The 57,919-nt window shown below is 36.4% G+C and overlaps 1 protein-coding gene and 1 long non-coding RNA gene across 2 annotated transcripts; both read left to right on the top strand.

Moving 5' to 3' along the window:
* The first annotated feature begins 5,141 nt into the window (after positions 1 to 5,141).
* LOC126967952 (histone acetyltransferase KAT7) lies at positions 5,142 to 44,515 on the top strand. Its single transcript, XM_050812667.1, has 12 exons — positions 5,142 to 5,369; positions 5,503 to 6,291; positions 8,185 to 8,348; positions 8,944 to 9,071; positions 11,041 to 11,234; positions 12,636 to 12,832; positions 14,356 to 14,533; positions 16,508 to 16,702; positions 37,185 to 37,278; positions 40,341 to 40,594; positions 42,031 to 42,197; positions 44,189 to 44,515. The coding sequence occupies exons 1-11, from the start codon at positions 5,355 to 5,357 to the stop codon at positions 42,121 to 42,123; spliced, it is 2,301 nt and encodes a 766-aa protein (XP_050668624.1). The 5' UTR covers positions 5,142 to 5,354; the 3' UTR covers positions 42,124 to 42,197; positions 44,189 to 44,515.
* Positions 44,516 to 46,618: 2,103 nt separating this feature from the next.
* Positions 46,619 to 48,310, top strand: LOC126968044 (uncharacterized). The gene is made up of 2 exons (XR_007730122.1): positions 46,619 to 47,648; positions 47,684 to 48,310. It is a non-coding gene; the product is annotated as an uncharacterized LOC126968044 (long non-coding RNA).
* The last annotated feature ends 9,609 nt before the right edge of the window (positions 48,311 to 57,919 follow it).

Raw genomic sequence — 57,919 nt, 5'->3', positions numbered from 1 at the left:
TTTTGTATATATATCGTGTAACTTTTTAATAAATCATATCTTCCATATATATATACACATATTCCTCACAGTCAAGCAGTTGTTTTATTTAATCGCCAAACACTCAGTCTCTAAAATATAATTTACTAGGTCTACTATGTACCTAGTTTTAACATCCTCTTTGCAAAACACAATGCAGCACTTGATGCAAATTCAGTGCAAAAACAGATTATTATTTGTATTGTTTAAATATAATATGAGAGAGTCCCGAATTTATAAGCTTCTCAGTATTAGTATCGTATTTTCGTGTGGTTAGAGATGCTGTTATATAGCATATAACTCGATTATAATTACGTGACAATTGTTTTGGTAGCTTATTTAATAATGTTGACAATTCTAAACGCCAAAATAATTTATGAAGTTAAGATTATTTCATAGTGATTGTGAAGAAGCTATTCATTTACCGCAGCCTTCCTTTTAGATCCGACAGCTTATGACTTATAGGAGAGGATGTGTGATATGAGACGAGTAAAATAGAAGGAAGAGCCTTCGCGGATTTACCTCACTGTCTAGGTCTTCGTCCTTGGACTTCTTCGATTGCTCGGTGACTACCTCCATAATCGAAGGCAGTATGTCAGGATTGGCGTATACGAATCCCAGCCCTATCATACGCTTTCCGGAATTGGTCAAGGCTCGCTTCTTGGCCCACTCTTTTTCCAACTGATGCTAAATGACCTTCCAGAAGTCATTGAACACGATAAGTTTTTGCTATACGTTGGTGACTTACAACTTTTTGCAGAACTAAAGTAAGGGGCTTATTGCGCTGCATTGCAAAGCGACATAGATGCTGTTCTCAGATGGAGTATCAAAAATAAAATTTGTTTCAACCATAGCAAATTCTATTTGATGACTTATGGCCGAATGTGCAACCATCAAGTTCGACTAACATCAAAACCTGGGGGTCACATTTGATCATAAACTGAACTTTCATGATCATATTATTGCACTGGCAAGAGAATGGCATAGACGCCTCGGCTTCGTTCTTAGAAATGCAAGGGATTTCACCACGCAAATGTCATCCGGCTGATCTACAATGCACTAGTTAGATTAAAATTAAAATTAGAATTAGAAATTTCTCTTGGGGTATCTGAGCTATAAGTCTTTGGAAGTTCGGTGGGAGAATCGACTATTCACTACTGCCTGTAAAGTTTTTCATGGTAAGATTAATGCTCCCGTGATAAGCTGTGTGAGTATTTTGTGCCGCACAAATACGTAACCATAAGCATGAACTGTTTGCAGTTCCGCAGAGGTGCACAGGAGCACATGCATAGTGACTTATACCCCGCATCTCCACTCAACGCTCTTCTGAACGCAAATCCTGAGTGTGACTTGTTAGCGGCTGACTGGATGGGAATAATTTCAGAATGCCTGAATTACTGTGAGTTGAATGAATAGATTGTCTTGTAGAAGAGATGAATGAATCTATTGTCTTTAATTAATGTAATCCGTGTAATCTTGCATATTAGCCGTAAACGCGTAATGCACACGGACTTGTTCTTAAAAGAACATATTTTAGATATCGTAATATTAGCTCTGATAAAACCGTTTCAAAATGCATCAAGTCATTGAATCGTGCAGATCACAAGCAGTCATTTCAAAGAGTACAAACATCGTCTCGTTCTCTCGAAGACCGTAGTAGGTATACTCAAATGACCAAAAGTATGCTCCGCTTAACATGATCTCACAGAATGAATGCGTACGTGCAACTGAAGGCGCCCCAATACTGTCCTTTTTTTATGGAATAGGAGGACAAACGAGCGTACGGGTCACCTGTTGTTAAGTGATCACCGCCACCCACAATCTCTTGCAACACCAGAGGAATCACAGGAACGTTGCCGGCCTTTAAGGAAGGTGTACGCGCTTTTTTGAAGGTACCCATGTATCGTATCGTCCCTGAAACACCCCACAAGGAAGCACATTCCACAGCTTCGTAGTATGTGGAAGAAAGCTCTTTGAAAACCGCACTGTTGGGGATCGCCACACATCCAGATGGTGAGGATGATATCCTAACTTGTGGCGTGTCGTGCGAAGGTGGAATTCGGCGGCAGGAATCAGGTTAAATAGCTCTTCGGAACACTCCCCGTGATAAATGCGGTAGAAGACACACAATGAAGCGACTTCCCTACGCAACGCCAAGTGATCCAGCCGTTCACAGAGCACTGGGTCCCCCACAATTCGAGCTACTCTACGTTGCACGTGGTCAAATGGATCGAGCTGATACTGGGGTGCGCAAGACCAGGGATGACAGCAATACTCCATGTGTGGTAAACGCGCAAACTTGAGTCTTCTGGGGGTTAAATTGGACAAGGTTGAATTTACCCCATTCCACGACCTTCTCAAGAGAGGACTCAATAGAAGACACAAGTTTCTCCCGGCACTGGTCGACGATTTCCCGAGAGAGACGTGCATGGCCCATGTATTTTCACCAGTGCTGTCATCTGCATAGCAATGAATGTTGGAGGTGTCCAACATAACATTGATATGCAGAAGAAACAGCGTGGGAGATAGCACACAGCTTTGGGCCCCTCCAGCATTCACGGGCTTCAGGTTCGAGCAATATCCGTCGACAACGACCTGTAGGCTGCGCCCAGTAAGGAAGCTGGAGGTCCACTTGCACAAGCTCTCGGGAAGCCCAAATGATGGAAGTTTTGAGCGGAGCGCCTTGTGCTATACACGATCAAAGGCCTTCGCTATATCCAGGCTAACTGCCAGGCCTTACCCCTTGCTTTCAATAGCCGCAGCCCATCTATGTGTTAGGTATACCAGAAGGTCACCTGCCGACCGACCATGGCGAAACCCGTACTGTCGGTCGTTGATCAACTGGTGACCCTGTAGGTATACCAAAAGCTGACGGCTAATTATGCTTTCCATGATTTTGGAGAGCAGGGAGGTAATACTGAGTTTCTTGCGCCCATTCTTCTCAGGTCTGAGGCAGTCTCTTTTGAATGGGTGGTAGATTTTGACGTTCAATAAGTGATTTTAAATCCTATTTTGAATAAAAATATTTGAATTTGAATAGCAATAGGCCTGTAGTTTGCCGGATCCGAACTGTCTCCTTTTTTTGGATCGGATGGACAAGGGCTGACTTCCATGAGTCAGGGACTACGCCTTTAGAATAAGAGTGCCGGAATAAACGCGTTAGCACCGGCGTCAACTCAGGGGCACACGTTCTAAGCACGATTGGAGAAATGCCATCCGGCCCGCTCGAATTCCTGACGTCCAACGAAAACAGAGCTCGCCTAACAGTTTTCTGTCTGAACTGTACTTCAGGCATAGAGCTCTGACACCGCGGGACGGTCGGCGTTGTTTTTCCGTTGTCGTCAAGAGTCGAGTTGGAGGCGAAAAGAGCGCACAAGTGATCGGCTTTCTCTTTTGCCGTATGGGCCAGAGTGTCATTCCTCATGTGCAACGGCGGCATGGACGGCTGGCTGAAGTTACCAAGAGCAGCTTTCGACAACGACCAGAACTTGCGTGTTCCGGTCGGGTAACTGGAAATTTGACGACTTGTTTTGATTTCGCACGGGCGATTTGCCGCTTAAAAATTCTGGATGCACGGTTGTATTTCCTATTAAGAACTATGCAGTCCGGATCCTTTGTGCCCAGCGCCGCAACCCAAGTTCGATACGCCTGTTTTTTACTGCTTTAACTGACGCATCGAAACAGGGCTGTGATCTGCCACCGATCGGTACTACAGTGCTTGGTATAAAAATATCCATGCCCTGTAGTATCACATCGGCTACGGCGCAGGCACTAGGATCATCCGAAGGGAAACAAACCCTGCCCCAAGGGTAGGATGCAAAAAAGGAACGCATCCTGTCCCAATCTGCTGACTTGTAGTGCCAAACGCGGCGGGTCGCTGGTGGTCTGCGACGTTGGCGTCCGATAGGCACTACACTCCTGACCAGGCAATGGTCGGACGTTCCGAGAGGGGCATCGACAAAGACCTGATAACCATTGGGATGTGTAGTCAGCAGAAGATCTAATAAGGACGCCATGTGGCTATCCACATCCGGGAGCCGCGTTGGCGACTCAACCAATTGGGACAGACCATACGCCACATGTTACGTTAACGTAATTAACGTACACACGTTAAATATGACGTATCGATGGGTCGAGAAATCTGCGTCTCCGTAAGGAAACACAAGGCCGGCTGCGCCGTCTCAAGGTGGTGGTGGACGGCGTTTAAATTGGAGTGAATTCCCTGATATTGCAAAAGTCCACGTTGAGTGTGGAGCGGGGTGCCGTGGTGTTACTGCCTCGTTTGTCCTTGGTCATGCGCGGTTCTGTGCCCTCCCCAGAATACGAATGGCAGCACGAGCTAGAGTGCTCGGGGAGGGATTCTCCGACTCTGGTAGAGCTGGTACCCTCCTGGGGTAAAATCTTTTGAAGATCCGCTGTCATATTCGGGTGGAGGGGGGGGGGGGGGGGAATGGCCACCGGTCCTCGACACTAACCTATGCGAAACATAGCGGCACTAGGCCGCTACTTCACGCCGGTATTCTGTTCGAGTGTGGTAATTAACCCGGACGAGTCTGGCCCGATTGTGCTGACGTCAAAAGACGGCAGCGTGACTCTCCCACTGTCCTTCAGTTGTTTGAGGATGGATGCACGTTTTCTATCACGCTATTGACCTATATGTGGGTTGACATTGTGGAGTTCCGCATGATTTAGTGCTATAGCTATATTTTTAGAATGAGATAGCGCACATTGTATTAATCTAAATCAAATTAAATGAAACATTTAACCATTGGTCAAAATGTAAGTGTAAATTTTAATGTATGTAAAAATAGAAAGTAAATTAATAAAATAAAATAAGGGTTATTATCTTGTTTCAGATAAAATAAGGAAATAAAACTTAATTCAACCTTAGTACCGATAACCAATAAAATACCGTTTAAATTAGAATACAAATACTCTAAGCGTGGTGGTTTACTCTATTCTAGTATAAATTGATCTTTGGAAGTGTGTTTTAATGCTATTTTTTTTCAATTTATTTAGTTGCACGGGATGCAAGTCTATAGGCCTAATATTGCTAAATTAAAACAATGCTATTGTGAATCGTCAATCGTCTGTACTCTGTAACAGTTGTTATTATTGTATTATGTTGAAGTTCTTATATTTTAGATTTTAGCAATAACAGAACAATTAAAAATTAAAACTTATGTATGTCAGATAAAATGAACTGATTACTTATTTGTTTAAGTGGAACTAGTTGTACAAGTTGTGTGGTAAAGTGATCCTTGTTTGACTAGCAGTACCTATATAAATAGATAATTCTCCAGTCTCCACATAATTTATTAAAATTCTCATTCATCATGACTAATCTGGATGTAAGTATAAAGCTGCTCATTTACTATTTTGTTAATAAACAGGCCCAACTAGAGCAACTGCTCGTTCATATAAATGTAACATTTTAGATGTTTTATGAAATTATATTAGACAGCTTTTTTATTTATATTCCAGGTAAGTAACAGTAGTACAGATAGTAGTTCAGGATCTAGTTCAGACACTACCAGTAGTGAAACATCGTCTACGAGCTCAGGGTCTGGATCTAGCAGCTCAGACTCAGAATCCTCTTCAGATGTGCAAGCTGTTACAACAGAACAAAAATCGCCAAAACCAGCTGCAGTTGAAGAGAACAAAAAAAAGGAGGACACAAAGCCTCGACGCACTTCAAAGCCTAAAATTATATCCTCTAGTGATGATGATATTCCAAAAGTTCCCAGTCCAAAGCCTTCAAGATACAGAGGGCCGGGTAGGAAAAATGCTGCTAGTGTACTTGTGAAAAATAAACCAGCTGCAAAGATGACTACAGGAGCTAAAGCAAAAGCTTTAACAAAAACATTGCCCAAGAATGTTAAACAGGATAATGCTTCAAAGAAAAAAAGTATATTCTCACCAGATAATAGCACTGAATCAGATTCAGATAGTAAGGAAAGTAAATCATCCAAAAACAGTGTGAAAGATTCACCTAAAAGTAAAAAACCCACAACTAGGAAGTCTAGTGAAGAGAAATCATCCTCGCCACTGACATCGGTACAAAACGAAGACTCAAATTCAACATCCAAGGACAGTTCTAAGAGACGTGCCAGCAAATCTAATGGACCTCCTCCAAAAAAAATATCAGAAGAAAAAAGTGCATCATCTTGCACTTCCAGCCAATCCTCTGTGGAATCAGTATCCTCAGATACTGATAGTGAGCTCTCAGCAAAGAAAGATTCACCTAAAGATTCTAAATCATCAGAGGATAAAGTAGGTTTTATTTTTCATTTATACTTTATAATTTTTTCCACTGCAATAATAGAATTTTAAACCTTTAGGGGTACTTAGTACTTTGTGATCTATGACTGTTCTAACTTGGCAATTAGTTAGGTGCTATTATAGATGCTAGTATCGTAATTTAATCAAATTCAAAAGATAATGTTTCTTATTTCAAAGGTTTTTCAAAAGTACATTTTGATGTAACCTCAAACAAAAACCCTGTCTGAGAGCATTATGTGTACTACAACCACTGGATACCTGAAGGCCTTTATTTAAGAAGTATCATGTTCTTCCCATACACTGTCTATATATCAATTACCTGACACTTTGTTTGTCCGCGATGGACTCATACACTAATGAACAGATTTTAATGGGGATTACTTCATGGAGTGCAGTTTGGTCCAACTTGAGAGATAGGATAGGATTTATTTCGATTTGGGACCCATAATTATTTTTATTTTCAATATTTGTTTTGTATGGACATATTTTCTATAAGAGAATTTAGTGACTCACGGTTTGACAGTTTTGCTGTGAAACAATTTCATTATAAGAACAGGGAGCATTTTTTACGAAATAATTCTTGATGTTTTGAAATATTATTGGCAAATTCCTATAATACAGTATTTTTTTTATTATCTGCAGAACAACATCTGTCAGTTCAGCTAGTATATATATATATGAATTGCTATTACTAGTTAAGAAAAATGCAAGCTATTTTAAAATTTATAATGAGTTGTATAAGCGAAGGTCTCTGAGAGCTCAGATATGGAACAAACTAGTTGTGCCTCTTAAAAGGGTACAGAAGTTTCGAAAGACTACATGGCAAAAACTATGTACAATAAACTTACTGACAATTATTAAAGCAGTACTTTTAATAAATTTAAAAGGAGAACTCATGAGTTGATCATAAACAAATGCTATTATAATATTTCAGAATTCTTTAGTGATAGTCTTATCTTAAATTAAGGACTACCTAATGGTTAAGGATATTTTAAAGTTATTGAAAATAATTGGTTCTGGACTTTTATTATCTTGACATTTTAATCATTACTTTTATTTTATGCTTTGTTTGTATAAAGTTTATGTATAACTTTACTTTTTAATCCTATCTTAGTTTCTTTTTCTTTATTTAATTAAATTTAATGTAATATTCAAACACCAGTTACACTGGTAAAATGTATAAGGCTCAGTAGTGAACCTTTCATATGCAAATTTAATTCTAATATTTTACTCAAAATAGAATTTCAATATCACATATTGAACATTTAATTCTACCACCTTTTAGAAAAGATATGTCTCATACCTGAGAAAAACTGGCACAGGATACTCCTGCTGGTATTTTCAACCACACATATTTTTCCCATTGTAATTGTAAATGTGTGGCCAGTAGCGAGTTTGGCTGCATAAATTAAATAACAAACTTTGCTTACCATTTCATTGTTTACTCTTTCTGTGAATTGAATGAGTTACTTGTCAGTGTATCCATCAAAATCCATCAAGCTATTTCAGAGATTAGTTGTAGACAGCCTGACAGATATAAATAAAAAAATAAATATTTTTCCCTTCAAACTAGAGGCTAGATTATGGGTTTGATTATCACAATCGCCTATTTCTGCCATGAAGCAGTAACATGTAAGCAGTGAAATTGCTGGGCAAATGAGACTTATCATCTTTAGGCTGAAGGTGATGAGCGCAATTGTAGTGCCACTTAGAATTTTTGGGTTTTCATGAATCCTGAACGGAGCTGCATTGTAATGGGCACAGCATATCAATAACCATCAGCTAAACGTCCTGCTCTTCTCGTCCTTTATTGTCATAAAATAAATATTAGTGTGTGACTGCATAACTTATTAATTATTATATGTTTTTTTTTTTCATTTACAGCAAGATTCACAGAAGGGCGGAGATTCAGGTGACTCTGTAGTGGAGGTTATGCCCAGGAAATTGACTCGTTCACTTGCAGCTCGAGTGTCACGAATGGCAGCTTGTAAACCCAACAATACTGATACTGACTCGGAAGCCGATGATAAAGCCAATGAGAAAATGAGGTTTGTGTTGATATATTAGAATTTCTTTTTACCTACATTTAATAAATATAATTTTAATAAATTCCGAAAGAGTCTTTACTTAGTTATACAAATGATTTGAGTTTTCTTTAGTGTTAATTCCGCCAATATTTGTCTTTAAACAATTCGACACCTGTTTCGCCTCTACACGAGGCATCCTCAGGACGTGTTGTCTCGCCAAAATCTGGCACAGATTATACTATACTAAGTATAACTACTATACTATAATAAATATAGAGTTTAGTATAGAATTATGGATTTCCGCAAAGTAACACCTACTTCAATAAATTTTCTTTACCTAGTGTAATAAAGAAATATGGAAATAAAGGTAAATTTATTATTGTCAGCAACTTTATCAAGAAATTTAAAGAAAGGAAGATTTCGGCATATATTAATATTGAATTATAATACATTGTGTTACACAGATGAAAATTAGGTTATTGCAAACAAGTCGTTATTAATAACCCCAATCCGAAAAATGTAATTGAAAATTAGAATCAGTTCAGTTGTTTCTGAGGTTACAGTTACATTAATTATAAAATAGATGTATAGATATTTTTTCTCTTAAATATTTCAGCAAAGAAGATAAAAGATTAGCTAAAGCTCGGGCGGCCCTGACTAAGTCACCTGCCGTCTTGAATCATTCTCAACAGCCTTCAGAACGGCAATGTCCTGTCAGAGGGTGTGACTCTACCGGACATTTAGGTATGATATTTATCTGTATATGTCAACCAATGATGTTCTATACACATATAAGGGCATGTCAATTGCAGTCTTATAGCGGAATGGCAAAAGTATGCTTAAAGACAATGTACTGTACTGTAATGTATCTTCCAGTGGGAGGCTCCTTTGCACAGGATGCCGGCTTCGGCGCCTATTTCTACCATGAAGCAGTAATGTGTAAACATTAATGTGTTTCGGCCTGTGAAATTACTGGGCAAATGAAACTTAACATTTTATGACTCAAGGTGACGAGCGCAATTGAAGTGACGCTCAGAATTTTTGGGTTTTTCAAGAATCCTGAGTGGCACTGCATTGTAATGGGCAAGACATATCAATTTCTATCAGATGAATGAACAGACATGAGCCCTGTTGGTGCTGCAGCATGGATTCCTTCAACAAGAATTATACTCAGTTACAGCTGCCCATCTATCACTTCTGTTTTCACTGGGGAATCAATTGCCATTCTTGAAGCAATTTTATTTGTTAAGGTTCATGGCATGAACAACTCTATTATTCTTTCAGACTCCAAAAGTTGCCTTCAATCAATACTGTCAATAAATACACATGCTGTTAGATTATAATGGACAAACACTGATAATATTACTTATATAAAACATTTATTGTGTTAGTTATAACTTGATATTATTTTGTTTAATATATTTACATAAAGTATTCACAAAAGGAGTGAAAACAAGAGTGCAAGAATGGTTTAAGTGTAACCGGCAAACTGTTGATATTATTGATTTATTGGGGAATCTAAATTTCGAGAGCCACGGTTTTAAAGGGATTACATGCACACTTTTCTCCTAGTCGTGTGTCAACTGTCACTGTCCGAATAAAATCTGAACTGCATAAATGTTTTACATTGCTCCTTTTTGATCAAGATTATTTTAAACAACTGAAGTCAATGTGGCAATGTATATCATTGCATATTATGGTGTAATTTGTGGCATGTTCCATATTTCGGCTTTGATTTTATATGACGTCATTGTATATATTGTATAGAACATTATTGATGTCAATACACCAAACATTATTGCTAGTCCTGATAAATTTCCTTGTGTTAACATTGTTGAATTTAACCATTTATTTATGTAACCGCAATTAAATTCTACTTCCCATAGCCATGACTAGATGGCGCTAGTAGTGAAATGTATAATAGTTTTAAGACACACTATTAGTATTTAATGCAAATGTGTAAGTACTTAATGAAATATCCAATAAATCGACGTTCTACCTAAAGCAAACCTGTGGTGGTATAATTTTAGTGTAGTACTGAATTCCATTTCCTTCACCCCCTCCGACTTCCTTCACCTTGTGATGGTAATTGTCTTCATATATTTCCTTTATAAGATTGTATGGGTAGTGGGATATAAATAGCTCAGATGCTTTTGTATTATAATCTTATAACACACAGACAACTTTGTCACACAGGCAACATGACATATTTTTTTATGGAATTTGTAGTATGAAACCTACCAATCATATTTGGACTCTATGAAACAGTTATATAATTATATATAATACTTACAAGCTGACCCAGCATTCGTTGTATTTCCATACAAAGTAATAAAAAATTTTGGGGTATAAAAATAGATGCAACCGATTCTCAGACCTACCAACTATACCGTACTACAATTATTGTATTTGATTGCCATCTTGCAACCCTATAGCGGATTTGTGGATGGTACAGAATAATATAAAATCTTGATATAAAAATAGTTGTAGATCGTTAAAGGGCGAAAATTTGAAGTTGTCAATCATAATAAAACAAAAAAAAAAAATGTAAAAAAAATATATTAAGGGGCATGAAAAATAGATTTTCGATCGATTCTCGGACCTACCCGATATGCACTCAACGAGCCGTTTCGGAGGAGTTTGGTAGCAATCGCCGGGACACGAGAATTTTATATATTAGATTATGTTGTTACATGTTAACTGTTTTCTCTAGGCGGCAAAGCAGAAAAGCACTTCACTTTCGACGCCTGCCCCATGTACCATAACGTTACTTCCGCGTGGTGCGTCGCGGCAGCGGAGGAGCGTGCGGCCGCGGCTGCAGCCAGACGTAAAGCTGTCGCCACCATGGTACAGAGGCCCAGAGCCCAGCCTACCATTGAGCAGAGGGCGTATCAGCTTAAAGTTAAGGTTCGTAATGTAGATCTTGCCAAAAATAACTATTAGAAGCACAGTCATATATATTAGCTGTAAACCGGAATAGTTACTATGATCCAAGGATCCCTGATATGTCAAGGTTATTTAAAACTTTTTGTTGGCAGATAAAAGATTGTAGCTTTTCACACACGCACACAGACTTATGTGTTGTGGAAGAGTGAACGATCCAAAGTCTTGTAATCTTTGATACCTGTATGAATTAATGGATATATTATATAGAATTATGCTGGGAGCAGGTATTGGCGAGTGGAAAAATCTCCATATCCATTGATGGCACCTGATAAACATATCCAAGTATTCGTCTGTGTATTATTATCAAGCCAATCCATGGCAAGTAATCGTAGTCTTGGGTGATTTCAACGGGACCACGACGAATAGCTTGGGTCACGTACCACAGACTAGGCCGGGCAATCTGTGCATGTTTTTGCGTTGGTGTATAGTCGGTCCCTATTGGTCGAGTCGCCAACGCGGCTCCCGGATGTGGACAGCCGCTTATAGTTACCAGGTCTCTGTCTCTTGAAACGTGCGACCATTGCCTGGTCAGGAGTGTAGTGCCTATCTGACGCCCACGTCTAAGTACCAATCGGTGGCAGATCGCAGCCCTGGTTTGATGCGTCAATTAAACCAACATCTGACTGCAAAAAACAGGCGTATCGAATTTGGGTTGCGGCGCTGTGCTCAAAGGATCCGAACTGCAAAGTTCTAAAGAGGAAATATAACCGTCCCTCCTGATTCTTTAAGCGGCGGTAATAATACCACACCTTGGGAATGAACTGCCGTTAGGATATTTAAATTATAAATTTGAGTGTATCGAAGTTTTATTAAAAAAAGGAAAAAAACCGCTGAGTTTCTTGCGCCCGTTATTTTCAGGTTTGAGGCATTCTATTCCGAATGGGTAATAGTTTTTGTCTCTTAATGAGTGATTTCGTATCCTATTAAGAATAAAAATATTTGAATTTGATTGTATCTTGGTATATATTGATCAAAATTTGTCTTGGCACCATGAGTTAAGAGAAGTTAGTAGGAATCTCTATGCTGCCTCTCACTTATTAAAAAACCTCCAAAACTTTCTTTATATTCCCACGAAAACATTGCTCGCTCAATCCCTTCTCTTACTACGCCGATGTTTCATATATCAATTTCACTATATTCCAGTTGGATAAGCTTGAACGATTGCAGAACATGTGTATTCGTTTGATATTAGGTCCACGTAAGTATGAACACCTGAATATTGCAAAAAACATACCGACGAATTGAGAACCTCCTCCTTTTTTGAAGTTGGTTATAAAGCTCAAATGGCTCCCTATCTGCTTGTGATGTTATTCCCATCTGTTCATGTCTCAGTTTGCTTACATTATGGACTACTGTCTCCAGGATATGCGTTCAAAGTGGAAAGGCAGCCACGAGTTGAAGGCGATGACGAACAATGAAGATCTGAATGAAGACAAGGAGCCGGTGCTGGACGGCTTCGTGCCGGACTACGATTTGCGGCTGTTCAGGGATGCTCAGGCGCTGGCCGCGGTCAAGGTGGAGGAGGAACTTGATGAAATTGCCTCCGACAGAGGCACAAGGTAAATCAAATCAAAATCACTTAATTCATGTCATCATCATAATGATCATTTCAGCCGGAAGACGTCCACTGTTGGACAAAGGCCTCCCGCAAATATCGCCATGACGATCGGTCCTGCGCTGCCCTCATCCATCCTACTCCGGCGATCTTGACCAGATCGTCGTTCCATCTTATGGGGGGCCTACCAACACTACGCCTTCCGGTACGTGGTCGCCATTCTAGGACCTTACTGCCCCAACGGCCATCTGTTCACCGAGCTATGTGTGCTGCCCACTGCCACTTCAATTTCGCCATCATTTGGGCTATATCGGTGACTTTGGTTCTCCTACGGATCTCTCTGATTCGATCTCGCAGGGAATCTCCGAGCATAGCCCTCTCCATTGCCCGCCGAGCAACAATGAGCTTCCTGATAAGGCCCATAGTTAGCGACCACGTTTGTGTTCCATATGTCATCACTGGCAACACACATTTTAATTCATGTAGGTCAAGGAAATGACACTTGTGAATGTCAAGTTTTCTTTTCTTTTTACATTTACCGCCACTTCACAAAAGGTTGAGCTTTAATTAATTTAATATATTTTACGCCCTGCCCATTACAATACAGTGCCACTGAGGATTCTTGAAACACCCAAAAACATTTGCGCTTGTCATTACGCATTTAACTAGCTACTGCGCCTTTCACAATGAAACACAATAATGCTCACACATTTCTGCTTCACGGCAGAAATAGGCGGCGTTGTAGTACCAATAATCTAGCCGGCATCCTGTGCAAAAGAGCCTCCCACTGAAAATAAATGAAAAAGTTGCAATAAACTCATTGCCACTCTTTAAATTCAACATTTAGGTACTTAGAGCTTCATCGTTTTAAAAATAATTTCATCTACAGTATATGTACAGTGATGCAAGAAAAATACTAAAACGTCGAATACTCAATGCGAGAACGAGTTAGTAAATTAATACGTATAAATTCGAGGTATTGTGTATATGCGTCAATCCATACACACCGTAAATAAATGAAAGTATTTTTCGAGTAAAGGCAAAAGTGATGAAGTGTTACCAAATTAAATAAAGTCGGGACCTACATTCGAAAAGAGGTTCTTGGGGACTTTCAGCATAGTCCCAATGTTGACTTTTTAGTATAGTCCGACTGAAAAGGTCGGCAACGCGTCTGTAAGACCCCTGGTATTCAGTTGCTTATAAGTTCCCATTACGTGAGTTACTTGCCCCTTTACTTAAGTCTCATTTGGCCACTAATTACACTAGCTACGGCGCACTCCAAACCGAAACACAATAATGTTTACACATTAATACTTCACAGCAGAAAAAGGCACCGTTGTGGTACCTATAATCTAGCCGACATCCTATGCAAAAAAGCCGCCCTCTGGTAAATGGCCTAAGTCGTCTCTTACGACACTCTTGGGAATGGGACTACCCTATTCTTTTTATATCACCGGCAAGCACAGGTCATTAAATTAATGTTTGTGTAGTCTATGACGCGTTGTAAAGCATGGTGGTCCGTTCCAGATACGTGGTGATGGGCAAGTACATGATGGAGGTGTGGTACCAGTCGCCGTACCCGGGCGAGGCCGCCCGTGTGCCGCGCCTGTTCGTGTGCGAGTTCTGTCTGAAGCACCACAAGTGTGCGGCCGGCGCTGACCGCCACCGCTCCAAGTGTGTGTGGCGGCACCCGCCCGGAGACGAGGTGACGTATCGTCAACTGTTAACCGAGGAACAGGGCACGCAACGGACATATGGCCATCATTGGGACAGTAAAGTCCTCGAATGGCGACCACGTATCGGAAGGCGTAGTGTTCGTAAGCCCCCCACAAGATAGACCGATGATCTGGTCAAGATCGCCGGAATACGTTGGATGAGGGTAGCGTGGAGATCTTTGGGGGAGGTGGAATACAGGGATCACTTAATATGATCGAGGGAAGCGATGGGTGGTCTTATTCATCAGGCTAGGTGAACCGGCGCCAGTTGTATTGGCTGGTCGATCCTGTCACCGAGAATCTTGCTTTTGTTGTGAAGCTTAAAGCGATAAATTTCACACTTAATGTAGACTTGCATACATCTCTATCCACCACTAAGAGACTCATTATAACTACTAATAATTGACTAACTGAGATGTAAATTCAAATATTTTTTTTCAAAATAGGGTAGCAGCAACAAATAAAATCACCTATTGAACGTCAAATACTACCACCCATTCAAAATGGTGTGCCTCAGACCTGAGAAGAACGGGCGCAAGAAACTCGGCGGGCTTTTTTCTCATAATACAATCTAATATTGTACAATAAATATTTATGATTTAATAGCCTGAGGGTGTTCGCTCCATACCCTGTCTGTGGTATCATTAAGAAAATCATTTATGTTCAACAATTATTATGTGTAACAATGCTTTTAAATTTGCTTTGTACATTCTCTGGGATCATGTTGTAAAAGCATGTACATCGTCCAATAAAAGACTGACTAACTTGAATTAACGGAGTAATAAGCATAACAAGTTTATATTTGTTCCGCTCGATCTATATCGATATATACCGACCAATCATGTTTAACACACTCCTGGTTGAGCATAATTTTATGCCCCACGAGATATTTGTGTTTTTTAGGGAGAGTATATTTGTTATATCGGCAATTTTGAGAGAAAAAAGCCTGTCTACTCCTATGGCTGTGCGTCTATCTTGTGGACCGTATATTATGTCGGTCCCATAATGCAGAATGGGATCGCCTCATGGGCTATGTCTAAGCGGCAGGAGACGACGTGCTTGCATAGATCCCCTCCGCTAAGGTCGTGCTCTTACGTCGTGTCGTGCTTCACACACATTTTGATTGCAACTGATACTAGTTAGTGATCACTTAACATCTCGTGTCCCGTGTGTTCATCTGTCTTCTTGTTCTATGAATATAATAAAAAATATATAAAGATTGGACATAGTCACATTTATTTTTTTATTTTTGGAAGAGGGAGACAAACGAGCGTATGGGTCACCACCGCCCACGTTCTCTTGAAAAATCAGAGGAATCAGAGGAGCGTTTCCGGAGTTTTAGGAACGTGTACGCACATTTTTTGAAGGTACCCATGTCGTATCTTCCCAGAAACACCGGACCGCACAAGGAAGCTCATTCCACAGCTGGCTTGTATTTTTTTTATGGAGGAGAGGACAATCGAAAGTAGGGTCACCTGATGTTAAGTGATCACCCACATTCTCTTGCAATACCAGAGGAATCACAAGAGCACCGGCCCTGAACCTCCGATTTGCTAAATGATCTCATGAGATCGGTGACCTTGAAGACTGCGGCGAATCTGATGCATTCCATAGCACAAATAAGTGTACCCGCTTTTTGGAGGTACCCATGTCGTATCGTCCTAGAAATACCGCACAAGGAAGCTCGTTCCCTCGCTTGAGTACTTTCGTACTTGGAAGAAAGTTCCTTGAAAACTGCACTGTGGAAGAATGCCACAAACTCAGATGGTAAGGATGATAATGGCTAGCCCCCTCATTCATAATGGTCCGCTAACTTTAAACAGCCGCTTAGGAGTGTTTTTTCTCATTCTGACTTAGGTCAATAGAAGAAGACAGAGTGAGAATTAGCAATGCTTTAAGCTAGCAGACTATTATGAACAAGGGGGTTAATTTAATCAGTGATTAATAAGTGTACAAACCATCAGGTGTACAGAAGAGACAGTCTGAGCGTGTGGCAGGTGGACGGCCGGAAACACAAGTTGTACTGCCAGCAGCTGTGCCTCCTCGCGAAGTTCTTCCTCGACCACAAAACTCTTTATTACGACGTGGAGCCTTTCCTCTTCTACGTGATGACGTGCGCCGATGAAGATGGTTGCCATATCGTCGGCTACTTCAGTAAGGTGAGATTATATGAATTACTTACGTTATTTACACATATTATAAGGAGATATCATTCACAGCCTGATAGCGGAACGGCAAAAGTGTGCTCAAAGACAATGTAAGCACACCTTTCTCCTTAGTCGTGTGTCAACTTTCACTGTCGGAACCAAATCTTAACTGAATAAATGTTTTAAATTATTGATCAGGAATATTTTAAACAACTGAAGTGAATGCGGCGATGTATTGATATAGCAGTGGAAGCATATTATGGTGTCATTTGTGGCATGTTCTATATTTCGGCTTTGTTTTTATATGACGTGATTTGTCTATACGTATAGAATGTCATGGGCTATGCTCGGAGTTTCCTTGCGAGATCGAATCAGAAATGAGAACATCCATAGGAGAACCAAAGTTACCAACATAGTCTAAATGATTGCGAAACTGAAGCGGCATTGGGCAGGGCACATAGTTCGACGGACATATGGCCGTTGGGGCAGTAAAGTCCTCGAATGGCGACCACGTACCGTAAGACGCAGTGTTGGTAGGCCCCCCACAAGATGGACCGACGATCTGGTCAAGATCGTCGGAATACGTTAGATGAGGGCAGCGCAGGACCGATCCTCGTGGAAATCTTTCGGGGAGGCCATTGTCCAGCAGTGGACGTCTTCCGGCTGATGATGATAGAATGTCATATAGACATATATATAGACAAACAAACCGTGCGAGAGAGTAGAATATGTCGCCACTGCACGCCACTGATGACAGAAGATCTCCTCTCAGGGGGTACCACAAGGGTCTTGGACCGTTCCTCTTCCTTATCTATATAAATGATCTTCCTAAACTAACTAAAAAAATATAAAGTAGTACTATTTGCGGATGAGACTTCACTCATATTCAAAGTGTAATGAAGCCAAGTTTTATATGACAAACTTAACAATGTTGTGTTTGACATGGTATACTAGTTTAGCGCCGATAACCTATTGTTAAATAGTAAGAAAACTAAGGGCTGATTTTTCAATCCTCAGCTATACAACCAGATAAGCGAAATTTTACGGATTTTTCAACACTCAAATAGAAGTTATCGAACGAATAAAGACTATCGGGTGATTATATTTATCGGCCCCTTTGGGAGCCGGTTAAGAGCTATCGGTGCGATAATTATGTCGTGTTTAAGTTATTAGGCTATATTTGTAGGTAATTCATTGCTAATAACTATGTTCTTTTGGCGACTACATACGATATTTATGTTATTATTAGATAGTAGAAATTATAAATGAAATGAAATGAAACAAAGAAAAATAAATTCTATTGCAAATAACATTTATTACTTTTACAGTGTGTTAGTTTAATACTTAAATATAAAACAATTTGAAATATAACAAGCTTATTCGAAGTGGTCTCCATTGGCTGCAATACAGTCCTTTAAACGTTGAGGGCAGTTATTAATAGAAGTACGCACTTTTTCCATGGGAAAATTCTTCACTGCAAATAGGACGGATATTTTTAGGAACTCCAAATTATCATGGCGTTTAGAGCAAGCTGTACTCTCTAAAACTGACCATAAAAAATAATCCTGCGGAATAAGATCAGTACTAGACGACGGCCAGTCTTCAGCTCTGATGAAATCCGAAATGTTCGTCTCCAATCAATACTGAGCTTTATGACCCGGCGCCGAGTGTTGCTGAAAGGACCATTCTTGGTTATTGAACATGGTGTTGTTAAGGGGCTTCACTACCTTCTCAACAATGGTATCTTGATATGCTTGTGCCGATGTTTTGATACCTTTTTTTACAAAAGTATGGCTGAGTCACTCCTTCATAGCTAATACCCCACCAAACCATCACTGAAGTCGGATAGTGCCCACGTTACACTCTGTCAACTAATTGGGAAGCTTCCACAGAGCTTTGAGCATAAATACAGTAATTTTAGGAGCTATTGCTTCTTATTTTTATTCATTTACTCTGAACTCAAGAAGAAATCCTGTCCACACAAGAGAGATTATATATAATACCACGTTTTCCAAGAGTCATTGCCGCTTTGGATAAGCTGTCACATAAGAATAATTTCAACAGGTCGTTATGTACAGCAGTTATTAGCTTTTCTTTATTGGTCATGGCGTCAGTTTTTTTTTATTCTTTAAAACTGAACGGTATTTACGTCACTAGTTCGGTCAAGTGGCTCAATTCGGATTTTCGAAGGTTGTAGCACGGTCATGTTTCTTTTTCGTTCATTCTAAGCACTAAGAACCACAAAAGTGTATATTGAAAATTTTACAAACGGAAAATTTGAGTGAATTCGTGGTTTGTTGATAATAATTACTGCGATAAACGTCTAATGTCAACCAAACATCCTTTCTCTGTCTTATGCGTTAAATGACATAGTATATTTCCATCTCGCTTGCACTTATAAAGTGTGAAGCTGCTTCGAAAATACCACAGACAACTATTCTTTGCATAAAAAACGATTGAAAAATTCCAAACTTTTAATCGTTAGATAAACAGTAGGTACGTTAATTTTACTCTCTCGATAGTTATCTGTGGATTTATCTGAGGAATGAAAAATCGGCCCTAAATGTATAAAATTTATCGCACCGAATGTCAAAAATGTAGATGCAAATGTACTGTTAAACGGAGACGTAGTAAAATCGTTGGAGTCTGCTATTTTTAATATTACCTGATGCGACAAAATAAAATAGATACTGCCTACTCATGTAAAAACACTTTTTTTGGTAATTATGGCGACCTTCAATTTTTTTGTTTGTTTTTTTTATAGGAAATAACTCATTTTGACAAAAATACACAGCAAATACTGCAATTCTTTGGACGAGGTTCTTATTATTTATAATTTCATCAATTTTACATCAACGTCATTAAAAATACAGAAACCCTTTTTATTTATTTATAGCACAATATCTTAACATAAACTGCGAGCCAACGCTCGATTGAAATAGAATATTTTGAATAACTTAGATATTTTCAAATTTGGAACATTTTATTTTACTTGTCAGTACTTTTTAATAAGTAGACAATTGTTACTAATAATTAATTGAATTCATATAAAACCTGTTTTGTTTAACATTTCCATAGTTGCACAAAAAGGTTTTGGGTGCCCGTTTTTCTTTGCATATGGGTTTATATACTTCTTGGCATTACTCTATGATTCTAAATTACAATGGGCCCCCATATTGAACGATTGGCTAATGGACTTAGTTCTATAACATACGCGGTTAAAAAGATTAATAAATTAACGTACATTGATACAGCTCCACTACTTTATATGACTCTTTAAGAGAAATAAAAACAAAATAAACATTTTAAATGTTCTCTCTCAGTATATACTTGTTAATGTTGTGTACGTTCATAGGCATATTAGTGAAATTTCTAGAAACTGTCATAAACGATAAATGTTAACACCAGGAACAAAGATAACCTTGTTATGCCTTCTACACGGTTAAGACGAGTGCATCCCACTTACAAAACAAATTTTACGAAATTCAAAAAAATTGCTATAAAAGTTTATTAAAAGTTATGTTTAACCTTTTTCTTTCTTATTTGATAACATTTTTTATGTAAGTTTGCCCAACAAAAGCCCAACTCAACCGCGCAGTAGGCAAAACAAGTATAATATATTGAACAAGTTGTAACAGATTGCGCATCTTCAAATCTTTGACTGACAATGACCATCACAACAGTATGTAACTGTTAGTTGTTCGCACGATCGCGCCTATTTCTACCGTGAAGCAGTAATGTGTAAGCATTAATGAGTTTCGGTCTAAAGGCGCTAGCTAGTGAAATTACTGGTCAAATGAGACTTAACATCTTATGTCTCGTGGTGACGAGCGCTATTGTATTGCCGCTCAGAATTTGTGTTTTTCAAGAATCCTGAACGGCACTGCATTGTAATGGGCAGGGCGTATCAAATACTGAACGTCCTGCTCGTCTCGTCCCATAATTTCATAAAAAAAACTTTAATACAGAGCAATTACAATATTTGTTTATGATGATAGGCCCCCAGATTTTATTTAAGTGGATATTTAATCGACGTAAATAGTTAAATTGTAAAATGCAGGGGAGCAGTCCTAACCAAATAAAAAAAATGGAAATTCAGGAGTTGAACTAGCTAATCGCATAAACTATCATGAAAGTATTTATGTAAAAGTTATTTGATAGACTCAAATAAAACAATGTTAATTGAAATTCAAATATATTATTCAAAATAATATTTAAAATCACTTATTGAATGTCAAAAAACTACCACGCATTCGAAATAATATGCCTCAGACCTGAGATGAACGGGGTGAATGAAACCCAGTGGGTGTTTTTTCTTAATTTAGTTACAATATATTATGTACAAGAAAATTAATAATTAAATAGCCTGAGGGCGGTCGCTCCATTCCCAGTCTGTGTCTGTATAATTAAGAAAATAATTTATGTCATAGTAAATGTTTTAACTTCGTGCATTAGCCAAGTAACAAAGTAAAAACTGTACATTGAATATTTTTAAATATAATTTTTGTTTGTCTGTCCATATTTCCGGACAAAACGGATAAACTACTGAATAGTCGTAACTCAACTACTTAAAGGCCGGCAACGCTAAATATTTCCTCTGGTTGTTTCAAGAGAATATGGGCGGCGGTGATCACTTAACACCAAGTGACACGTACGCTCGTTTGTTCTCCTGTTACATAAAAAAAAGAATAGACTTAATTGGAATTTAACCTGAATATTAACAAAAGGTTGAGACAACATTTAGGCTACATAGTATCACGTTAGATGCGGGCATTATATTTATTCTGCTAGTAGCTTCTACGCAGACGACGTCGCGGGCATCAGCTAGTAATTCTATAAAATATAGACCCAGGGAATGCTATGAACCAATCTCAATATTTCCGTTACGTTATGAGAATATTGTCAAAGAATAACCAAAGTACCACCGTAATAACAACACAAAAACAGAAATAAATATACAAATATATTTATTTGCCATTGGGAGTGACAATAACATAACATATTGCAACAACACTTGGTAAACGACATGACATGGTGAGAAGAACTAACAAGAATCTCCCATCTTTTAAATCATATTACAACTTAGCCTATTTAATATTTTAATATATGTAAATCCAGTGTCCTGATGTTTGTTCCCAGTGAACTCCTAAACTAATGAACGGCTCTTAATGGGGATTACTTCATGTAGTGCAGTTTAGTCCACTTGAGACATGGGATAGTTTTTATTTCGATTTCGGACTCATAATTATTTTTATTTCCAATATTTGTATTGTATGGACACATTTTCTATGAGAGAATTTTTTGACGCACGGTTTGTCAGTTCTGCTGTGAAACAATTTCGTTTCAGCAACAGCGAGCATATTTTAGGAATTAATTCTCAATGTTACGAAATATTATTGACGAATTCATAAAAAACAGTTTATTATATGCTAAGTACAGAACAAGGTCTGTCGGGTCAGCTAGTAATATTATATACTCTTTTGGCCGCCCCAAAGACAACGCAGAACCAGACAGGAACCATGTATCATTATTCTCTATATATCTACTAAGCTAGAGATCCCGGGTTCGAATCCCGGTAGGTGCAGCATTTATATAATGAATATGGATGTTTGTTTCCGAGTCATGGATGTTTAAATGTATTTATGTATGTTTATATGAATTTATGTATGTTTAAGTAAGTATATTGTATTAAATATATCATTGTCTTGTAACCCATAATAAAGGCTATAGATGCTTTACTTGGGCAAGATAATTTGTGTAAAAAGTGTGTCAATATTATTATTATATAATCTAGTTACTATAAGTAATATAGTAAGCCTTCTTTGTCAAAGAAGCTTTAATACATTGATAATAAGCAGACACAACATAGTTAAAATTCATTTGGCAATCATAAAACCTCGTGCAAATCATAATTGCAATCAGAACTCGGTTCAGCGTCAGCTGTGGGTTCAACGACCGGTGCTGAGGGTTGGCGCTAGGGCCCGGGGAAGTCTAGATTCGTTGCGAACTGTGTGTGTGTGTGTGTGTCTAGGGCTTTGCGACGCGACAGGGGCGGGGTTCCGTAGGGGTGATACGACTTTGATAATTTTTGCGCTCTTTATTACGATATTTCATAGTTTTAACGGGGCTGCTCATTGAATACTTTGGCTTTTAGTTTTTGGTTGTAGGTTCGATTCCTGCTGGGTCTTTAAGAATATGCTTTCTTACTACGCTTCTCGTTACGGTTGAAACAAATGTACTAAAATAAAATTGTCTAAGTTTTTCGGTATAATTTGTATAATTTTCTCCAGTAGATACTCAGACTTCAAATAACTCAGATTAATAATAATAGTATAATACAGACACACTTTTACACAAATTATCTCGCCCCAAACTGGGCATAGCCTATGGGTACAAGACATGATATATTTAATACAATACACCTACTTAAACATACATAAATACATATAAACTTTCATGTCTCGGAAACAAACATCCATATTCATCATATAAATATTTGCACCACCTCTAGCAGGCTCTCAGTAGGCAGGGTCACTAAACACTGGGATATATGGGTCGTCAATACCTTTTTAACTTCACTTTATTTATAATTTGACGTATCCTAAAAAAGGGATACATAGGGAAGAATATACAAAAAATAAGTCCTTAGTTAATTAAGGAATTTTGAGTTATGGCCATATTAATTTCGAGTAACATAAAAAAACTGTTTTGAATGCCAGATTGACGATATATTTATTTGATATTATGTACCACTACTTCTTTTATCATCTAAAACGGTTGTCATAAGTCCTGTTGCCACTTTTTCCCCTTCAAGGTCTAATTTTTTGGAGTGTTCGTCTAAAAAAAAGCAGCGTATAAATCGGTAGCGCAATGAGTAGAACTGTTAGCGCGTATTTTCGGTTTATTCGACGCCTTATAAGCAGTTTATAGGGTTTGTTGCATCTGATGGTGACCACATACCATCAGGCAACCCGTATGAATGCTCGATATCCCTCGCCCCATTGATTTTAAATTATTACTCTCCTTTGATAATTCCTCTTTTGTTAACCGACTTCAAAAAAGGAGGAGGTTCTCAATTCGTCGGTATGTTTTTATTTTTGTTAACTCAGAACTTACGACTGGGTGAACGATTTTGATTATTCTTTTTTTATTTGAAAGCTGGTCCATGAGAAAACCATAAAAGTCTTAAATTTGCTTTAAGTATGTATGCGACAAATTACAAATAACTCAATATCGCGCCAACCTATTCGGTTATTTTTTTTATTGGAAAGGATTTATACTTCAATGGTATGAATGAATATGGAATCCATGATAAAGTAACGGAGTTCTTCAATTCTTAGGAGCAAATTAACGATACTTGGTCGATACCGAATCTTTTTTTTCGGCCAAGGTAGGTTACAATTACATGATACATAGGTGAGATGTGCTTGAGTCGCACGCGCGACGTAAGGAGGCGAGAGCGGGGCCGCGGCGGGAGGACACCGATTCCAAAAATAACAATATTAATTAATTAGATTGTATAAATTTTCGCAATAAATTGATTAGTGCATAATATTATATATATTATTTTGAAATTGTGTTTATGAAGTCGGTGGTTTTTTTGTTAATTTTTTTTTATATATTTTATGTTCATTCATTAACCAATATAATATAATAGTAATAATAATATCGACACACTTTTCACACAAATTATTTTGCCCCAAGTTAAGCATATATAGCCTTTATTATAGGTAACAAGACAATGATATATTTAATACAATATACTTACTTAAACATACATAAATTCATATAAACATACATAGATACATTTAAACATCCATGACTCGGAAACAAACATCCATATTCATCATATAAATGCTTGCACCTACCGGGATTCGAACCCGGGACCTCTAGCTTAGTAGGTGGTAGGATCGCTAACCACTCGGCTATACAGGTCGTCAATATCAAACTTTAGTTTGTGTGTCTTTTTTACAACTAACCCTTTGTATATATTGTGTCTTTTTTATGTTTGAGATACATCAACAGTGTTCTTTGCGGTGATTGATCTCAGCACTAACAAATTTCTTCGTTTCTGACTGTGACCTTGTTCATTCACGAAGCCCGCTTTATATCATAGAGTTCAATAATATACACTTGTCATTGGCGAAATCTAAAAATAAACGCCACCAATCCAAACAATAATAAATGTTACCTATTAGACTTAAAAGCACCACATTTTGAAGTTTTTCTCATAACTTATTTGTTAGACCCCTTCCGGCTATGGAGACCTTAATAAACAAATACCCTCATAACTGTCATTATAAATAATACAATAGTGTAGGGTATTTCATTCATTACTGTAAACATTTATTTTTTACCTTACCCACCTTTTTCGTTTTTAATGTATCTACCTAATTAGTATTCATTGTAACTGTGTAAATAGGTAATTATTGTAACTTTAAATATGACGACTAAAAGTATGTATAGTATATATACTACCATTTGCCGCTCAAATTGTGTATCATGTTAGTTTAAGTATCTTAGTAAGTGAATTTGTATTCTTTTTGAGATAGTAAATATTCTTAAAAAAACCTATGAGACTTGATTAAAATCATCGGCTACACTTATTCGCAACATTCTATGTTCTATAATTTACAGTGTCTACCTATAAACACGTTGAGTTATTGTGTAGGTTTAACCTCTAGACGGTTCACCCCGCATCGCATATTTCAGACGCTTCGAATGAGACGTGTACGAGCGACAATCGATCTTTTCATGCCTCTGCTAACTAAAATATTAAACACTATAGGAATGTGTGATTAGCAAATGAAATAAGTACTACCCGGTTTCATTATCTGTGGTTCTGACTTCGATGACGTCACATCGTTACTTTTGTACGGTGTGCAAAACAAGCATCAGTAGTATGATATTTTCAGTGTTATAGATTGATGTAAACGTGTTTTTTTTTTAATGGAAGTAAGGGATGAGACGAGCAGGAAAGATCAGCTGATGGTAATTGATACGCTCTGCCTATTACAATGCAGAGCGGCTCCGGATTCTTGAAAAACCCAAAAAATCTGAGCGGCACTACAATTGCGCTCGGTACCTTGAGACACAAGATGTTAAGCCCGGCAATATGACTAGCTACGGAGCTTACGGGGGCCAAGTGGCTGGTGGAAATTTTGATGTATTTGTGGGGTTCGTTGTTTCAAAGACTAAGTTTATCTTTGCGTTGTAACACACACAAAAAATTACATATTGATGCCAAAAATAGTCCTCACGGAATAGTGAAAATCAAGTAACACTTCAGCCTTATAATCTTTATTAAATAAAAAACCTCTTTTGAGGTAGGCAATATCTTTGAATTAAAACCCGTGTTAGGCAGACAATTTTTTTTTCAAATAATTTTTATTGCGAAGAAATATTGTTTAAAAATTAACAAAAAAGTTATATTCAGACTTATTTGATGACTTACTCGTTCCGTTAGTCATCAAAAAAAAAAACAAATAAACAAATCTAAAATCTGATTCCGGCCGTCGAAATCCACCTTCACATATCACGCCATAAATTAAGATATATGAATGTCTGTCCTAACGCCACAGTGCGGTTTTCGAGGTACTTTCTTTCACGTATATCCAAGCTGTGGAATGAGCTTCCTGGTGCAATGTTTCCAGGACGATACGACAAAAAAGCGCGTACACCATTCGAAAGTGATTCTCATGTTGCAGTAGAATATGGGCGGTGTCACTTAACATCAGGTGACCCGTACGTTCGTTTGTCCTCCTCTTAAATAACAAAACACGTATAAAAATATATTTTTCTAATTTTTAACTGTCCCATAGTGAGCATACAACACTCGTTTACGATTTAGCTACTACGATTGTAGAGCCTTCAACGCATTCAAACCGTCCTACGTTAATGTCTACGGCGTAGTACATCTACTACGTGGTACGTTTTAGAGTAATTTAGTCTATGTATGCAAAAGACAACTGTCTTGTGAAGGGTTTACTCACCAGAATCGCTTGTGAAGGTATGAAATCTAAAGTATTTAGTTAGTTATTCCAATGACGCCTTTATCATTGTAACATTAAAGCATTGTTTAATTTGAATGTAGAAAAAAGGGGTCTAAAAACTCTATTTAGCTCTTCCTATGTGTGCGTCTTGCCTTAACGAAAAATGGTATACATACTTATACTTTATCTGTAAGTTATTTTCGTTACTTCATTTATTTCCTATCTTTTTATAGTAACTGTTACATGTTGAGTATTTCCTTTGAATAACGCAAGTGTTACTCATTTCAATAAAATAATATTCAAAGGATTAAAACCCGTGTAATTGTAGTTTAGAGTAGTTTAACATTAGGTTTTGTGTGTAACAGTTACGGTTTTATTATTATTTAATTTAAACCGACGTATCGTGATCTTTTAAAAGAACGTTTTAACAGCGGTTGACAGGAGTCGGGATAGTATTTGCCATAGTTGTCATTGTGAAATTTAACGCCGATTGCCTCGGAGATGGTATTTCCTTGGCAAAATTTACTCTTCTTCTTTGCTGTGTGTAGTTTTTGGACGGGCTAAAATTATCTTATACCCGGAATCCAATAATCTCGAAATTGAAAACCAAAACGCAGATGCATCACGTTACTTTGAGACAGCTTTTTGAGTGAAATGGCGCGGCATTGTACCCACCTTGCCGACATCCTGTTCAAAGTAGTCTCCCACTGGATGGAGATGTCTTTTGGGATGACACCTTATATTGCGACCCGCCCTAAAAATAATAATTATAACAAGGATTTATTTATTTATTTATTTATTTAATAGGAAACCCACGTTGTATACAATGTATTACCTTATGGTATATTTACACATTAATTACTTATATTATTTAACATCGTATACCCCATTTACGGGCTAACTCGACATGCAATTAATTACTTAATTAAATTACAAGTACTTAAAAACATTATTAACATATGACAATTTCCTCGTTTACTTACTATGTAAATTACTTTATAAATTTGTTACCTACACAAAAATTAAAAAAAATTATAACTCTAAACAAAAATAAATTTTATATAAACTAAATTTAAAATACAGCCACTATTATTAAATACGAAAAAACTAATGATATTATATAATTAAATGATTTTTAATTTTGCGCTTGAAAATCACTGCATCGATTTTCCAAAATATGTCCAATTCTGCTATTTTAAATATATTGTTATAGGACATTACAATTCTGTTAATAGGAGCGGTCCTACCTAGGTTACTCTTTGTAATCATTGGCATAAAAGTAATTTTATTTTTAATATGTGACCGTGCATTTTGTCTTGGAACTGCGATTATAACGCGTTGGTACAGGGATGGAACCTTGTTATATTAAGTGACGTTAGCAGGCTTCAGACGTCAGTATGCAAACGGTACTCTTGATTGGTGGTTTCTGAAGTGTCTACCCGGAGCTGACATCACTATGGCGTCACAAACAAAGGCTATAATTTAGCATTATATTTTTTTAAATTGATTCCTTTAGAATTCTTTTGATGTCATTTCTAATATACTAGATACTAGTACCGCTTCGGAAACAAATGGCGCTTTGAGACAGAAGAAGCGGCGCAAGAAACTCTCCCAGCATTCTTTTTTTTTTTTCAATAATAATATACAATATTGTACTGTCATTTATATCGCTATAAAATAATCACAATCTAGTCCCAAGCCGTCCGATCATTTAGATATTCAGCTGTGGAGTAGTAGAATTTACGGCAGAGCCATTTTTTAATAAAACATTTAAATTTATTTATAGATTATGCCTGAGCAGTGGCTGGGACTTTATTATAAGAGTGTATACATTTACCCTTAAAGCTATTATTATTTGCCTTATGTATATATATAAAATAGTATATCAAATTAGACCTGAGAATGGCGCGGCGGCAAGAATGGGGCTTATTTTTTTATAAACATTCGTTACAATCAAAGTTATAGTTTAAATAGCCCGAGGGCCGTCGCTCCATTCCCAATCTATGGTATCAATCAGAAAGTAATTTCCTAAAGGTTGGTTTCCAAAATTTTCTAAATAAATAATACACATAAACGTCTTTTAACAATTCTTTTGAATTTCGTAACACATTTGTTTTGAACATTTTCAGGATTCATGTTGTAATAAATATACCCACACTACCTTACTTAATTAATTAAATATTAGGAATGTTCAATCCACCCAGAATATACTTTCTCAAAGAAGACATCCGTACAAAATTGTAACAAGCGCTATTGATACTATTTTTTTTTATGATAATAAGGGACAAGACGCAGGACGTTCAGCTGATGATAATTGATACGCCCTGCCCATTACAATGCAGTGCCGCTCAGGATTCTCGAAAAATACAAAAATTCTGAGCGGCACTACAATTGCGCTCGTCACCTTGAGACATAAGACTTAAAGTCTCATTCGCCCAGTAATTTTACTAGCTACGGCCCCCTTCAGACCGAAACACATTGTTTACACATTACTGCTTCACGGCATAAATAGGCGCTGTTGTGGTACCCATAATCTATCCGGTATCCTGTGCAAAGGAACCTCCCACTGGTAATAACAAAAGATCCCAGTTTTATTCGGCAGTAGATGACTGACACTAAAAAAAAAAGAACTAAATTGTTTCGAAAACTATATGTAATACGATTTCTCTTCATAAGATCCACAGTTAAAATATATTTTGATATTGTTCATGTCCGTCATTCTAATTCGCAGTTGATGTATGCGTGAAACTTTTATAAAACATAGTTTTCTTGTAATCACACGAGCCGTTTAGAATCAATAAATTTGTGCAGAGATTGGAAAGCACGTAGGTATAGACAAACGGCTAGACAGCGTCAGTCCGGGAGACGCGAGCCGGGTCGACGAACCCAGATCCGAGTACATCCGGATGCAACGGGTAATTTATTTACCATTCAAATGTATTTGCCGGTGCAAACGTGTCTACGCGAATTGTGCAGTCAAATTTGAAATAAAACCTCTTTATAGGTCATTAACTTATGTATTCACATTTTTTTTAAGTCAACAATAAATGCACTGGCTTGTATATGTAAGTTTACTAATGGGTGGTTCGAAATTTATATTTTTTTTTTCATATTGCTATAGCTCTTTATTGAACTTGTTATAAAAGTTGACGAACTCCATATTAGTTTCAAATTGTTAAATATTGTTTAATGTTGCGCTAAAATTTCCTTTTTTTTTATGAAAATAAGGGACAAGACGAGCAGGACGTTCAGCTGATGGTAATTGATACGCCCTCCCCATTACAATGCAGTACCGCTCAGGATTCTTGAAACTCCAAAAATTCCTGAAAGATCAAAAAATTCTAAGCGGCACTGCAACTGCGCTCGTCACCTTGAGACAAGATGTTTAGTCTCATTTGCCCAGTAATTTCACTAGCTACGGCGCCCTTCAGACCGAAACACAGTAATGCTTACACATTACTGCTTCACGGCAGATATAGGCGCCGTTGTGGTACCCATAATCTAGCCGGCTTCCTGTGCAAAGGAGCCTCCTACTGGTATACTATTCTTGCGTTCGTTGATCTCAGGTCTGAGGCATTCGTTTTTGTTTTAAATAGCCTGTGGGCGATCGCTCAGTTCCCAATCTGTGTTACGAAAGTCATTTATGGTATAGTAACCTTTACCATTTAATCGTCTCAATTCTTTTGAATTTGTAGGTAACACATTTTTTTAACATTTCTGGTGGTAACATCATTATTATCACAGTTTCTAGAAAATTTATTCATGTGCCTACATAACATTATCAAGAATATATTGAGAGAAAAAAGTTAAAATGTTTATTTATTTAAATTTTTCCCGTAATGATTCTGTAGGGCCTAGGTTTTAGTATAGCCAAAGAGAACAAAGAAAAGGGTGTCTTAAAATTTATGCAAGATTTAAATTTGCCAATATTAGCGCATTAAAGTATTGGGAACGAAACCATTTTACAGTCTGCTTAGCATATGTAAAAATGATGCGTCATAAGATAGAACTGCGTGTTTTCATTATTGCAAAATAGACAGACTTTTATTCGAAAATTTAGCACATTATATGACCAGAATAGTGATTTAGCAATATATCCATTAAATATCTACGTCTCTATGCTTACAAAGTACAATGGGACTATAAATCTTAAGATGCAAGGAGAAAATAGATAGTTAAAGTGATCATTGAACGTCGACAAGTAGATGTCCAAGACAAAGCGGTTTTCAGCGATGAAGCATATTTTCACCTTTTTTTTTTATGGAATAGGAGGACAAACGAGCGTACGGGTCACCTGGTGTTAAGTGATCACAGCCGCCCACACTCTCCTGCAACACCAGAGGAATCACAAGAGCGTTGCCGGCCTTTAAGGAAGGTGTACGCGCTTTTCTTGAAGGTACCCATGTCGTATCGTCCCGGAAACACCGCACAAGGAAGCTCATTCCACAGCTTCGTGGTACGAGGAAGAAAGCTCCTTGAAAACCGCACTGTGGAGGACCGCCACACATCCAGATGGTGGGGATGATATAACACCTTGATGATAATGTGATGTTAATCGTCAAAATTCGTTTTCAAGTTAAACTTCTGTTGGCTTGTCAGAGTGAATTATTACGACGCGCGCGCACTACGTCACTTAAACTCGACACCCTGACGTTAGAATTCGATAAAAATGGTAGTGGACCAACCAATTCAAATATTTTTATGCAAAATACGATATGACATCACTTATTGAAAGTCAATAACTACCACCCATTCCAAAATGAATGCCTCAGACCTGAGAAGAATGGTCGCAACAAAATCAGCGGGCTTTTTTTTCATCGAAACAATATGTTTACAAAGTAATATACATTGTACAATTAAACTTATTATTTAATAGCCTGAGGGCGGTCACTCCATTCCCAATCTGTGGTATCTATAATTAAGAAAGACATTTATGTTATAGTATCCTTTACCACACAAACGTTTTTTAACAATTCTTTTGAATAACGTAATACGTTTGTTTTGAACAGTTTCTTGAATCTTGTTGTAAAATCATGTACATCGCCCCACACAAGACTTACTAACTCGACTTAGCCGAGTAGTAGGCATTATCATACTTTATATAAAATTAAGTATATTATGCGGTAAAAAAATATTAACATTGGTTGTATTTAGTACCTTCTTAATTATAATATTGTTGTTTCTACAAACTAAAATAGCACGAGGAATAACTCTTTTTAAGGGTTTTTGTTTTGCTACGCCAAAGAAGTATAACTTCTTCTTATTACACACACCCACACACACTTTTCTTAATTCAGTAGATTCGAAATGGGAATGGTCATTTAGAGTCAAAGGTCAGGAAGCCCATGACAACGGCTTCAATGAAGGAGTGAATTCATAGATGCGTCAACCAGTGGGAGACTCCTTAGCACAAGATGCCGGCTACATTATGGGTACCACAACGGCGCCTATTTATTCCGTGAAGCAGTAATGTGTAAGCATTATTGTGTTTCGGTCTGAAGGGCGCCGTAGCTATTAAAATTACTGGTCAAATGAGACTTAACATCGTATATCTCTAGGTGACGAGCGCAATAGTAGTACCGCTCAGAATTTTTGAGGTTCTCAACAAATTATTATTGACTAGAAACTTTGAAATATGTGTTTACTGTGGTTTCGTTCTGAAGGGCGCCGTAGCTAGTGAATTACTGGGCAAATGAGACTTAATATCTTTTGTCTCAAGGTGACGAGCGCAATTGTAGTGCCGCTTGGAATTTTTGGGTTTTTCAAGAATCCTGAGCGGTACTGCATTGTAATAGGCAGGGCGTATCAATTACCATCAGCTGTCCCGCTCGTCTCCTCCCCTTGATAGTAATGTCATAAAAAAAACAAAATTCAGACAAGTTTGTTTGTGCCACCACTGTGGATTTGCTCACTCTGATATTTTGTTAATTTTGGGACATCCTGTATAAATATAAACTATTCTTTACAAAATTGTCATAATTCTACAATAATGTTTCTTACTTACCTCAATAATGATTTTATACGAAATAATATTACTTTATAAATATAGACGACCTGTATAGCCGAGTGGTTAGCGATCCTACCTACTAAGCTAGAGGTCCCGGGTTCGAATCCTGGTAGGTGCAAGCATTTATATGATTAATATGAATGTATGTTTCCGAGTCATGGATGTTTAAATGTATTTGTGTATGTTTATATGAATTTATCTTATCTTATATCTTTAAACGAGCAATTCTTATATATATATATATAATCTGAATCTCGAAAATGGCTCCAACAAATTTCATAAAATTGAGTATACAGGGGATTTCGGGAGCGATAAATCGATCTAGCTAGTTTCAATTAAAAAAAATGTAGTTTTATCCGTGTTTTAATGAAAAACAGCTACAATAACTTTAGAATACAAAGGTAAATTTCGACACTATATACAAGACTATAGTAGCTCAGATGGGATGATTGGGTGATCCGGAAAGCAGAAGACCCGGTTCGAATCCAGATGTCCTATTAGTTTTTTTTTTAAATTCAAGTTTGTACATTCTTAAAAATCCGAGCAAGGCTCGGTCGTCCGGATATTGTATGTTTGAGTAAGTATATTGTATTAAATATATCGTTGTCTTGTAACCCATAACACAGGCTATATATGCTTAACTTTGGGCAAGATAAATTGTGTAAAAAGTGTGTCAATATTATTAATTACTTGTTCGTATTTGACTAATAGTGTGTCGTCGTCGTAGTCGTAACCTTTGGGTCTTATTATCTATCTATATATGTAATCTCTATCTATATCTATCTTTTATTCAAGAGACCAGACGCAATCCAATAAGTTGGTCGTCAAACGTCCCGACAGAAAGTTCAGCGATAACGCTCGGCCACAGAATCACATTAATTTAACGTGGCGCAGAACAATAGAAATATCCCTCGTTTTACGATCGTTTCAAAGTAACCCGGGACCCCCAGCCCACATCCCGGTGACAATTCACGGATGTAAACACGGGAGTCTAGACAGCGCGCACTAACGCAATATATCACAGACGTCTGTAGTCTGTGCAAGCGTGCCCCGGCCGCGGGAGTACCAATTATACAGAGCTCCGTCTATATATTCCTATTCTATATCTTGTGTGCTCGGAACATTATGAACAAACAAATGCATACTTAGACGCATAGAAGTGTGAACTTCATATATCATGTTATCTATATCTATATATATATAAATGAATTGCTGTTCGTTAGTCTCGCTAAAACTCGAGAACGGCAGGACCGAATTGGCTAATTTTGGTCTTGAATTATTTGTGGAAGTCCAGAGAAAGTTTAAAAGGTGAATAAATATGAAAATGTTCGGAATTAAATAAAAAAAACTATTTTCTTTTTCCTTTGATGTGTCCCCCGTACTTCAGAAATAAAATTGAAACAATAGTTTAAAATGAATAACTAAGTAATTAGGAGGCTTTCTCAGGAGGTTAATTTTAGCTACCTATAGTTGGTAGATTAACTACAGTTGTTAACTATGATGTCAATACAACGTTTGCTGGGTCAGCTAGTTTACAAATAAAATTTGAAAACAAAATTGTGTATTAATCCCAGAAGTGAGCTTTATCACTTTAAAAACATAACAAATTGTTTAGATTTGCAAGAGCGACATCCAAATCAATTTCCTAATTTGGGGTTTGAGCAAGTTATCAACTGTAAAGTAGATCCTGTAGATGAAGCCACAACCTGAGAGTTGAACACAGCACACAAGATTTTACGACGATACGACACTCTAACAGTTAGCTCAGTTGGAAGGGCACTCGCACGGAACGCGAGAGGTCGTGGGTTCCAATCCCGCATTGTTCATAAAATTTTGTTTTCAAATTTTATTTGTGTATTAATCCCAGAAGTGAGGGTTATCACTCTAATAACATAACATATTGTTTTTATAATAATTAGCATTCAATTTGTTAGAAAACATTCAGACCCATAAAGCAAATTAAGAAAAAAAAACAACCCTCTTATTTTGAGATTTAAATAATTAGGACACTCGGGAAATCTCTGTCAGCTTACTAATCCTTACAGGTTGTGGTTATATGATAGCTACATTTACGTAGATATATTTTAATCAGTAACACATAATAAAATCCGCCTTTTTATTTAGAACCGGACACTGCTACAATCCGAGTGCTATTTGGAAAGTGCCTCATCTTAAAGATAACATGAAACAAACAGAGCGACATATAATTGGCATGCATTGTTTGGCATTATTAACATTGCATGCACTTACACCACCCACGCATTAACAATTCCTTACATTTCTTACCATAAATGAAAGGAATCCAATATAAGCAATTCAATTTCAAATAGTTTTACTCTTAGCTCTTAAAGTCACTTTAAAAACTACCACCCATTCAAAATAGTAGGCTTTTTCTTATTTTTTTCAATTTAGTTACAGTATATGTAGTATCGAACTATAATTTTTTTAATTAAATAGCCCGAGGTCGTTCGCTACATTCTCAATATGTGGTATCATCAATAATATAATTTATGTTATACTTAGTAAAGTTTACCACATAAATGTTATTTAATAGTTTCTTTTGATATTGGTACCACATTTGTTTTGTACATTTTCTGTGATCATATTGTAGAAGCATATACATCGCCTAACAAAAGACTTACTAACTCGACCCAACCGAGTAGTAGGCATAAAAAGTTTATGTTTGTTCCTCGTGTTAACATTACGATTGTCGCAGTTTCATTATCAAGAATACATTGAGATACAACAGTCAAAATGATTGATTTCTTTAAATTTATCTCTAAATAATTTTAATTATATTGAATTAAAAGGACCTAGGTTATAAATAGCGCGAATAGCTCTTTTCTGCAGAACAAAGATGGTATTAATATCGGCCCCATTATAATATACTATAGGACATAATACTGTGAAAATAACTAAAGTAAACTAGTCGTGCCGTATCTATATCAGTTAATTGCCTAATTTTCTTAACAGTAAAATCATAATAATCGTATTCTTTATAAAGTTTTTAAGTAACTTAATTTAAAATGACGCGGGCGGTTCCTTTGTTGTCTGAAACCGATAAAAATGTCGTTTTCATTTCCTCTGCGGGTTATCTACTTTGCAAACGTAGTCTGGCCCATCATTAGACAGCCGCGGGGCATGATCGAAATTGCAAACTTCTTTTACACATTCTTTAAGCGTCGTCTAGACCTTAGACGGGGTGGCGCTAAGACCCTTCGTGTTCAACCTTTCATTTTAACAGGTTATATTGCTGTCTATATACAGCCATTATTTGTCTCGTTTCAATTTGAACTAAAGGAGACATTTCAAGTTACTCAGTTGTTTTCTAATTGTTTAACATCAAATTGCATGTTCTTATGCAGTTCGTACGCATATATTATTTATAGCACTTGTTTTCACAAAAAGTTTGGGAAGATTATGTCATATTGAATATAATTCTTATTGATACAAAGCTTTTAAACAACTTGTTATTTTCATGGTTTACATAGACAGTTTTGCGATGCAATTGTAAAGCAATTATGACCGCATAGTAACAAAGAGATATTGTGTTTATAATAATAATAATAAATTTATTTATTTCAGGCAGCATTGCCCATATATTGTTAATATTAACTTATTCTAGGATTAGTATTATTACAAGGATTTATTTTTAAACTTAAGAATAATATGCCCATTTTCTATTAATAAAATTATGTACATTATTTAAGACTCTTATTATACTATTTTGATTTTTATAAATTCTATCCCTAATTGAAAAAATCTTTTTCCTCAGAATAGCATAAAAATCATTATCTTCCTAAATAGTGGATTAAGTGGCCAATGAAAGTTTCATTCACACCTTGAAATAAGTGTCGATTAAAACAACGAATTCTATACCTTTTTTTTTATAGAAAAGGAGGACAAACGAGCGTACGGGTCACCTGGTGTTAAGTGATCACAACCACCCACATTCTCTTGCAACACCAGAGGAATCATAGGAGCGTTGCCGGCCTTTCAGGGTACCTATGAACACGTCGCCAAAACAATTTTTTTATTTCCTTGCCTTAAATAGAAGATGAATCCAGAACAATCGATGACTAGAATGCTCTTGATCTCTCTCGTAGTCTTCCAATTGAGAAGATTTGAGAAGCAAGTTCTCAAAGAACTTTCTTCCATGGGTACCCTCAAAAAAGCGCGTATACCTCTAAAATGCCGGAAACTCTCCTCTTGTGTTGCATGAGAATGTGTACGGCGGTGATCACTTAACATAAGGTTACTCGTAAGTTCGTTATTTCTCCTCTTCCATCCTAAAAGCAACGTTTTTTTCATGGCTAGGCTGAGAAATAAGATCTTGTACGAATCGCGACAATGTAAATGTGTATTTGGTTGTTGTTTATTTTGTATTTGCAACGAACTCAAGTTGATAATGGAATCTGATTAGTAATAATTCTATAATACATAGATATAGAGTAATAAAACCCTGACACCATGCTGATGCTGCTATTTTCAACAGGAAAAGAACTCGTTCTTGAACTACAACGTGTCGTGCATCCTGACGCTCCCCCCCTATCAGCGGCAAGGCTACGGGAGGCTGTTGATTGATTTCAGTGAGTATAGATCTTTGATATACAGATTTTATTTATTCTTCCCTTAGATAATTTATACGTCTAGATAGAGCCTCTCTAGAGACAACCGATGAAAACAGACCAGGTTTATTAATTAAGTGTGCGTGACAACCTGCGACTTACAATCTCGCGATCTGTATGTCATGATGTGTAAGTGCGCGTGCATTGCTCAAAATAGAGGTTAACTGTCAACCTAATTTTTTCGATGTTTTCACAGCTGTCACAGTCTATCTAGATCGTATAAATGATCTAAGTATCTTACATTTGGTATGTGTCAAAGTTTTGCCTAATTATCTTTCACCGAAAGAGTCCTTAAACAAACCGAAAATATACACCCACTGACAGTAACACGCGGTTCTCCCTCAATTGGGATATACCAAAGGCAAGCTTTGCGGAATGCAAGATATAATTTCCTGGAACTTTTGACTTACAACTCTCGTTGTAAAGTTGCCTTATAGTTATTTATGCAACTGTTGTGTAATAAGAGATATATTATTCTCATGTGATACTATTATCACATTCGCAAACGCACATTCGTGTTTTAATAAATAATTATCAACAGTTGCATACAAGACTATCTACACCCATAGTATGAATCCTCTATAAAATATTCTGAAACAGTTAGCTTACTGCTAACATTAAAAAAGCCAGTTTTAATAACCATTACATCATTCAAACGAGTGTTGTAATGTTGTACTGAATTTCATTACAACACTCGTTTGGATGATGTAATGGTTATTAGGACATTGGATGTTATAATATTGGCAATAAGCTAACTGTTTTAGAATCCTTAATAGGGGATTTAAAGCATGGGTGTAGTAAAGTGACTTTCAGCACTGTATATGTACGTATGTATCTATGTGTGATTAATGGAGGAGTCTTTTGCATAAAAGGTTTTTAAACATTAAACGTTTGGCAAGTCAACAGCTACTGAAGTCCTCCTCGTGTAGAGGCATCAATGAAGATGTGTTTATAATATTTTAAATAACAATGTATTGAATGATTAAAAACATTTCACTAATCACACTGGTGGAGTATTTAAATAAAACGAGTAGGTAGGCATTTGCGACGTTATTGCGAAGAAACACAATTCACACACGAAGACTGCCGAATTTTTTTTTCGGGTCTAAGACTGAGATCTATAAAACGTACTTAGACCTTTCTCAGACTTTACTTACGTAAAACTTTCCAGAGTATGATAAAGCGCGAACTTGACTTTTGCATTGGGCTGTCTTAGCTTAATAATTTTAATAATTTTTTCTATAATTTCAGCTGTCAAATGACAATAAAAACGAAATGAAAGATTAAGCTAAATTTACATTCAGCTAAGTTTTATGTGAGTAAACTCTGAGCAAAGTCTAAGCACGCTCTATAGATGGAGCCCAGAGGTGCGGAGAATGTACAAAGTACTATCTTCGCCCCTCAATACTGGAAACTCAAGCGCTGGCAACTATTTCGGTCAACGGATCAGCCTAGCTATCCAACGCGGAAATGCTGCCAGTATTCTTGCTACACTTCCCCGTAATTATAGTTTTACATTAATGTATTAATCATAGTATTGTAAATAAAGTTATAATATTTGTTTTGTTTGAATAAATACACTATATAAATAAAAGAGTTAATAACCCGGAAGTAGATATGCACGTATTGGTTTCGCGGGGGCGCGCGGCGCACCTGAGCGGTCAACACCGCGAAGGGTTTGTTTTGGGCGGGGGAGACGCGGCCCGGGCGTTCACCCCGATCGATGCGCTGCAGTATGGATCGGTCTACTGTCTAGACGAGCCTCCGCGGCCTCAGCCGATTCTTGATGCGAGGAATTTTGATGGCTGACTTCGATGTACGCGGCCCGGACTGTGCCACGGAATACCTGGACGCTAGTAACGGCCGTTCCCAATATTCAGTCTCAGGTTGTGCCCTACTTGAGATAAAAATAGTAACTATTGACTTTTCTGTCCTAATAAATTTTTCGACGGTAACTCACTTATCCGTACACGCTGTTTGTCAATGGTAGGACGTATAGCTTACCAGCAATAGAAGTTTGTATGTAAAATTCCAATTCACGCGTCCCAATATAAGGCGATAGGATTGACTTATGGGGTATATTGGGACAGCTTCAGATTATTGACAGCTAATTACTGACAGAATAAGGTAGTAATTTATCTCTATATATCTACAGAGATAGTATATTGGGAACGGTCGTAAGACATAGTTTTAACGCCTGTCATAGTCACTTATATTTACTTAGATACTATGTGGTAATCATAATTGTAATGAAAAATCTCTCTGTTAATATCTTTGTACCTAATAGTTGTTTTAATTTATTAATTTATCTCACTATGTTCACGACGAGGCACATCGTAACCGACATTCACATTTTGGTTGACAGTAAGTATTTGAGAGCAAGAGTAAAAACTAGGAAAAATATTAATTATCTATGCTTGTTATTTGCTTAAGAAATAGTAGAGATTCCCAACTAACTATGAGGATAGTATAGACTAAATTTTTTTATGCAGAAGAAACAAGTCGATCAATGACCTAACACAATATGTGTCACAATAGTTATAGACATATTTTTATTGAATAACCGCTTAAAGAAGAAAAAATTACTTATTGATACAAACCGTTGGACCTGCTGCTGATTTATAAAGATACTAGATAACTCGACAGTCATTTTTCTGTTTATAATAAAAAAATCTCTTCCGCGTGGAATTTCGTAATATGTGTTCTTATCTAACGTCTGCTCGACGAATAGAATATTCCTACCAAATTTCAAGTCTTTTTACGCCTTATAATTCCAGAGATATCGAATGAGTCAATTCATTGATGTTCACTAATATATATATTTTAAACATTATACAGTAAATTTTTCGTTAAATAGTAGTTATATACCTATAAGACTGCCACATAAATTGGAATTGAAATCACAGATCGAAAACAAATTTTGTTTGCTATTTATTAGTTGTACGATGACATAAATTTGAAAGTCCTCAAAACGAAACAAGTTTCATTTCTTCTGGAAACTTATCTCTCTTTTTTTGTGCCAGGTTACCTGCTTACAAAAGAAGAAGGCAAAGTGGGTTCACCAGAAACGCCGCTGTCGGATCTGGGTCTGATTTCGTACAGATCGTACTGGAAGGAGGCGATTCTCAAGCGGTTGTGCTCGGCGCCCGGACCAACGCTGTGCATCCGGGATTTGAGCAAGGACTTGGCTATTGCGTCATCGGATATCGTGTCCACGTTGCAGGAGAGAGGGCTAATGAAGTATTGGAAGGGGAAGCATATAGTCTTGAAGAAACAGGTTTGTGTGGTGCTAGTAGTATATTTTTTTCTGGGTTCCAATTTTGTTCCCATTACTTTTTTAAGAGTTTTTAGTAGGAATGGCCATGACCTATAGCTCTCCTTTGGATAAAATATCGAGTGGTGTTCGAAAAATACAGACTCGCTTATAATTGATTGAGTTTCCTTTAAATCAGACCAAACGATTTAAATCAGATTTTCGGGTGGTATGGAGCTTTTAATGTGCGGCTTTTAATTTATAATTAATTAATTTTAATAAAGCGAATGTATATTTCTCTCTTCCTTAAAATCGATTGACTTGTTCTCATTTTAACTTATTTATTACGATGTTAATTATTTCGCGTAATTTACATAGTGTGGCATACACTTGGCCATCATGTCAGCTAGAGAGGCCCACTAAAATCGAGTTATAGTTTCACGCGTTTTAAATACTACTACGCTCTTTGTCATTGACATAATCGTACAAACCTCAGACTTATAATATATATACCTGACAGGTCGATAATGCGTGAAAAATTTTGGTTTGTCAATGTGTAGAACGGGGTTGGTAATTTAAACGCTCTTCAAATAGAAATATCTGTATTTTACACTTTTCACTAATAACTATTATATTAACTTAATACAATTTGGGCAGCATTACCCCTTACAATTAACAATGTGTAATGTTCTCTCGAACTGAGCGCTCTGGCTTATATAGGGCACGACCGTTACAGTGACACTACTAAGTGTTAGTTGGCACTACTGTAGCGCCAACTAACTTACACGAATCAAGTTAGTCAAAGATTTGAATATTATAGTTATTTGTAAAATTATAGTTATAATTATATAAAACTGTAATAACACAGTATGTAGTTAAAAAAATGATATAATTAATTGGGATGTCTAATCTAATCAATCATATATCGTGAACTTAAAATGTCAAATAATTAAAATCACATAAAATCAAATTACACTTAAGTTAAAGCAATTCAATTCCAGGCTGCATTATCATTTAAATAATCTTGGATATTGTAATAGCATTTATTTACACCTATGCTTTAAATCAACAGTTGTTACAAGACTTATCTACACCCATATAAATCCTCTATTAAAGATTCAAATGCTTATTGCCAATATTAAAAAAGCCAGTCCTAGCAACCATTCCATCATCCAAACGAGTGTTGTAATGAAATCCAGTACAACATTACAACACTCGTTCGGATGATATAATGGTTTCTAGGACTGGCTTTTTTAATGTCAGCAGTAATGTTTCAGAATCTTATATAGAGGATTCATATGGGTGTAGATAAAGTCTTGTATGTTGATAATTAGGTGAATGTAGTATTTTAATACCCCTTATTACACAACAGTTGGATAAATAACTGTTGCTGCTTAATTAATTTTTTGTGAAGGCTATGAGTTTGTTTATTGACTTCATTAAACGCGCTGCGTGTGTAGGAGGTGCTGGAGGAGGCCACTCGTCGCGCGGGTCGCGTGCGCTCCGTGGACGCGTCGTGCCTGCGCTGGTGGGGCGGGCCGGCGCCCCGCTGACGTCACTCGCGCCGCGCCCCCCCCCGGCCCGCGAGCGGCGCGGCGCGCTCGCTGCTGTAACTGATGACTGCGGCGTGAGTACACTGAGCGGCAACTGGACTGGCTCCGTCTGATGCCGGCTAGATTATGGCTACCACAGCGGCCGTTTTCTGCCGTGAAGCAGTCATATAATAATAAATTTATTTATTTCAGGCAGCATCGCCCATATATTGTTAGTATTAACTTATTCTACGATACAAGGATTTATTTTTAGATTTAAGTATAATATTCCATTTTCTGTTAATAAAATTATGTATATTATTTAAGACTCTTAATATACTATTTTCATTTTTATTAATGAAAATCCCTAATTGAAAAAATCTTTTTCCTCGGAATAGCATAAAAATCATCTACTCTGTATAAGGCAAACATATGAGATGCACTACAAAAACGTGGCAATCCCAAGAACATCCTAAAAGCATTATTATATTGAACTCTAAAAATGTTCATAGTTATACGTGTATGCTTCACCAACAAGTTACTTGTATAAAAGGACTGACAGTAGGTGGTGAACAGTACCTTTTTGACATTCCTACTGCACTTCTGAAAACTTCTTATTATCATGCTCGCCCTAACTGACAAATTTCTTCTCTCTCTCTCTCTATATCATCATCATCACTCTGAGTGCTGGTAACAAAATGGCCTAAATATTTTAATTAATTTACATTTACTAACTCTTTTCCATTAAGATATACTGAGAGGACGCAGTCAGGACCTAACCCCGACCGAAACACTAAAACATTACTTTGTTTTTCATTATAAAGTAAACCATGTTTACTTGCATATTTTTGACAGATGCCCACCATCACTCTGAGTCCTCTGTTTGAGGGACTCAGGAGAACCATGTCATCTGCATATATATGCACTAGTTGCCCAACAGACGTTGTCCTGTACACACGTCTTAAATTTGAAAAATTGGTCCAGCCGTTAGGAGGAGTTTACTAACATACACATGAGCAGGAGAATTATATTATATGGATAGAATGGAGAATCTAAACCAATCTCAAATTCACTGAAACAAACAAAAAAATCATCAAAATTGGTCCAGCCGTTTAGAATGTAATTTAATTGTGAATCTAAACCATTCTCGAATCCACCTGAAGACACACACCAATCTCAAATTCACTGGAACACACAAAAATATCATCAAAATCAGTCCAGCCGTTTAGGAGGTAGTTCAATTGTGAATCTAAACCATCCTCGAATCCCCTTGAACTCACACAAAAAATTCATCAAAATCAGTCCAGCCGTCTAGGAGGAGTTCAGTGACATACACACGCACACAAGAAATATATATACAAAGATATATAATCATTATTGTGTTTCGGCACAGTAGACATATGTATCAGTACAAAAAGCTAAGCCTTGTTGATAAAATACTTACCTACACGTGCATACACTCTATTGAAGCAATAGGGTTGTCAGGTTATTTTTCTAACCAACTTTAAAAAAGGAGGAGGTTCTCTAGACAGTAATTTTAGAAGTTCCTTAGTTGGGGCGTTAAAAGCGTAAGATTTTGATGTATAGCGTGTGTACAATGGCTATACAGTGTCTAATACAATATTACAGTCTACATGATGACTGTTATGTAATATTGTTAATAAAAATTTAATTGAATGATTTTCTTGGAACAAAATTTTTTGGATATTTTTTTTTTAATTTTCGTTGAAATATTGACTAGAAACTTTGAAATATGTGTTTACTGTGGTTTCGTTCTGAAGGGCGCCGTAGCTAGTAAATTACTGGGCAAATGAGACTTAATATCTTTTGTCTCTAGGTGACGAGCGCAATTGTAGTGCCGCTTGGAATTTTTGGGTTTTTCAAGAATCCTAAGCGGTACTGCATTGTAATGGGCAGGGCGTATCAATTACCATCACCTAAACGTCCTGCTCGTGTCGGCCCTTATTATCATAAAAAATCTAATTTGTATACGATCAAACATAATTGCATGACATAATTTTGAAATGATGTGTACTAACTTGTTAGTATAATAAATAAATCTCTTATGTTTTATACGTGATTTCAGTGTATGAACTTCAGCAAACAGTGGCAAGAAATGTGTCGTTTAATCGACCAATGGACTGTTCTTATTTGAACACTATGTGAATTATATGTGTTAAATTTAAACTGTGAAGTGTCTGTACTGTGTTCGGAATAAGATTTAACCTCAGACGATTGATGGTTTATGACGTCAATCCCAGTACTGTGAACTCGTGTTTCTAGAATGTTCGAGTGACTGCTTCGTAGCAGGTATATGTTTTATGTAGGTACCTACTAGTAGGTATATTGTCATTGTAATGATGTTATATTAATTGAACTGTCTTATTGTGTTTGTAAATAATTTTACACAATCATATATATATTACTATTTAAAATCTGTATACCTATATGCTATGTTCATTTAATACTTCGCTTTAATAATAATAAATTTAAAATATTGAAATTGGACGTAAATTGATTTTGATGCATATAGAATAAATATAAAAGTAAGGTATTATAAATATCTGTTATACCGATTATTGTCGGCGGAATGTAAATACAATTTGTATGAATATTCATTCGAATAAATGTGTATTATTATGTAACATAAGTGATATTATAATTAATTTTTTTTTTTTTTTATGGAATAGGAGGTCAAACGAGCGTACGGGTCACCTGGTGTTAAGTGATCACCGCCGCCCACAATCTCTTGCAACACCAGAGGAATCACAGGAGCGTTGCCGGCCTTTAAGGAAGAGGGAAAAAAACATTAAAAAAATTTCAGGGAGAGGTATTTATTTGAAGTTATTTTACTTCTTTTGGCGTATTAGGAAAAAAATATTTTAATATATAGGTACAAGTTAAACAATTACTTATTTTTTTTTAATTTAATAATATAATTTATTAACGATGCGGGACTCGAATCCGCGACTAACGCTCCTCCACTGAGCCGAGTTCGAGTGACGTAACGTTCATAAATCTTGATATGTCTTGTTCAACTCTTAAAACTTTTCAAGTCGTTCATTAAAAAAAATAACAAAGTTTGATTTGATTTGAAAGAGCGACATCTCAAGTTAATTTACTAGCAATTATAGGGGTTGAGCAGGTCATCAACTGTAAAGTAGATCCTGTAGATGGAGCCACACCCTGAGAGTTGTTAAAGTATTTATTAATTAATTTTTCTGCTTACGACTTGTAATTCAAAATGTATTAAGTATATGAATAGGTGGTTAAAAATGATTTTGGATTTCAATTGTAGTTGTAGGTAAACTGTTTTCAGGTTATTTATAAGAAAGAATGCTTTATATGAAAAAAAAAATACATCCAAACTTATCCACATAGAAGTCATACCCCAATAAATACTTATTAACGATTATGCACCTGTTTGTGCATTATTTCTACTAATATTATAAATGTGAATGTAAGTTACTGAACCGATTTTGATGAAATTTGGTACAGCGGTAGACTAAACCTTGGGACCTAGGCTACATTACATTCCGGAAAAATCAATGGTTTCCGCAGGATTTGTGAAAAACTGAAATGAAAAACTTCCTCAAAATAAGATTCATATAAAATGTTGGGAACGGGAGCGAAAACGGGAACCGGTACTGGAATAGAAAATGAGATAATCTTCAATTCCAAAATTGCTTATTATTTTTACAAACCCTTTATGTACGCGGACGAAGTCGCAGGTATCAACTAGTTATCTATAAGTGAATATGAAGAAAATTAAAATGTTGTACCTAATAGTTTATTACATTATTGTATTTGGTTGAATTATTGAATATGAAAATTTTATTGAACATTGAATTAATATAAATATTTATTTGTTGCATTATTGTGTTGTAAATGTTTGTACAAATTAAAGTTCGTTTGTTAAATATAACCCATTTCTCAAGTATTTGCTGATTGTTTTGAATGTTTACTCAACACTGTATAGGAGCATGTAGTAGCAATTGCTAGACACCTACCCATAAATTATGCTATTGCAAAATACCATAATACTTCTTTAAAGTATAAGTAGTAAATATCCGGACGACCGAGCCTTGCTCGTATTTGTAAGAATGTACAAAACTTGAACTAAAGAAAAACTAATAGAACATCTGGATTCGGACCGGGGTCTTCTGCTTTCCGGATCACCCAATGTCCCATCTCATCTGAGCTATTACAGTCTTGTATATAGTGGCGAAATTTACCTTTGTATTCTAATGTTATGGTAGCTGTTTCTCATTAAAGCATGGATAAAACTACGTTTTTTTTAAAGTGAACCCTAGCTAGATCGATTTATCGCCCCCGAAATCCCGTGTATACTAAATTTTATGAAAATCATTGGAGCCGTTTCCGAGATTCAGATTATATATATATATATATATACAAGAATTGCTCGTTTAAAGATATAAGATAATAATAACGGAAATCATATATTTTAATTTACCAGTGGGAGGCTCCTTTGCACAGGATTCCTGGGCAAACGAGCGCAATTTTAGTGCCGCTCAGGATTTTTGGGTTTTTTGGAATCCTTAGCGGCACTTCTATGTAATGCTGTGCTATGGCAGGCCGTATCAATTACCATCAGCTGAACGCCTTGGTCTTTTCGTCCCATATCTCATAAAATCAATACATAAGAAAGTATATTTACAATCTATATTAATATTAAAAAGAGGTTGTAGGGGTTAGTTAGCAATAGAAACCCACATTATTTCAGAGTGTAACAGGCTATTTATAAGCCTGAAAAATGAAATAACCATTTCGTGGTAGGCGCATTTGAAAAATAAGTCGGGGACAAAACCCTCGAAAAAAAACGCTTCTTACGAATGCTGCCTTAACGGCACTGACCTCTACTATATACCACTGGACTGGCGTCTGTCAAAGTGCTTTTGTGCCTGTTTGATATTCGCCATTTGGGCGCTATTGGCAATGTAGCGAGAGTCTGCAGTACTAAAACTAGTGATGAAAACCTCAGCTAAACAAATATCGATAGGAAAACTATTTATAAAAATATGTGTACCTTATAACGTTGATTCCTGAAGTATAAATAACACGGAAAACGACCTAAATTAATTCAAAATGCAAAAATACTACAGAGTATTGTACGTTTCTCGCGCAGCCATTTGTATTATACGTCAAAATTAGTTCTCTGGACGCTCGAGAGTGGCGCTTCAAATAGGCACAAAAAATTTGCTTTTAAACTTAAGGAACAACCTGTCCAGTGGTATTTATACAGGTCAGGGCTTAATGGTGAGAGATATAATATGTTTTTGTTCTGTCGCCGTTGTCTTTGCTTGTTCATTAGTTGAGTTAATTTTCGACGTAGAGGTCTCTGTTGCCTATGGGAGCAATAAAATAAACATAAGCTTACTCGGCTTGTTAGCATTGTGATTGGCCGCCATGACAGCCGTTAATTCAATAGCGTCAGGCGGCTAATCGTGCAAACTAAAGAGTTAGAATATACTCTCGTATAGATGACTCGACAGCCCGTTAATGCGAGACCAATCATATTTGGCAATGTGTACATAAGTGGGAGGCTCCTTTGCACAGGAAGCCGGCTAGGTTATGGGTACCACAACGGCGCCTATTTCTGCCGTGAAGCAGTAATGTGTAACATTACTGTGTTTCAGTCTGAAGTGCGCCGTAGCTTGTGAAATTACCGGGCAAATGAGACTTAACATCTCATGCCTCAAAGTGACGAGCGCAATTGTAGTGTCGCTTAGAATTTTTTGGTTTTTCAGGAATCCTGAGCGTCACTGCATTGTAATGGGCAGGGCGTTTCAATTACTATGAGCTAAACGTCCTGCTCGTCTCGTCTCTAATTATCACAAAAAAAGCTAATGCCAAGCGTGGCTGACTGTTTACCACTTGTCAATCAAAATGGGTTACAGATACGTCCTTCTCTCTCGCACGCTTCGTTTGTCTATACGCTAGTGTATTGTAAGTCTGTGGCTCAAACGTCCTAACCGCTAGTGAGGTTTTAGTAAAATTTGTTCAATAATTATTATAGAATTAAATAGAAATGCAAAATTTGTATATTAATCATTATTAATGTTTTAAATTGTAAATTAGAATAGTAAATGATATGTTAATTACGACTTTTACATTCAATATGGTTTAATTGATAATGTTTATAATAATTTTAGTATTTAATTAATGATTAAATATTTATCTACATAAATTGTTTTATTTCTTAACATATCCTATGTTTCTTCGTCAAATGTGGCGAATTTAATAATAATAATATTTTTTTTTATTTACGAATAACTTCCACCAAATTTTTTACAATTACAATAGATATGAACAATTAACATTAAATAAAGAAAAGAAAAAATAACAATACAAATGTTAAAAAACAATAAACATGTAAGGATTATTTAATAACTAAAAAACGAGGCAGCAGCGCGATTCGCAAAAAGGAAAGTTCTCAGCAAACGTTAGGACGTATTTTCCTAACACTGATATTATGAACTTCCTAATTTTTTTTTCCGTGCAAGCTATTTTGGCAGATTACATTAGTGTGAAAAAATAATTATAATATTTAATAATTTCACGTAGGTTAAAGTGTCCATAACTATCATTAAAGATTTCGAAAAATAAACTTGCACACAGCAGATTATATTACAAAAGTGTGTCGTTTGGTGCATTTGATCTGACTAGAGATACTTTCTCAGTTATTTTTTGCTCTATTCATAATATAAGCATAATAAGCATAAAACAATAACAAAAGCGGCAAACAATGATTCTGAACAAATGAAGTTAATAAAATCCTACTAATATTATAAATGTGAAAGTTTGTATGTCTGGATGTATGTTTGAACTTCTTTAACGCAAAATCTACCGAATAGATTTTGATGAAACTTTACAATAATATAGCTAACACACCAGAATAACATATAGGCTATAATTTATAAAACTATAGTGTGAATTATACAAAATATAAAAGAAGTGCAATTGTTACTAATGAATACAACTAGCGCCATCTCTTATCAACTAGCAAGCACAAGATCAATACAATTTATATGGCAAAACAACGTTTGCCGGGTCAGCTAGTATATAAATAAGTTACAATTATATCCAAATTCTGTGGAGCAAACAGATAGCCGTACTGTCTGGTCTTCCAACTTTATTAGCTCTCCGTAAAGAAATGTAGACTTTCAATCAATCATCAAGAACAATATATTATGTTTTTAAAGTGATAACCCTCACTTCTAGGATTAATACACAAATAAAATTTGAAAAACAAAATTTTATGAACCATGCGGGTCTCGAACCCACGACCTCCGGCGTTCCGTGCCGGTGCTCTAACCAACTGAGCTAACCGTTCGAGTATTAATCCTAGTAGTGAGGGTTATCACTTTAAAAACATAACATATTGTTTAGATTTACAAGAGCGACATCTCAAGTCAATTTCCTAATATGCAAATATTGGGGTTGAGCAGGTTATCAATTGTAAAGTAGATCCTGTAGATGTAGCCACAACCTGAGAGTTGAACAAAGCATACAGAATTTTATAACGAGGCGGCACTCGAACGGTTAGCTCAGTTGGTTAGAGCACCGGCACGGAACGCCGGAGGTCGTGGGTTCGAGTCATGCATCTTTCATAAAATTTTGTTTTTCAAATTTTATTTGTGTATCAATCATCAAGCCCAACAGGATCCCGCTAAGACGGGCGGCATAACACTGTGGAGTCAAAGGCAACAAAGTAGATGACTCACCGGCTTAGAAAGGTGCAGAAAGATCTAAAGGAAGTGATCCGTTGTGTGAGGAGCCAAGCTGTGCCTGGAAAGAGCAAACCTCACTGGAAGAAATATTTTTTTTTAATGAAAATAAGGGAATTGATACGCCCTGCCCATTGCAATGTAGTGCTACTCGGGATTCTTGAAAATCACAAAAATTTTGATCGGCACCACAATTGCGCAATCTCTTTGAGACATAAGATGTTAAGTCTCGTTTGCCCAGTAATTTTACTAGCTACGGTGCCCTTCAGACCGAAACACAAAAATGCTAACACATTACTGCTTCACGGCAGAAATAGGCGCCGTTGTGGTATCCATAATCTAGCTGGCATCCTGTACAAAAGAGCCTCCCACTGGTATATATGTATGTAGACCATAAGTCCACACGCGTATGGAAAATCGGCGTGAAGTAGCGGCCTAACGCCGTTATGTTTCACACAGGTCAGTGTAGAGGACCGGAACCCATCATCTTTGCTCCTCCACGAAAGAGTGACAGCGGCTCTCAAAGAGATTTCACCCCAGGAGCCAAAACTTCCATCGTTTGGGCTTTCAAAGCCCGTGACATTTAAATAAATACATTTAAATTAATAAAATACGAAATATTACTGATTATATGTGATCCCAGCGTCTTTTATTTCTTGTAGTTATTATTTTTGCAAAGTTTTACTACGCAACCTGGCATTTTAGTTTCAATTATTAATAACGTTTAACAGAATATATGGCACTTCAACGTCTCACATTGTTCTAGAATAGCTCGAGTACGCCCGTTTGGGCGTAGTAATAGTTGTCGCGCTTTTCAACTACGCCTACGGTATCTAGTTAGAGCGCAGCGGAGACCAATCCTTAATCTAAGCCTATTTTTATAATTTTATAGTTCTTCTTGAAGTTTATGCGAAAATCGAAATCCGCAAAAGAAAGATATTATATTATTGTCATAGAGATAATGAAACAATATAAACAAATTTATAATAATGAATAAGGTTCAATAAAACGTGGCTGGGTCGTTGTCAGAGTTGAAGACACGGCCCCGCAAGGTCGGAGCGCGACCTCCAGCGAAGCCCTAAGGTTGAAGGGACACTCGCGGACAATACTCTCTAATTCAGTATGAACGATGCCATCAAGCCATTTGTCAACTTGAGACAATCATTAAGTAACCATGGACTTGTTATGCGTAGAGCGCGCTTTTTATATGGTGAAGAAGTACAGATATCAAGCGAGCTGTTAACTTATTATAATTGATGACCATAATGATGAGTGTGTCGATAAATTTAAGCAATGCTTCCAGTTTACCATTTTACACTGGGTTAAAATAAAAAAAATTAACTAAATCTCAAATGTTTGCTATGCATTTCTTCAACATTCATATTGTCTAAAACATTTTTCGACTTTTCTCATGATTGACGATAAATAGAAACTAGGTTTTTAGTGTGCTTGAATTGCTGAAAATAGAGGCTAACAGTTAGCCTCACAGTTGTCACTGTGTATTTAGACGTATAAAATATCTAATATTGTGTACAATAGGTTACCAATATAATATTTAGTACATAATACATTGGGAGAGGTACCATCACAACTCAACTGTAACAACTTTTGAAGTGTTAACTTCTTATGGGGGGGTAAACTTTCGTAACGTAACGCGTTACGGCGCCAGTCTGTCTGGCTTCTCTTTCTTTCACGCATACGGCAGCGGTAGGCAGCCAGGCTTACTTACTTAATTCTTACTTTTAGTTTTATAGGATTAAATATTGATTTATGCTAATAATGTACATACACAAAACTTTTAAGGTACTCAAGAATTTTAACTTAAAATAAAATATATTTTATAACCAATAAAAGATTTTATTAATAAATAACCTTTCCTTACATTATCATATTACTTAGATTAGTTTAAGTTATCACTTCTGTCGGGCGTCCCGAGACGCTAAGGTTATTATTGTTACTAGCGTTTGCAGATGTCACTCCGTCTATTTGTTATTTGACCAATAAGAGGTTAGTGCAAATAATGAGCTTTTTGACGGTATTAGGAATAACGAATGTCGAAGGAGCGACTTTCAAAGCTTTGTGAATGCTATTTTTTAATGACATGTCAAATTTGTTCGTAGACTTCACGAGATCATGTTATATTACTAACCATGATATAAAATAAATAATAATAATAAAATATAGATAGCAAAACCTTAAAAGGTGTCGACAATTTTCTCTCAGACTTTTTTTTTATGGAAAACGTGAACAAACGAGCGTATGGGTCACCTGATGTTAAGTGATCACCGCCGTCCACATTCTCTTGCAACACCCGAGGAATCACAGGAGCGTTGCCGGCCTTTAAGGAAGCTGTACGCGCTTTTTTATAAGGTACCATGTCGTCCCAGAAACATCGCACAAGGAAGCTCATTTCACAGCTTTGTTGTACGTGGTAGAAAGTTCCTTAAAAACCGCACTGTGGAGTAACGCCACACATCCAGTGGGGATGATACCCTGATTTTTGGCGCGTAGTGCGAAGGTGGAATTTGGCAGCAGGAATCAGGTCATACAGCTCTGACACCTCGACTCATCAGCTTAAAAAACGATATTCGAACTTTAATGGTTAGAACTTGAACGTAGGAACCAATGCTCCGGAAAGTCTGCGAACATCAAGCTCTGGAAGTTCAGGACTTCTCGAAGGGCCTGGGCTGCTTGGAAGAAAATTGACCCAATTAAGATCTTTAATTGAGGAATCAGAATTAGTTGTCCTACCGGCTTTTTAGTGTATATATCTGTTATCATGTACGGCAGCGTCATAATGTACGGTATTTCACTGTCATGCTGTAGACATTTAAATAGTTTTTGCGTTGCAGACGAGAGCTTGAAAGCTACTACATAATACATTGTATCAGCTTACTTATAGACTGTCACTGAAAGAAAACTAAAGAAATAATTACTATGACTAAACAATCTATTATTTTTAAAGTCATATCCCTCACTTCTGGGATTAATTAAATTGAAATTTACGAACGATGCGGGACTCCAACCCGCGACCTCTCGGGTCCGTCCGAGCTCTCTTTCAACTGAGCGAACCTGAAGACTCGAACGGTTAAATTTGGATATCTTATTTAATTATATCTTATTTATTTATACAGTTGATATAAAGTATATTTACGAATATTTAACACAGGTCTATAAACACGTTTAAAAAATTGTCATGGTTTGCTGTCAATTATGATTTTTATTACAACAATAAAAATGAGAATTTTTTAAATTAATTAGTTCTAGTAAGATACATGCTTCATACAAAATAGTAGTTAAGTGTACACGCGATTTCTATAAATAAATTTAAATATTTAATTGTAAATATTAAGATAAGTTTTAACTTATGTGGCGATGGTCTAGTCATAGCCAGACTCACAGATAATAGATGGACTACAAGGCACTAGAAGCGGAGCTCGACCATCAACCAGCTGATATCAAAGAAGTGGACTGCCAACAGCCCAAAAGTGGATGGAGACTGCAAAGAATTGGGATACTTGGAAATCTTTAGAGGAGGCCTTCACCTTTGAGAACGAGGGGTTATTACAATCATTAAATTTTAAAATAAAAAGTTATAGAAATAAGATTTTAGAAGTTAAAATTTAAAGCATTTTTTTACCTTGAAGTATGTAAGTATTTTTGTATTTCAGTCAGAAGGGCCCCGTAGCTAGTGCAATTACTAGGCTAAATGAGAATTAACATTTTATGTCTCAAGGTGACGAGCGTAATTCTAGTGCCGCTCAGAATTTTTGGGTTTATCAAGAATCCTGTGGACATTGTTATCATAAAAATGTTCCCAAATTCGTTCTCTGCACATCCATAATGTTGATATCATAATTTTGCGCGGCGGCCATCTTGGATTTAAAAGAACAAAATGGCGCGTAACCGAAAATCGCGACGATTTGCTATAAAATTTCTCTCATACGTCGATAGTGAAGTTTCACTTCAAAAAACGTTTCATAAAGAAATCAAACGATGCACACATATGCGTTAAATACATATATTACGGAAAAGATTTCCGTAGCTTTCTCAACCTCGTTCATTACAATATATTCCCCGTAAGAAGCAATGCATATCGAGCTCACCCAAGCGCGGTCCGTAATTGGATCGGAGACCAATTAAGCGAGAAGAATCTTCATCGGTGATTCAGGGGACGTAAATAGACGATACGATGAGCCCGTGCGTGAATGTTTTTATGCCATTTTGAACGGTAGTATTCCGAGCGTTCAGTACAGTTACGAGTATTATTACTATCTTTGATTTACGCGGATGCTATACATTTAAATAAAACACTTTTAAAAGGATTTAAACGCGTGTAATTGTAACTTGTTTGTAATTGTTTTTACGTGAAAGTTACAATGACGGGACGGTCTAAAATTATCTAACACCTGGGATCCAATAATATCTAAACTAAAACCCAAAAATACACATAACAAAAAAGAAGAAGACACTGTCAGTACAATTTACTAAAAAACCATCTTTCTACAGCAAATACCACCTCCGAGGCAACAAATGATGCTTGTTTCAATCTTTAGCACCATTAAAATTAGAAAACAAATATTCCAAGCTTGGTGGTCTACCTTAACGTGACATTGGCACACTTGTAGTATAACTTCCACAGAAGCCACAGTACGAAGAATAGAATAGAATAGAACGTGCTCTGAAAAGGTCACGAATCGTCGGGTTAGCAAAAATACCAATAAAAATGTAACTTTTACGCAAAAACTAATGTGGAAACATAGTTACAATACACGCTTTCTAATCAATTTAAAAAAAGTTTTTTAATTACATTGAGTAAAGTGGTACATAATATAATTGAATCATAATAAATTGTATCTCTTTAATAGTCAAACTTGATTCATTTATTTGTTTAGGTCAATAAATAAGGTCATTGAATATCAAAATTATGATGCATTTAACCATCACGACCTGTATAGCCGAGTGCTTAGCATCCTACCTACTAAGCTAGAGGTCCCGGGTTCGAATCCCGGTAGGTGCAAGCGTTTATATGATGAATATGGATGTTTGTTTCAGAGTCATGGATGTTTAAATGTATTTATGTATGTTTATATGAATTTATGTATGTTTAAGTAAGTATATGCTTACCAGGCTATATATGCTTAACTTGGGGCAAGATAATTTGTGTAAAAAGTGTGTCAATATTATTATTATTATCATTAGCACTTGGCAGTGGGCAGGGCACATAGTTCGACGGACAAATAGCCGATAGCCGGACGATAGAAAGACGGCATAATATGGATCGACGATTTGGTCAAGATAGTCGGGGAAGTTGAGCTTAATTGAGAAGAAGTAGCATGAAACTTAGTGCCACTCAATTAAATCATCAAATATTTGATTACCTCTGTAGTTAAAGTAGAATATATTATAATTATTAAATTTATGCAAGTTGAAAACAATAATTTGTAATACAGAAATTGGTTTTGAAAGAAAACCTTACAAGTTCCGCTTCACCAAATGCTACTTTCTGAACAAATGCTTGTTTAAGCTCAAAAAAAATATTGGGAGTTATATCAATTCCACGTAGAGTCCAAATTCAGATCAGATATAATGTGGCTCTAGAAGTCCTGTAATTATTTTGACAGTTCACAGTGTCACCTGTCACCTAGACAGTTGGTTGACGCTTGAGGACGCTTGAAGACCACAGAGCAAGCAACCATCGGTTCGATACTGGTTACACCGAGAAAGTAGCAAATCAAAACGAATAATTCACAACAAATTTATAAAATTATTAAAATCATAGCGTACATACGTATTGGGACAGCTTCAAGATCACAGAATGGCTCAAGCGGAAGATCGGCGCTGGACATACATGATGTGTGTCAGCATATGCCGAGCACAACAATAGGCACAACCTATTTGCAGCTGATGTTTGAGCTTCTTTTATTTCTATTATGTTTAAGTTTCATTTTAATTTTAAGCTGTAATATATTTTGTTTTGATAAGTTTACTTTTGTTAATTACACATTTTTTAGCTGCAAATAAAATATTTTATTATTATTATTATATAGCAAAAAGATCTATGCGGGTGTCATATCTTTTCACACGAATTTTTTTTGTCATTTTTTGTAAAAATCATCAAAAATAAATTAAAAGAAATATATATACAGTCGAATTGAGAACCTCTTCCTGTCCTGACGTAGGTTAACAATTTAAGGAAAAAGTAAACCACTTAACGTTGACTATAATGATAACTGCCATAACAGTGGCAAAATGATCGTAGCGTCTAGAGCAGCTTGCGAGATAATACCACTAACAATCGGACTGCGCCCTTCATTCTAAAAATAATCGTGCTCTCATTATTTATTAATTTATTTGGTGTTGCAAAATAATGTAGGCGCCGATGATCTTTTGACACCAGGAAAAAATAAAGGCCGATTAGTGCACTTGATTCCCGAAATTATACCCTTGTTCACATAATAAAACTATCACAGTGCTATTGCAAAATTTTTGCAAATCCAAATATCTACGATTTAATGAACACATCAATAATCACAAATAGCAATTGTGTCATATACGTGTCCCTAAATTCAATATTCTTCGCCCATGAAAAAATAATCTTTTCGTGATCCCACTTCATCGCCATGGCACCAATACCGCGTTCATTGGCGTCTTTCAACGCACTCTTGGACGAATGCTCAATGCAATGATGGGTGGGCTTTCCTAGTTTCTGAAATATTAAGGCACGCGGAGAGCATTGAAATTGTATTCCATTTTTATAGTAATTTTTCCTTTTTGTGTTTCGAATAATTAGTGTAATTGGCACTGCCGTGCTATACAATAAATAAATAAATAAAATCACACAGCGTCACATTGGATTTGATAAGATAGGCCTAAGTATTTTAATTATTCGTCATGGTATGTTTACTAAATAATAAATTCATGATTATGTGCACATTTACAAAATGAGTAACTATAAAATGGCGTCACTTTATTTACATAATTCCAAAACATACAAATACGCACAATTAACTGCGGAAATTTAGTTCAGTACAATCATTTCTGAATTAAGGAAAACTTATATTTAAATTTTTGGTAGTATATATCAGGCTAGGGAAGCTCTAACGGCCGTTCCCAATATTCTATCTACAGATACAGATAAATTACTATCTTCTACTGTCAGTAATTAGCTGTCAATAATCTGAAGCTCTATAGCTCTATAGTATTGCCATTTCGAAAATATACTATACATACTACAGATTTTTACAATAATCGTTTCATTCGTTTTATTTAAAATCTTGCAAAATGGATGTACAAATGCAATTATTATTTTCAAAAATGCAAAAAGAAATGAAAAAACAAACAGAGGAAATAACTAATAGATTAATACTACACGGAGTTGATGAAGTTGAAACCAACTCGATGGAGCTAAGTGAACTAATTACCAAAGTCCTACGAAACATGAAGATCAAATAGGGCATCTAGAAATTAGAGCAGCTTATAGACTTGGAAAGAAAAATGAGAAAATCAAGAGACCTATACTATTTACCTTAACAACAACGTGGAAAAAAACACAAATCCTTAAATCAAAAAAATATCTTCCAAATAAAATATATATAAGTGAAGATTACCCTAGAGAAATTTTAGCGAAGCGGAAAGAACTGCAGGTAAAATTACAAGAAGAACGGAAAAAGGGAAGATACGCTTTCATCAAGTATGACAAGTTGGTAGTACAAGAAAACAAGACAACAAAATTCCAAACAAGGAAGAGATTTAACCCAACATCTGGAGTTAGTGGTTCAGTAGAGGATATTGTTAACCCCCATAAGGTAAATAGGATCACAAACTTTATGAGAAAAAGATCAGATTCACAGCTTCTTTTCTTCTTTCTTAACAGCTTACAGATGGAGAAAAAAAGTAGTAACTAGCAATTAGTACGCAGTAACCGAAATAGACAAGATAACAAAAAAATAAACTAAAATGATCAAAAAATCAACAATAATAAACTTGAACTGCTTGAAACTGCTTTACAAAATTTAAAGTGGAATATAATTGGCATGAGCGAAGTAAGAAGACTAGGAGAAAAAATA

Source organism: Leptidea sinapis, chromosome 14 (genome assembly GCF_905404315.1).
Source record: "Leptidea sinapis chromosome 14, ilLepSina1.1, whole genome shotgun sequence".
Classification (NCBI taxonomy): Eukaryota; Metazoa; Arthropoda; class Insecta; order Lepidoptera; family Pieridae; genus Leptidea; species Leptidea sinapis.
This window is presented reverse-complemented; position numbering and strand designations above follow the sequence as displayed.

Coding starts and splice junctions, on each gene's coding strand:
- LOC126967952 (XM_050812667.1), top strand. Junction 12,833..14,355: donor GCCTCCGACAGAGGCACAAG/GTAAATCAAATC, acceptor GGTCCGTTCCAG/ATACGTGGTGATGGGCAAGT. Junction 40,595..42,030: donor ATATAGTCTTGAAGAAACAG/GTTTGTGTGGTG, acceptor CTGCGTGTGTAG/GAGGTGCTGGAGGAGGCCAC.